This window comes from Octopus bimaculoides, chromosome 2 (assembly GCF_046866305.1).
Source record: "Octopus bimaculoides isolate indiv1 chromosome 2, ASM4686630v1, whole genome shotgun sequence".
In the NCBI taxonomy this organism is placed as follows: domain Eukaryota; kingdom Metazoa; phylum Mollusca; class Cephalopoda; order Octopoda; family Octopodidae; genus Octopus; species Octopus bimaculoides.
Window position 1 is genome coordinate 116,075,852 of NC_142929.1, and position 61,502 is coordinate 116,137,353.

The 61,502-nt window shown below is 34.9% G+C and overlaps 1 protein-coding gene across 4 annotated transcripts; it reads left to right on the plus strand.

Annotated features, from left to right (window-relative positions):
* Positions 1 to 27,299: 27,299 nt before the first annotated feature.
* LOC106875071 (uncharacterized) lies at positions 27,300 to 56,545 on the plus strand. Of its 4 annotated transcripts, none has more exons than XM_014923036.3 (3): positions 27,300 to 27,383; positions 50,427 to 50,492; positions 50,694 to 56,545. In XM_014923036.3, exon 3 carries the CDS (start codon positions 50,707 to 50,709, stop codon positions 56,503 to 56,505), a length of 5,799 nt encoding a protein of 1,932 aa, XP_014778522.2. In that variant the 5' UTR covers positions 27,300 to 27,383; positions 50,427 to 50,492; positions 50,694 to 50,706; the 3' UTR covers positions 56,506 to 56,545. The 4 variants fall into 4 exon arrangements, with proteins under 4 accessions (XP_014778522.2, XP_014778521.2, XP_052834586.2 ...); XM_052978626.2 differs by lacking the exon at positions 27,300 to 27,383 and adding an exon at positions 27,806 to 27,974; XM_014923035.3 differs by lacking the exon at positions 50,427 to 50,492.
* The last annotated feature ends 4,957 nt before the right edge of the window (positions 56,546 to 61,502 follow it).

Here is a 61,502-nt window from a genome sequence, read left to right on the forward strand (position 1 = left end):
ACTACCAAAACTGAAACAAGAGAATAGCAATTTGTTTGTGTCCCTGTCAATAATCTGCTTCCAATACACTCTGACTTCATGTTAGTATATCAATGATTGTGTCTATATATGTATAGATAAGCAGATATGTATATGTACTATTCCTCCTCTTTATCATCTAAAGCATCATCACCAACATCAATTTGCATACACTTTTCCATGCTGTCATGGGTTGGATGGGTCATCCTGGTTCAAGTTAAACTTTATTTGAAGTTACTGCATTTCTAGTCAGCAACCATGTCTCACTCATACATTCCATTTTTGGCATTGTTTCTATGGCTGGATGATCTTACCACCAACCTCATTAGAGAGTGTTCTAGATGTATTTTATTGTGATACCAACACTGAAGATAATGCCATGTTCGTGGTAAGACTAAAGAGGTTGTCTTTGTTCCTTTGCTTACCTGCACAAGAAGGCTGTCTTACATCCAGCAAGGTTAGAGTCTCCTCTTCCCTGTATTTCTTCCATATACTCATTCCTTTCTTTCAGACACAACTGGGTGGGAAGAGGCCCAGAGTAAGAGGGTGATAGAAGATTAATGGATGGGAAAAGCCTGAATTATAAAAGCAAGAGGGTAATAGGAAAGAGTTATGGGAGAGAAGATGAAGGAGTTGGTGGACTGTGAATAGAGGTAAGACAGAAATGGTGATAAAAGATAGAATTATGTAAAAGAACCAAAGATAGAGTTATGTAAAAGAACCAGAGTAAGAAAGTGATAGAAGAGAGAATAATGGAAGAGAACTAAAGAGATGGGAGCAAGGCAATAGAGGAGAGAATAAGGAAAGAGAGAAGGTGATAGACAGCTATATGGGGATAGTTGGTAACGAAGCTGAATAAAAACAATATGAATGATATGGCAGGAACAATAGAGTGATTAAAGGTGTATTGGAAATGAGAGTAGTAGAGAGTGAGTGATGGATGTCAAAATTGTGTAATAGAGGATGGAGCAGTGTTAAAAAGAATGACAGATAACAACGAAAGATGGATGGTGGCAAGAGACTAGGAATGATGAATGTCAATAATGAGTGACAAGGAGAAGGAATAATGAAAGAGAGTGGTGGTTAGCAGTAAAGAATAGTGATAGTAAGGTGAGGGTTGAATACAGATAGATCCAGTGCGAGACAATCACTTGATACACATGTACCATAATGGGAGAACGTTACAGTGGTAGTAGAGAAGCACATATGAAAAGGCATGAGTGATAGAGAAGAGAACATCAAAGAGGTGAGTGATGTATGGACACTTAATATGAGACCCAAACGTAGATTTTAAAATTCTTAATTTCCATCACTTATCACAACCATCCTTTTTACATCCATCTTTATTTCATGCTTGCCACAAGTTGCAGACAATTTTCATCCCCTTTGAGAAGTTCAATCTCCTGCAGTCAATCTTCACAACTTCATCCCATCTCTTACTTGCATTCATCTCCCAAAGGTTCCATCCACTCAGAACCTTCAATACTTCTTCATACAAATGACATCCTCCATATACCATTACATGCCGGTATCATCAATCTTCTCTCTTTACTATTACATATTTTATATACATATATATATATATATACGTTTCTTTTCTTTCCTTTCTTGAGCGTCCAATAACACTGTACTTATTCTACGTCCTCGCGTTGCTTTTTCGTGCTTTTTCATGTTTAAATTGACTATATATATATATCATCATCATCATCATCATCGTTTAACGTCCGCTTTCCATGCTAGCATGGGTTGGACGATTTGACTGAGGACTGATGAAACCGGATGGCAACACCAGGCTCCAGTCTGATTTGGCAGAGTTTCTACAGCTGGATGCCCTTCCTAACGCCAACCACTCAGAGAGTGTAGTGGGTGCTTTTACGTGTCACCCGCACGAAAACGGCCACGCTCGAAATGGTGTCTTTTATGTGCCACCCGCACAAGCCAGTCCAGGGGCACTGGCAACGATCTCGCTCGAAAATCCTACAGGAGCCAGTCAGGCGGTACTGGCAACGGCCACGCTCAAAATGGTGCATCTCATGTGCCACCCGCACAAGAACCAGTCCAGGGGCACTGGCAACGATCTTACTTGGCTTGCCGGGTCTTCTCACGCACAGCACATTTCCAAAGGTCTCGGTCCGTAGTCATCGCCTCGATGAGGCCCAATGTACGAAGGTCTTGCCTCACCACCTCAGCCCAGGTCTTCCTGGGCCTACCTCTTCCACGGGTTCCCTCAACTGTTAGGGTGTGGCACTTTTTCACGCAGTTATCCTCCTCCAATATATATATATATATATATATATATATATATATATATATATATATATATATATATATATATGTGTGTGTGTATAAATAATACAGAATGAGACAAGGACACAAAACATCCAGACTGTTAGGTGATACAAGAAAGGGACAAAACATAGATAGACTATACAAAGAAAACACGGACAGGTCATTCGGAGTATACATATATATAGTGGCGTACGTACAACTTGTCTCTTATAATATATATATATATATATACACGTGCAGACATAGCTGTGCGGTAAGAAGCTTGCTTCCCGTGCATGCGTCGGTCTATTCGGTGTGTTGATTTTTGACGAGACAGATGGAATCTTTTGAGCTGCTTGGCAGCAGTTTGTTGGTGAGTGTTGTACCGGTGGAAAGGAATGTATTCAGACCTTACCGAGTATGAACTGTCCTCAGCAGAGGAGGAGCTTGTTAAGCATTCTATTTGTAAAGAGTTTTGCTGAGACTGCAGAGGTGAAGAAAAGGGAGGTGGACCTAGCCGGACTGAAGGAGCTGAGTAAGATGACACAGAAGGTGGGCGGTGATGTAAAGTTATTTTCCCCCGAAAAGGGTTATGGTAAATATGGAAAAGAAGACCATTACCTACAAGGTGTACTTAGTGGAGAGTAGGAAGGTGGAGTGGATGGAGATGGAAAAAGTAGAAAAAGTTCTGAAGGGGGTTTCGAAGGAAGTGACATATATAGCGAAAGGAAATGGATATGGGACGGTGGTTGTCCAGTTTAGGATAGCAGAGGAGGCAAAGAGGCTGACAAGTACAACGGTGAGAATAGAGGAAGTAGTACTTCTACCCACGTACCTTGGAAGAAAGACTTCTAAGATGAGGGTAGAAGGAATCCCACCCAATATAGAAGTGGCTTGTGTTGCAGCAGCTGTCCTTGTTGGTAATGAGGAGGAGGTGGCTGTCCTCCAAGCCACAGAGACGGAGGAAGGAGGATATAAAGGAAAAACATTGGAAATCATCATACAAATGGAGGTGAAACAGCTGGAAAATTTGGCGGAGACGGTAACGTTGGGAGAAATAGTATTGAGAGTATGGGTAGAGGGCAGAGTTCCGCGATGCTTTAAGTGTGGCCAGAAAGGCCACATTAGAGCTCACTTCCCCCTACAGAGGAAAATGACAGAAGAAGCACCTGCACTGACAGGGTCATCAAGTACTTGCAAGACAAACTTTTAAGAGGGGAGGAGGTGATGATGAAAAGGTTATAGTGAGACAGATACAGGTGTCTTACTGTAGAGCAAGTACAAAGTTACCTGGCTGGAGACAGAAAGATCAAGAATGAAAACAGAAACAGGTGTGCTACCACAAAGAAAATACACAGTTGCTCAACATGAGATAAGTGCAGAAGGAGAGAGAAAGTGGGAGACCATAGGATGGAGATGGTGGCAAAATGCTAAGCATACTCACAAGGAATGGGGATCAGAGTATAAATGAGAATGGTTGAGTAAAGGAAGAGAGAGATATAGATAGTGGCAAGTGCCAGGGCATACCCTTGAGGTTCGAACGTCATAATATAAGTGGCAGGATATTGTGAAGAGAGTGCAATTAAAGAGTGTGAGTGACAAAAGACCTGGATGTATATAGAGTTGAAGGGGTACCAGATAGCAATGATATAGAAGAACAGGGGTGTGAGGACAGGATTAGGGAGTGAGAGCTAGGCATAGTCAATGAAGGAGGAAATGCAAGAAAGAGAAGAGATGTACATTGGTTTGTTGGGGTAGGGTGAGGGAGAAGTTTTCTTGTTACATGTGGGTGGAACACCCAGGTTGGGGGCTAGCAGAAGGCAATAATAGGGTGAGACAAGGCATGTAGATAGAACATACAGGTCAAGGGCAAGCAGAGAGCAATGATACAGTGGCACTGGCCCAAGAGGAGAATATTGGGGAGTGGAAGGTAATCATAGTACATGAAGCAAAAATGTGAGGAAGAGAAGAGATGTAAAGACATAGTTTGGTTTGTTGTGGTAGAGTGTGTGAGTTTTCTTGTTAAGTGTGGGTGGGACACACAGCACTTCTAGAACTGTTTCACTGATGTGGGTGGATCTTCTCAAGAACATCATATCACCAGACATCTCACTCCATGGTCATTTCCTCTGTGAGGTCCAACTTCCTGAGATCGGTCCTACTACTTCATCCCATATCTTTCTGAGTCTCCCTCTTCCACGGGTACCATCCACTTTCAGTGATCAGCACTTCTTTATGTAGCTGTCCTCATTCATATGCATCACATGTCCAAACCAACATAGTCGTCTCTCTTGCATACTACATTTGATTCCTCTTATGCCCAACTTTTCGCTCAGTACATTTTCACTTTGTTGTACATGGGCACTGATGTTGCACATCCAACGGAGCATACTACCTTCGTTTCTCTCCAGTCTATGCATGTCTTCAGCATTGAGAGCCCATGTCTCACTATCATGGAGTATAGCCATTCACACACAAGCATCATATAGTCTACCTTTCTCTCTGAGAGAGAGTTATTTTGTTGCCAACAGAAGTAATAGCTCTCTGAACTTCTTCCATCCAATTCTTATTCTAGAAACAATACTTTCAGAGCATCCTCCACCATTGCTAATTTGGTCACCTAGGTAACAGAAACTATCTACAACGTTAAGAGAGCCTCCTGGGCATTTGAGAGAATCTAATTTCCATGTGCTCTTAGTGCTTATTGTTCCTGCACATCTGTCACATACAAAGACTACTTTATCTATTAATCTACCTATGATACCACTGCATCTCTTATGTGTCTATAGTTTACACTGGGTGTAGCAAATGGAATTTCTTCCAACTCCTTTCCTACATATGGAGCATGACCATTTACCTGTCGGAAAGAAAGTTTTATCTTCTTTCTTACTAACAACTACTTTTGTCTTAGCTAGGTTAACTTTAAGGCCCTTTGATTCCAGGTTTTGTTTCCAGACCTGGAATTTCTTCTCCAATTCTGCTACAGATTCTGCAATAAGAGCAAGGTCATCAGCATATAGCAGTTCCCACAGGTATCCAGTTTTGAATTCCTCTGTTATGGTCTAGAGGACTATAAGGAATAAGAGTGGGTTGAGAACTGAGCCCTGGTGAACCCCTACCTGAACGCTAAATCCATCACTGTATTCATGGTCGACTCTCACCTTACTGACAGTACCACTGTACATGGCTTGGACAGCTCTAACAAGCCACTCCTAACTTCCTTAGAGACCACCATATAACAGGTCGACAAAGGCTAAGTACAATGGCTTACTTTTGGCCAAGTACTTTTCCTGCAGCTGTCTCACTAGGAAGATGGCATCTGTGGTATATGATATATACTATATATATATCTGTGTGTGTCTTTGTGTCTGTGTTTGTCCCCAACCTACTGCTTGACAACCAGTGTTGATGTATTTATGTCCCTGTAACTTAGCAGTTCAGTAAAAGAGACTGATGGAATAAGTACCAGGCTTAGCAAAAATAAATAAATACTAGGGTCAATTCATTCAACTAAAAATCCTTCAAGGTGGTACCCCAGTCTATATGAATATATATATATATATCATCATCATCATCATCATCATCGTTTAACGTCCGCTTTCCATGCTAGCATGGGTTGGACGATTTGACTGAGGACTGGTGAAACCGGATGGCAACACCAGGCTCCAATCTAATTTGGCAGAGTTTCTACAGCTGGATGCCCTTCCTAACGCCAACCACTCAGAGAGTGTAGTGGGTGCTTTTACGTGTCACCCGCATGAAAACGGCCACGCTCGAAATGGTGTCTTTTATGTGCCACCCGCACAAGCCAGTCCAGGGGCACTGGCAACGATCTCACTCGAAAATCCTACGGGAGCCAGTCAGGCGGTACTGGCAACGGCCACGCTCAAAATGGTGCATCTCATGTGCCACCCGCACAAGAGCCAGTCCAGGGGCACTGGCAACGATCTTACTTGGCTTGCCGGGTCTTCTCACGCACAGCACATTTCCAAAGGTCTCGGTCAGTAGTCATCGCCTCGGTTAGGCCCAATGTACGAAGGTCTTGCCTCACCACCTCAGCCCAGGTCTTCCTGGGCCTACCTCTTCCATGGGTTCCCTCAACTGTTAGGGTGTGGCACTTTTTCACGCAGCTATCTTCATCCATTCTCACCACATGTCCATACCAGCGCAATCGTCTCTCTTGCACACCACAACTGATGCTTCTAATGTTCAGCTTTTCTCTCAAGATACTTACACTCTGACGGGTATTCACATTGACATTACACATCCAACGGAGCATACTGGCTTCATTCCTTGCGAGCTTACGTATGTCCTCAGCATGTTTCACTGCCATGTAGCATGGCTGTTCGTACGCATGCGTCATACAGTCTGCCTTTTACTCTGAGTGAGAGTCCCTTTGTCGCCAGCAGGGGTAAGAGCTCTCTAAACTTTGCCCAGGCTATTCTTATTCTAGCAGCTACACTTTCAGCGCACCCACCCCCACTACTAACTTGGTCGCCCAGATAGCGGAAGCTATCGACTACCTCTAGTTTTTCACCCTGGAATGAGAAAAAAATATATATATATATATATACACACACACACATATGTAGAGAAAGAGAGGGACAGAGAGCCATCTGTGTATCATACTTAATGTAAATACATCACAAGAAATCAAATTTAGTGTAGCATTCATCCAGAGATAGTATCTCTTATGGACATACTGTGGTTAAAAGCACAAGCTATTACAATAGCAAATGAAAATCATCTAGCACAGTGGCAGGTAAGAATGCTAGATGCACATTTCTGCTCCTCTGGGCTTTGTCAGTAGCATAAAGCACTTTAAAAAGCTGAATCATGACTTTTGAATGAAATGTTTAGTGAAAAAGTATCTGAAGGAGACAATAATTTACTTGCATCCTATGGCATTTAGAAGATAACTACAGAACAAGCAAACCACATAATAGTGGTGGATCATTAAATTTGCCTGCAGTGACTGTTGTACATTCCACTGTTATGAAACAGAGTGCACATAAAAATTTCCAGTGTCAACAACTCATCATTATTGAGTCACATGGATAAGCACAGGTGTGGCAGTGTGCTAAGAAGTTTGCTTTCGAACCACATGGTCCTGGGTTCAGTCCCACTGCATGGTACCTTGAGCAAGTGCCTTCTTCTATAGCCCTGGGCCAACCAAAGCCATGTGAATAGATTTGGTAGAAGGAAACTGAAAGAAGCCCATCATAAATATATTTGTGTGTATGTGTGTGTGTGTGAATGTTTGTATGTTTGTGAATCCTTGTCTTGACATCATGTGATGATCGTAAAATGATTATCACTGCCATGCAAGCAGTGTTATTGATTTTCAATATTCTATGAGAACATGCCTGGCCATGAGAAAATATTGCCTTGCTTGGAAATGGGTGAGGATTGGTGACAGGAAGGGTATAGAGCCATTGAAAATTTGCCTCAATAAACTCTGTCTGACCCATGCAAGCATGGTAAAAAAGGATGTTAAAATGGTGATGATGACAATGATGAAGGATGAAATGACCGAGTATGTAGAAAAATAATTAGTTGCACAATGATTGCAAAGGAATGAGTTTGCCCTGTAGATCAATAAATCTATTTTCAAGAATAATAAAGCCCTTTTTGAAGATTATGTTAGGTTTTGGGTTGACAATCAACTCCAAGAGAAAAAACATTCTGCCTAAGGTCTGATGCAAGACAACAGTAGTCTGAAGTATAATCACAAATACAAGCAGCCAAAATGGGGTTGCTCTAAAGGGTTTGCAGAGTAATGATATTCAACAAGGTGTGTAGTTTGGAGAGTCTGTCCAGGTCAAGCTACTGCTTCTCCAGTACTACTGAGGTCATGTGTATGATTAGAATGTCACAGGAGAGAATTGTAAGACAGATTCTTCAAGCTGAGCCAATGAGGAGACCTAGCGGGTAGATGAAGAACGAGATGGTTGGATTATATCCACAGTCTCAGTTTGGTCACACTTGGGAATCCAGCTGGAAAGTGTAATAATGATTGCTTCTGACAGGATTTTATGGAAGAGGTACCTGAGGATTCTACCCTCACGAATAGTGGGTAGAGAAGGTGGATGGATGGACTACAAAACACTAAATATGCTACAGCAGTGATGAATTGCAATCCTTAATTATAATATGCTATTTTTACTTTGTAAAGCTGTGGCTATCAGTTTTTTTAAGTGGCCACAAAAGAATTAGGTACCCTGCTACAGCCTACTTATTTAAGGATAATTGAGGGAACAATTAAGATTTCTGCTGATTTTCATTTTACTCCACATCAATTCTCATCTGTCCATTGGTCTTTTTGGCATAACTAAAAACATATATTAGAGTGTAATTGTAAATATACATACGTATGTGTGTATGTATGTATAAATAAATAAATAAATAAATAAATGGAGCTTACACAAAATTTACTAAATGAAACTAAATTAATGAAGTATATTTTGTACAGAAGGATATGAGAAAACCCACAGCCATCACTTGCAAGCGGGAATGAACTAGTAGCATTTATCATGCTTTCTGTTTTGAGAGCCTATGTGGTCGCAAGCAGAAAGACACTCTCTCAGTCCTCCCATCCTTCATCCATTGAGTATGTGATACCTGGTGGAAGGATGAACTGCATCAGAACTCAACTGGTACACATTTTCAGCTGGCAATATGAAATGAAATATCTCACTCAAAGATATAATGCACCACCAGGTCCAGGAATTGAACCCACGAACGTATGATCGTCATCCCAACACCCTAACCACTAGGCCAGGTGTTTTGTTTTGTTTTGTTTTGTTTTGAATTCCTGTTTCGTTTCATTTCGCATTAGATATATGAAACAAAATGACTGAAAAACAAACATATCTGAACTTGATGTGCGTAATAACATAAAGCCCGCTTCTGAATGTCGTGCCGACGATTTACTCTTTGTTATTTACCTCACGACAGTCTCGATGATATCATTTGACCTACTAGAAATCGCAGCCAAATCTCTATGGTGTAGTTCTGATCGGAAAACCTTCTCACCAGCCATAATTTTTTCGGTTTTCGGTATTTTCAGAAAAGTTATTGCTTAATCGTACGAAATAGGGTTTGTAGAACACAAATTGGAAAAAGTTTTCTGAAAATACCAAAAAGTTAAAACGTTACAACCAGTGAAATGGTGTAGTTAGATCAGAACTCTGTATGATCACTTCCTATTTTCTTAAAGATAAAAAAAAAATTTCTAAATGATCTGATACATACTCTCAAAGTTAGCAACAACAAAAAAAAAAAGGAATCAATAAAAATACGGCAAAATTCAAAATAATTCAACAACTCAAAATAATTAAAATAAACCAAAAAAAAATGTTCTGACAGGCTGACTCCAGCATGGCGTCTAAAGAAAAATAATTGTTTCTAATTTGATTTGACTATCGATTTATGATTTGTTTCAAGGCTGTCTCACAAATTACTACTACTTTGAAATTTGACAAAAAGAAAGAGGTATATACTATCAGCTAGGCAGGACAAATGTTCTCAATTGTCATTTTTTCCCCCACAAAAGTTGCAGGACCCATATCTATATTTTACAGACATCTGTCACCCTAATTTTAAATAAGATTTATTCGTTTGAACACATGACCTACTATTTTCAATAGTAAATATTTTTGTTTTTATAACAATCTTTTATCATAGGAAACACCTTATCTTGCAGAACCCTGGGGTTATTCCAAAACATAAAACTTTCAAAACAAGTACTCAATTCTAATTTATTTTGGTTATAACCTACGCACTACTAGTGTGCTATGCAAATGCACAGATGATTATAATTTTCCAACCGTGACCATTCTGTTTTTTTTTTAAAGGAATCAGTTTTGGGTTGTTTTTTTTTTAATTAGCAACAACAGGGAAATTCCAGCCATGACTATGCCATCTTTTTTTTTTAAATGAATCTTCAGTTATATTCAACATGCTTTAAAAGTAGTCCCCGTAGGAAGAATCCAACAAGAGAATGAATATTTGTCGCTGGTTGACACTGAAAATGAGAAGTGTTTTTTTCATTAACTTTAGGTCCTAACCTAGGCAGTAACCATAATCCCTAAAATCAAATACGAAACCAAACTCCTAATCCAAACCATAAACAATAATACCTATCATAAATTGTACTAAATGTTATAGCATACCACTACATCCAATTACATGCGTGCACAAATACCAAAATGAATCAGACCATCAAGCATTTGTTTTAAGAGCCGTTTCGGACTGTAAAATCCGGGATTTTCGTTATTTAAATTAATGGGCGGAAGGAGGAACACAACAGTATTGCAGTTCAAAAGAGGGCCATGGGTTCCCTAACCTTCGATGAACACATTGTTATAATCGATCGATTATACCTTAACACTTAATAGGCGAGTCAATGGTGCAGCCTTTATGTGGTCATCAGACTTGCAAGAAAAAGCAGCCAAATTTTCTTCAAAGTACACTTTGCAATCTTAAATAAAAGGATACATTGAATAACAGTTTAAAAAAAAAAACAAGTCGTGGTTAGAACGCCTTTAGACATAGATCTGCTCGATCAGGGTCAACATGGAATTTTTACTTCATAGATTCCAAATGGGTAACAAGCAAAAATAAACTCTTCAGTATTCTAACCGAAAACGTTAAAATATGGTATTAACTTGTCCTAAATAAAAGCAATGGAGTATTTTATTTTCTCCGATACTTTATTTTCAGTAAGGCGGGAAATCAATATACAAAATATACGCATGCTCCTCATTAATTTTCATTTGAGTTAATGCCCCTTGATTGTAAATGGGGAAGTCTTTATGCTATTATAAAATACCTGTCTGGTAGAGGTTAAAGTTTCTCAAAATAAATTTAAATTTTACTGTATGCCGTTCGTTTTATTTATTTGCATTACAAAGATCATGACAGCAAAGAGCAATAAATTTAGTCTAAATATATCTAGCCTATAAAATCTTATACAATTGCAATGTCTTAAGAAATAAAACGTACGTTCAAATGAACGATATATAACGTTTCAATGGAGATATTCATCTTAACTTGGCAGGTTCCTTCAGTAAGATTCTGAGTCAGAGGTAAGAGCCTACTTATAGTGAAACCGATTGCGAAATTATTGTACCTATCTATTCAAGGCATAATAAAGCAGGAATCAATTTTAGGTCGAAATGTTCAAGGGAGGTAATCTACATACCCGTTCTATATGGAAGCATCTTTTCTGTTATTCATCATTTGTTTGAATCATTCGTATGCTTCTATGTAATTGTTAATGTTTAATCCCGGGTCAGACTCGATCCAGTAAACTTATAATCAAAGTTAAGGACATCCCACCTTTTATTCAAACACAGTGCACACATGTCCCATTATCCGATGTAGAGTATCATTTCCAGATTTGGCTGATATTTCCCAAGCAAACGAGCGTCCCAATCTATCACATCAGTGCACTTACCATAGCTACGTTCAGGTCAATGGGCTCCTAGATCGTTGATATGTCTGGGACCATTTGATTATATTACTATCTCCACTGGTCGGTACCATCTCTCAGTTCTAAAACAGCATGATAATGCATCCCATCCTTTCGAATTGATTCCTTGACAACATAAGTCAGAACATTTTGTAGATGTCCAAATTCATGCAATGTTGTATTGTAGCGAGACGTGGACTTTGAATGTGAAAGTTTGGGAAGGCTGCATAGAAACGTGGCAAACATAATCCCCTAGAATGTTAATGTATATGAATGCAAATGAACTGATTGAAAACTGAATTGAAAAGGGATCAGGTGTAATATACAAGAGAGAAGATTGCGCAAGTGCAGGGATATGATTCCTATAAAAGATATTAGTTTCATAACGAAATGCTGGGGATTCAAGTTGAGCGGAACTAGTGAAGATTGATTTCAGAAGACTAAATTCCATAAACAAGACGATAAATGACCATGGTTAATACTATTGGAAAAGATCCAGTTAACACATGCAGTTCCAATAGTAGTTCATGTTTAGTCATTTCTAAATATGGAGCCGTGGATTCTGTGTTGCTCATTTCTACTTTCATTCTCTTATTTCCCTCTATATTCCCTATCTCCTCTTTTTCCACAATAATTCCTTATTTCGAACTTAAACATTTACCTCTATTTAACCATCTCACACCGTCTCTGATGAAGGGATATCCATAATAACCCAGAAACAGCTGTAAGACTATATCTATATCTCTTTCCTTATAAATATATGTGTGTGTGTGTGTGGAGGCGCAATGGCCCAGTGATTAGGGCAGCGGACTCGCGGTCATAGGATCGCGGTTTCGATTCCCAGGACACTTGCCCAAGGTGCCAGGCAGTGGAACTGAACTCGGAACCGTATAGTTGGGAAGCAAGCTTCTTTATTTCATCAAATTTGCCATAAAGATATTACATAGACAGAAGCAAGTGTGGGCTGGACAGCAACACAAATGAAATGAATGATGAGCAAAATGATGATAGTGATGAGAAAAACAGACGACGCCCACCGATCGATGCTTTTCGAGAACATTGATCTTTTTTTTTTCTCTTTTACAAAACCAATTAGGCTATAAACCTCAAATGAGGCACTAAGCCTCTAACCTCTTTTTCCAACTCGAGGCATTAACGCCTCTAACTTCCATGCCCGACTAGGCACATTGCCTCATTCAAGCACCTGGACGGTGCCAAGCATCTTACCACACTGCCACGCCTGTACACACACACACACACACACACACACTAGCAGTAATACCCGTTGTTGCTCGGGTAATTACTTTTACTGTTTCTCGGCCTATGTGACCATTTTTATAAGAAAAATATGTAATAATTGAAGTAGAAAGCAGATCAATTTCATACATGAACCTCTGTTTGTTTATTATATGACAATAATAAACGAGTTGTATGTGTTATTTTATTTATTAATACAGTAACGGCAATTATATAACACATACATGCAGCTGCTTAGAATAATAGAGATTACTGTATAATTTCTTCTATGTTCATAATTTTTGATTTACAATACTGAAAAAAGTATGTCACCAAAGAAAAGATGTAATCTCTCAAGAAACTGGTATAACTGGTATGCGAGGAACGAAGATAGCGTCACCTTTACCACAACCAGTGATAATATTTGTTTCATTGCAATTTCTCGTGGGTTTGTGCAGAATTAGTGTTGTACCATTGCATAATTTTTGTTGAGACAAATTAGGCAATAGCATAATAGGAGATATAGAAAAAGCGTAATAGCTTCCATTGAACCATTTACTTTCATTTTGGCGGACAAGCAAGCGAACAAACACACAAACGGACAGAATCTCTCTTTTATATATATACCAGCATGACCGCAGCCACTTGGCTGAAACACATAAATAAATAAATAAATAAATATATATATATATATATATATATATATATATATATATATATATATATATATATATATATATATATATATATATATATATATAAGATATAAGATAAGATAACAAGAAAAAGCATAATAGTTTCCCGTCAACCATTTACTTTCATTCTGGAGGACAAACAAACGAACAGAATCTCTCTTTGATATATATATATATATATATATATATAGATATACATGTTAAATAAAGTGGTTTAAACAAGTAAAAGAATATATATATATATATGTGTGTGTGGTGAGGTTTCTCCCACCGTTCACTATTTTCCTCTCGTCCTGGTCTAATGACCCTCCATATTTGTTATCGTTCGGTTTCCTTGTATGTCTCTACTGTCATTTTTTTGTTCTCAACTTTGACCCTCCATAAATCCTAAATTTTATTTTAGAATTTATGGGAGCAACTGTCTTTGAAGACTCATATTGTCGTTGAAAGCTCGAAATGAGTAGATAAACAGCCAACAACTAATGAAAGGTACTTTATATATATATATATATATATATATATATATATATATATATATATATATATATATATATATATATATACGGAGCGAAAATCCAGGAGTTGTTACATTTAACTAACCAACCGCCGAACTAGATGATACTTCTTGGTGCTAAAGGATCTACCCTCTCTATCTAAAGTAAGGACCCAATATTTTAAAACCTTGGGTGATCAAGAACCAACAACTTTTCAATACCTTGCCCCTAAATTCTGTGAATTTTTTTTTATCTCCAAGTTCACATCGCTATATAAAACACAAATGAGGACCGTGTTGTCAACTGATTTTCACCAGAACAAAAGACACACACACGTATACAGACATACATATCCGTGTTGCAGTTGGTTTCTGTTCATGTAATTTCAATGACGCTATAATACAACTATTTTAACTCTCAACGGTTCAGTTCACCTATGCATAAATTAGTAACGTGGAGTTTAAATCCAATAAATAGCAGAAACACTCTGTAGGCAGAGTGCACTGAATTAACTGAATTAAGAAAAGCTACCTCATTAGTTTTGGCAAAAATAAGTCTACTCGATCAGAGACGACCTGGAGCTAAACAAGTACATTTGAAAACATAATTATTAGTAATGGTATTCGAAGAAGAGTTTGAAGCCTCATTATCATATATGTAATTACCAAATAACTGTTGTCGAAAAGCATGCATCTGAAATCGCTCAAAGGGAATCGGCAGATTAACAAAGTATTTGAAAACAAATGGGATCTATTCAAACTGTTTAGTTTTTAAAAAATTAATTAAAAAAACTGTAATTGAGATGGAATAGATCCAACGTGAAAAATTCTACCAATTTCAAAGTTTCAAACTGTTTAGTTAAAAAAACTTAATTAAAAAGTCTGTGATTGAGATGGAACAGATCCAACAATGTAAACCACCAAATATAAATATCAACGACCACTCTACTTGCTAGAAATAGTAACCAATTTTTTTTTTTCAAATTGTACCCTACTGTCTTATCAGAACGTATTTAATATTATTGTCTAAAAAGTACAGTATGAGAGAGAGAGAGAAAGAGAGAGAAGGCGGAATGATCATGACTTAAATGTTTTTAATTCTGGGTGTGTTCGATCAAAGCCTATTTGAAGCTTAACAGCTGATTGGTACTCTCCCACACCGACTTTGTTCCTTGAAAACTTCTGAAAAAAGTTTTTTTTTTTTTTAATGAAACTTTGTAGAGATACGTTTTAAAGAGCGAAGATTACAATTATATTGATAAAATTTAGAAATAAAAATTGGCCACCCCTTGCTCCAATTTTGTTACCGCCATTTTTCAATTTCTCTTTTTCAGATTTATGTGTTTCAAGCGTCAACATTGCATAATCTATTCTATTTAAAACGTATTTCTGCAAAAGGTTATTTCAAAATATAGAGAGAGATATTTTTTTTGAAAATCGAAGTGTAGAGAAAGAATGGAAGAAAGATCCCAGACAGTGTCAAGGATTTTTTTTTTATGTTATCCACATAATCATAATCTACGTTTTCGAGAATATATGTGTATATATATATAATTAATCAGTGACAGATAAAACTATTTAATGATTCTATCAAGTGGGTCGCATGTTAACTCCACCTAGGAAAGTATATATATATATTGATATATAATTATATAGATACATTTATAGCACAAGGGTATGTTTATACACACCAACATGCTTGAAAAATAGACGCTAAAAGCTCTATAAGCCACTTATTATTTAACTCCGTTGGCTCAGGTTGAAAGCGGGCTAGTGAATCAATCAGATATCAAAAGAGACGTTCGTTTGATATCTAACTGATTCACTAGCCCGCTTTCAACCTGAGCCAACGGAGTTAAATAATAAGTGGCTTATAGAGCTTTTAGCGTCTATTTTTCAAGCATGTTGGTGTGTTTAAACACACCTTTGTACTATAATTATATATCAGTATCTCTCTCTCTCTCTCTCTCTCTCTCTCTCTCTCTCTATATATATATATATATATATATATATATATTTATATATATAATTTTTATCAGCTGATCTTAGCGTTTATCACTTAATTATGTTATCGAATTCTTTTTTTTTTTTAGTTAGGGTTAGGGTTAGGGTTAGGGTTTGAGTTAGGGTTAGGTAAAAACCGTGGGGGGGGGGAATCGAAATTTTGAAATTGAGATTTTTGAAAATCTTTTTTCAGAATCGGAATCTCCATAGCCTAAAACATGGGATTCCGTAAAAAAAAAAAAAAATTAAAAGGGGGGGGGGTATACCCAGATTACATATACTCCATCTCCACCGAATATTAAATTTTTTTACATTTAACTTTTGTTAGGACTAATCTATAATTGAAAAAAAATGCAAATAATAAAAGCTAATATAAAAAAGATATAAAAATGAATCGAATTCTTTGGGATATTTACATACATATATATATATATTACACGTGTATAAGGGATTTTTTCAGATTTTTTTATATGCTAGGCCACTTGGTTTTAAATTGAATTAATATTCAATTTATCACCCTATCTATATACATGTACATATATATATATATATATATATATATATATATGAAAAGACTTCCGCCCGTTAAAGGCGATGCTCCAGCATGGCCGCAGTCAAATGACTGAAACCAGTAAAAGAATTATATATATATATATATATATATATATATATATATATATACAAAAGATCATTTGTAGAAATATGTAAATCTGGAGGAGAAGCACACTCTAAGATGTAGAGCACTTAATATTATAGTGGGGCAGGCCGGTTTTATGCGGTTACCCTGGCTAAACCCCTTATGAGCGAGAAACCCAAGGTAAGCCCATAAATCGGCCTACTCCACTATTATATATATATAATTGTTAAAGAGGACAACGGACATTAAGGCAAGGCAAGCATTTCAAGTCATATACATTATTATTATTGGAGGATTTTAACCTACATGGATCTATGCAGGATTACACCTAAGGACTTATACACTTGATTTCACAACATCGGACTATGAACTTTTATACTTCTTCTTCTTCTTCCTTTACTCCATTCCTCTTGGTCATTTTTTCATTAATATATACCATTCTCATTTTCCCTATCTTTCCCTGATGACAGAACATTCCATACTCTGGGATATCCCAGAAACAACTGTAAGACTTTGAATTTTTTTCCAATAATAATAATGTACATGACTTGAGATGTTTACCTTGCCTTAACGTTTGTTGTCCTCTTTAACAATTATATATCCGCTACATCGGAAATCTGCAATGGCTCTATGACTACTGTCTCGGCTATAACCTTGGAGCCCTAGTAATCCGTTACAGCACTTGCCTAGCGTACCTAATCGTTTAGATCACCTGTGAACTAAATCCCCATACTTTGTGTGTGTATATATCTGTGCGTTTGTGTGTGTGTGACACTAGTTTTGCTAAAGGGACAATTTAGCCAGTAGATTTTAACTGTTTAGAGCAATGGTTCTCAACCGGGGTCCATATAAGATTTTGTTGTTAAAATTTATCTGCAATATATTGGTTATACTTCTACAATGCACAAAATATTTTTAAAATTATTTTATTCAATTGCTAATAATATTTAATTATGAAAATATAAGATTTATTTTTAAACATCGAATTGCTAGGAGGGTTCATCCGTGTCAAATATGAATCAAAGGGGTCATAGGTAAATGATGGGTGTCAAACACTGGTTTACAGTCTAAACGAAACAGCGTTTAGTACTTTTAAAAAAACTGCTTAACAATTAACATGGGTGATTTAAAACTGAGGGAAAATATATCACACAAAAGGTTTCAATGATTAATAAATGGCCGTATCTGCTGTTTCAGTAGAGTAGCAAGCCTTGATATTCTAAACAAATAGCGTAATTAATTAATTAATTTGTCAAATTTATTTACAGCTAAAAAATTGTAGTAAGGAAGAGGAAATGGTAGCTTGTTGACGGCAGTTATTAATTGTAAATAAGAGTGCGACTTTAATATTCAAGGGTAGTAACTCTGTTGATATCATATTAATTTTACGTGTCCCATCCTATGTTGTTGACTGGGTTCGATCCAGAAATAATTTTTCCTGAGCCGATCGTATATACAATCGAAATATTAGAAACATAGCAACAAATATAGGAAAAAAAAAAAGCTGCTAGTTGCTAACCTTTTAATTATATCTATAAATACATATTTACTTTCCGTCGGAATTTATTTTTTATAAACATCTTCATAATTTTTTTACTTTACTACATATGAACGTTCTTTCATATTCTAACTAATTAGTATAATATTTAGAAGTAACTAGAAAGATATGTAGCGGGTAAAGGGAACCACCAAGACTATAACTGGTCGGGAAGAGATCGATCAAATCGGTTACGAAAAGTGCACGTAATGATTATAATCACTTGCCAGTACACCAAATATTCATTTTACTGCAGTTTGCGAGATGTTACAGGTGCAATCAAGAAAATACGGCGTAATTCAAGATTAGATTTTTCTTCCATGGTAGTTACTTATAACTTTCAATATAAACCGCTTCGATGATGAATATAATGATGTGTGTGCGCATAAATACACCCGGTTTTGTCTCCGTACGTACATACATACATGCACACATATTGTGTGTGTGTGAATGTTTCAATAATACTTTCATATTAGTTAATATGATTACTTTATAACTGTAATTATTTCCTATCTATTTATTATCGTTGCCACCCATCTTTCTGTTACAAAAGCAATCAAATTTTCGCTCATTGTATATAATGACAAATTACATTGAATTTTCTTTTTCTAATAAAGTGAAATCAGTCAATACTCTTCCAACTAAAAGAGTATTTATTTGAAATATTGAAAACTTAGGAAAATTTTCTAGTTAAAAGCATCAGCACATCAAGAATTTCTTGACTATAAGTTTATCATATGAAGTGTTAAAAAGTTACAAATGTGTGAAAGTATTTCTGTTTTAGAAAGATATCTCTCTTTTTAAAGTGGCTAATGTTCAGGACACCCCCCACCACCTCCAATAAAATAGAAAAACACCCTAAAGTTTAAGGATACTAGTGATTGTCAGAATTGGCACAAATTCACGCATAAGCTTCTCAAACTGGAATAATATACTATAAGAATTGGATGAACACGCGCCACTGCAATACCAAGATAAGAGGGGAATTCTAATGTGTTAGGCTGGAGCCCACATCAAAGAGAAAAGACTCTACCAAACACAGAATTCAGCACTTCATGCAACACATAAACTTATTCTATTTTGCAAATTTTATGGAACACTTTTTTTTTACTGGTCTTGTGGAAGAGACTATACCTAGAGCTTTTGTAGACCCTAAATGAGACCAGCATGGTTGAATTTTCTCTTGAACAGTTGCAAGAAATGTACAGTGAAGTCATTTTAGAGGACCAACTTTTAGGGGTGAAAGGAGTAGGCTTAGTGTCCACTCTGGAGAGAGGGAGTAAACAGAATATAGATGATGAGAGGAGGAGATAGTCATATTATAACAGCATACATTCTTATAAGGTACATAGATAGTAAAATTGAATTCATGTGGTTTTGTGATTTGAGTGTCACAATATTATAAGATCCATTATAATAAGGGGCATTATAATAAGTTACATTCTTATAAGGTGGATGTTAAACAATGATGATGATGATACAAAGCCTGAAATTTAGTTGGGAGGGATTAGTTGATTAAATTAACCTGAGTATCTACCTGGTATTTTATAGTATTGACTCCCAGCAGATGAAAGGCAAATTTGACCTCAGTTACATTTGAACACTGAACATAAAGAGCCAGAAGAAATACCTCAGGGAATTTTGTTTAGTATGCTAATGATTCTTCTAATCTACTGCATAAGGTTCATCATAGAAACAAAAGGAGTTGAGACAAAATATTTAAAGGGGCCAGTAGCGTGGATTTGGATTACAAAATCTGCCAAAGCAGGAAAGTTGGATGTATTGAATGCCATTCACGATAAATCTTTTAACTTATTATAATTTCACTCAGATATAAAAGGAAAAATTAAACTTTAGCAATGATTGTTAGGAACACTAAATGAGGAAGGGAGATAATTTCAAAAAATTAAAAATAATTTCACAGTTGAATTGATATGCTCATGGAGAAAAAAACAAGTTTTCCCTCTTTTGCCTTTGAAACAAAAAAACAATTTTTGTTTTGTTTCTCCTAAGCATGTTAAACCTTTTGGTATCATATTTCTCTTGAAATACACTGTCATTATTTAAATTAAATTTTAAAATTAATAAGAAATTAATAAAAATAACTTTGTTATTATTAAACTGATATTTGGGACATAACATGAAATTATTGTGGAAAGTACAAATATAGATTACATTAAAACATGAAGTTTGTATCATAGAACTATGCCTCGGGCATGTTGGTATCAAAAGGGTTAATTCAACCATAAAATTATTCTTAATGTTCTGAAATTTTAAGTGCAGTTAGTCAGCACTGGGAAAAATGCTTAATGGCATTTTGTTCATATTTACGTTCTGAGATCAAATACTGCCATGGTCGACTTTGCCATTCATCCTTTCAGATTCAATAAAATGGGTACCAGTTGAGCGCTGGGTCGATGTAATCAACATACTCCCTCCCCCGAAATTGCTGGCCTTGTGCCAAAATTTTAAACCAATGTTCTGAAATTATCTCCCTTTCTTTGTTTAGAGTTGCTAAGAATTATTACTAAGTTTTTATTTATCTTCTCTCTCTGCAGGGTCATCTCCCTGAAGGGATTAGTGATTTGTCTGTTTTCCTACATACTAGGACTTTAGTCTTTGTTACATTAACTCTCAGGCCCTTTGATTCCAAACCTCAGACTTATAAAGGTAATCTAATAATTGATTTTATATATAACAAGTTAAGCCATAAATATTTTATAATGTTTATTGTCAAGATAGATTAAACAGTTATACATGTAGTGATATGAAACACCATTCTAAACATTTCTCCACTTTGAATCACAATTGTATTATGGTAATATAGATTTGTACAGTAAAACAGAGAATTTATGTTATTATTGTATGTAAGATATCCTTATTATACTTATTTGTCTTATGGGTATTAGAGAATTCTATAATATCTATTAGATTAGGTGTTGTAGAGTAAGAGAGTTTCACAGTATATTTATTTAAAATGCAGTGATATTTGTGATTTGGGGGAAGTTTCTATTTAATATAATAAAAAAATTTTGGCTATTTTGTTTTAACATTATTTGTGTAAGGCATGTTACACCACTTTACATGAGTTTTTCTTGTTTTAATATTTTTAATTTTTTCATGAGTAGTTACAGTCTTTCGGTGAAGTACCTCAACACTACCCATATTGGCTTTTCCTGAAGATGCAAAGCTGGAGAATTTAGTTTTAAAAATATTAGAATGGTTTGTTAATTCATATCTTACCTTGTAGGTTATATTTAAAATTTGTATTAGGTGTGCAGCAGCTCATTTCATCTTTATTTCTAGATTTGACTATATGTTTGCTTTTATTATAGTTTTTCCTCTGTGTTTGGCTAGGTACTCACACTCAAGATTTATAGATTGGCCATTTTCGTTTTTATTAGTTTAGTTAAATTATTCAGAATATTCATAGATTTATCAGTTTTGTCTCTAAGCATATCACTCATTTTATTATTTTTATTCTCAGAGCCACCACTTTTTATATTGTTACTATGGTTGTTAGTTTTATCTATGATTAAATTACCATTAGCTATTACACTTATTTACTATGTTTAGACATTTTAGTAAAAGGATTTTATGGCTTAAAATTAGAGTTGTTTGTATTACAGGAAGAGATAAATTAAGTCTTACCCATAAAGCTAACTTTCAATAGAGCACCTTTATAATATTCCTATATACTTCTATGTTAGAAGAAAGTTTAGATGTTCTAAGGAAAATGTTCTTTGTAATATTATATATTGATTTGGGATAATTAGAATTTTTGTTTATGTAGTTAAGATTTTTGCTGGGTTTGTGGAATGGAAAGTATAAGCCACTGTACAAATTAAAGTCTGAAAATTTACCTTTTTGTAGTCTGAGCTGAACCAGATCGACAGATTATAGTCTATGCTGCAACAGTTAATATTTTTAACTATTAATAGTGTGTCAACTCAGTTTAAAAATTTGCTGAGTTCTGAGAAATAGGATCTCCTCTTATTCAATAAAAGGAGTGTGACCAGATCCAGATCAATAACCTGTGCAGTGTCAGAAGAGCCCATCAAAATACCAAATCATCCTTAGTGTCGCAGGCTTGTATGTCTCTGTTTAAATTGATTAAACCTTTTCTCACTGAAATTGTAATATTAATTTCCTCTATTAATCTATCTATGCAAATATATACTATTTAGGAAGAATATGTGATATCCAAGCAAAAAACTGTTGATATTAAATTGTATGAAGGATGTACATTTTTTGTTTCCTAGTGTACTTAACCAATTGAAGAGGATGAATGGCTTTGTACTGAAGTATGAAAGTGTATATACACATATATATAAAGCACTGTTCAAATGTTGGGCTTCATGGAGGCAGTGACAAGTAATTAACACCATTGGTGACATACTGTGCTTGAGAAGACCTGTCAAGCCAAGTGAGATCATAGTTGTGGCTGTTGCTAGTGTTTTGTAACTGGCTCCCATGACAGTGGCATGTAAAAAGCCCCCACCACAACAATACAAGAGACAAAAGGTTCACTGTCAGGAAGTACATCAACTGTATATATACATCATCAGTTACCTAACAGATATCATCATGGTTTCAACACCTAGGCTATGCTATTCAATCTGACAGAGTCAATGGCATTAATGTGCAAACACTTACTATTTATTCTTTAGTGAGTTACTGACCAAATCACCATAATGGATTCCTGCCTCCCAGAGGTGAAGAGTTACATTTGTCTTCGGCTTTAGAGTCTGAGAAGACATTCATGGGGTTAAGCCCTCTGTAGATGTGTAACCATTGGTCACTCTACTACTTATAAATACACACACATGCACACAAAAATATATATATATACATACATATATCTTTAGAGCTAGTAGATAGTTTCTGTTACTTAGACGACTTAATTAGTTGAGGAGGAAGAGAATGCTCTGAAAACATAACTACTAGAATAAGAACTGGATGAAAAAAGTTCTTAGAGCTATTACCTTTGTAGGCAACAAAAGGTTTCTCTCTATACATGAAAGGCAGACTGCATGATATTTGTGGAACAGCTATGTTACATTGCAATGAAACATGGGCAGTCACTGCAGGGGACTTGCAAAAGTTTGGAAGAAATGAAGCCAACATGCTTTCCTGAATGTGCAATGTCAGTGTGAAAGTACAACAAAGTGTAAATATGATGAGAGAAAAAATGTGTATAAGAGGCATCAGATATAGTGTGCAAGGAGAAGACTGCACTGATATGGTTGTGTGGTGTATATGGATAAATTGTCATTGCTAGTGCCGCTGGACTGGCTCCTGTGCGGGTGGCACATAAAATACACCATTTTGAGCGTGGCCGTTGCCAGTACCGCCTGACTGGCCTTCATACCAGTGGCATGTAAAAGTACCCACTACACTCTCGAAGTGGTTGGTGTTAGAAACTCTGCCAAATCAGATTGGAGCCTGGTGTAGCCATCTGGTTCGCCAGTCCTCAGTCAAATCATCCAACCCATGCTAGCATGGAAGGCAGACGTTAAACGATGAATGTTGATTGCTAAATATGGATGAAATCTGTGGAAGAGGAAACCCCAGGAGAACATGTGATGAAATGGTGAAAAATGACTTCTAAATGTTAAACTTCACAAAGGAGATGACAAAGGACTGAGATGACTTGCGATTTACTGTTCTTGAGAAGACCCATCCATCTAAGTAAAAATTGATGCCCTAAATGGGTGTTGGTTAACCACTGCTCCTGTACACAATCTATCACTGACAAATCTCTCCTCCATAACTCATCTTCCTAACACCTCGTTCATACACATTAGGAAGAGCATCTAGCTGTAGAAACTTCAAATCTCTCCTCCATAATTCATCTTCCTAACACTTCCTTCATACACATTAGGAAGGGCATCTAGCCATAGAAACTATTTAAAAGCAGACAGCAAGGTTTGTCACAGTACTCTGGCTTGTCAGCTCTTGTCAAAGTGTACAACCCATGCCAGCATGGAAAATGGATGTTAAATTACACACACGCGCACACACACACACACACATGTTCATATGTAAGTGCTGAATGGGCTGAGTTGCTTAAGTGCTAGATTGAGTTGCTGTTTTCTGGTTCTTTGCACTCTGGATTGAAGCCCCAGTGAGGTCAACTTTCTCTTCATCCCTTTGAGTTAGTAAATAAAGTACCATTCCATTACTGGAGCTGATTCTCTCTCCTTTCTCCTTCTCACTGAAAGAAATAAAGTATGGACAATCCTGGAGAGGGATGAGCTTTGCTTGGTTTTAAATGTCAAACATACAGATTTCGTTCAGCTACAAGTGGTACATTTACAAAACCCATCCTCAACAGTAGAAGTGTTATGACCACATCCCCTGGTGAAGAGGATTGGCTTGCAAGAGTCCTGTGCCAGTGCCACATGAAAAACACTTGTGTCAGTGCCATGTAAGAGTACTTGTGCTGGTGCTATGTTAAAAGGATGCAGCACACACTGTAAAGTGGTTGGCGTTAGGAAGGGCATCCAGCTGTAGGAGCCAAACCAAATCAGACTGGAACCTAATGCATCTCTCCCACTTGCAAACTCTCCTGCTTGCCAACTGTCCCATTTGCCATCTCTCCAGATGTTAAAATGATGATGATATGTATACATACATACATACACACACACACACACACACACATATATATATATATATATATGTATAAATTTATAATCAAAGATACAAGAGAGTACCAGTGTTGCTAGAAATAAGAGTTGAAACATTCTCAAATAAGCCACAGTATCACTGAAAAGTTAACAAGCTGACAAAATCAAGGAGCGAGTAAAAAGCCAACCTTCAATTGTGGGGAAAATATGCAAATGAATTTGCAGATATACTCATATCACGTGATTTTGAACTCTGAGATATTACTCTTAGTTCACGTCAGTGGGTCTCGCTACCTGGGGTTAAACTAATACTTGTTTCATCATGTGAATGAAAAAAACCCTTGTACTATCTTGTACCCTTGATTATATATTTATAAATTTTACCTTTTTGGTTTTTATGCTTGCTAGCCACTTATACTATTATTATTTGTATAATTATACACTCCTATCATTTGAATTTGGTGCTAGTCTTTCAACGATTTTAACAAGCACGACGAAGTTGGTGCTAATTTAACCTCAGACAGTGAGACCCACAAAAAGAGAATTAAGAGTAATATCTCAGGGTTCAAAATCATGTGATATGGGTATATCTGAAAATTCATTTGCATATTTCCCCCACAATGGTAGGTTGGCTTTTTACTTGCTCCTTGATTTTGTCAGCTTGTTAAATTTTCAGTGATATTGTGACTTATTTGAGTAGTTTTCAACTCTATATCTAGCAACGCTGGTACTATCTTGTACCCTTGATTATAAATTTATAAATTTATCATTTTGGATTTTATGGTTGCTAGCCACTTATATTATTATTATTATTATTATTATTCATTAATAATAATATCTTTATATATATATATAAATAATAGTTATATAATGAGCAATGCTCAATGTAGCTAATCGTCAGGCTGAGATTACCTTAATGATATGAAGGTTATGTTGTCGCTCCAAATTTCCAAGTCAGTTCTACCACAGTGGTGCATTGAACTGAATGGAGAGGCCAGAAATACAAAAAAATTAATAAAAACAAAACGGTTAAGAAGGGAAAGGATGAAATCAAATTATACAAGAGTGGGAGTGGTTTACAGTTGAGGGGTAGCAAGAAATGGAAAAAGAAAGGAAGAAAACGAAGAAGAGGAAATAATTGCTATCATTAAGGGGAAAATTTGTGGTCATAAACTTTTATCTAAGAGGTAACAACAAAAATTGCTGACTACTAGAATCTTATTATCCAAATTAGTAAGGGTAAAGGGGTGGTTTTCACTCTAAAGAAATACAAGGTGCCAGTACAACCAGCATGTCCACTTACATCACAATGTATGCACACATCCACACACCCATGCAAATGCATGTTCACACATGTCATTTGTGTGAATGGACACAATATGTAAACACCCATTCACATGTGAAAACATACAGAAACGTATATGTCTGCTTAAGGTGTACACACACCATTAGGTACACACACACACACACACATATGCACTTATACATATAATAGGTATATGTACAGTAGATATATATACACCCACATGCATCTAAGTAGAGAAAAAAAGTGGGGATTTATATAAATCAAGCTTGGGAAAGGTGAAAAGAATAAAAGAAATATAAGATGACAACTAAATGTTTGTATGTGTGTTGCACAGCCTATCATGAGCATAATTGCCTTAGTTGGAATAAGGGTTGGTGACAGAAAGGGCATCTGGCTGTAAAATAATTCATCAAGATTCACACCAAAGTGGAAAAGGGAATTTAAAAAACGACAATGATTATATATATATATGTATATATATACATACACACACACAAGCATGTATAAATTATGAATACATGTAAGTTTGAAAATTTATCAATGTTCAAGAAAATATTTCCTCATCCACTTAATTATTTTACTCTTTATTTATGCTTATTTTCAATGAAATGAATCTATTATATTTTCCAATAAAAACCAAAGACATATTAACTTAAGCTGTAGCTAATATATTACTGATGTAATATATTTTTATGTCATTTTGTAAAAAAAAATATTTTTCTCAAATAAAAGAAATTTATTTTTTATTCAGTTCGTTCTTTGCCATACTCTTCAAGTATCTTAATTCTTCAGCTTTTTTTCTTCTTTGTTTTTATGTTTTTAAATTTCGAGAACATCAACTCTCCATTTAATATATTATATCATTATGCATGTAGAAAATTAAGCTGACAGTGTTATGTCCCTGTAAGAGTAGAGCTTTACAGTAAATCTTTGACGAAGTCAATCTGTGGCAGCAGCACTTGTACTCAAGAGTAGGTAACTCCTGCCTGTCCTCAAGCGACATTTTGGTGCAAGGAGCCATAACCTGTGAACGTACGGCTGTTTACGCCCGTATAAAGAATCACCAATTGTGGCGATCCAAGGTATTTCTTTGACTTCACATATTTTTAATTTGATTTTTAAGCACCCCCTTTTCAGTTTTGTTGCTGCTATTTTTGATAAAAATGTCTAAATTTCGTATGATGTTCGTAAAAATTTGTCGTCGATCCGTCCAAGTTCTACTACTCCTACCTGCCCAGCGCACCTGTCCCACAATGCTTTGCGTTTATGCGTTAAAAATATATTTTTTTGCCATCCTCTTCTTTCTCATATATGTCATTATTATTGTTTACAAATTCAATAGCTGCATTGCATAATTCCACCTTGGTTGGCTCCAAACTATCTATGCTTGCTGAGCCGACTCTTTATAACGTAATTATACAATACGTTGAAATTGACTCTACCCATGATGCAATGCGCAATGAGTGTTTGATTCTGTCTTTTTTCCCCTTCTCCTCGCTAACACACACACACACAAGCAAGTATTGCACTCACTCACGTAGACAACTACTGTTTCGTCGTGGCTCTTTGCGTGGCGATCACTCTCATTACGAACATAGGACAGGGTCTTTAAAGGTAGCTAACCAGCTGCCAGATTTAAATGTCTGCAATTATGTATTAAAAATTTTGAAGTGGTGAGTAATTTTATCACCCACATTACGAAATATTGATGACATTATATACTTTAGCAACTGAAAACAAAAAAAAAAAAATCAAAATCTCAACTATTCGTATGTATGCATATGTGTGTTTATATATATTATATATGTATATATATACAAACACACAAACATATATATATATATAGTGTATGTATGTATATTATGGGCATTAAATGTAAGTAATGATCAAAAGGTGTATTGCAATAAACTAGCTTCTAATGAAATGTATGATTTAATGTCGTGAAAGTTGTTAGGCCGAGTTGTTTTCTGTTGAAAAACCGTTATACCCCCGATGAATACAAACACGTTCTGTTTGCCTTGCAGATTTTTTTTTTTTAGTTGATTTGCTTTTTTACTTTATTTCGCTTATATATATTATTATCAATCATCGTTAATTTAATAAACTTAGATAAAACGTTTATATATTTATCGACCAGTCTCAATATGTTTTATCCGTTTAACAGTCAGGGAAAGTTGGCGGGTTTTCTGCTATCCTGCTTCCGGCTTTGATCTTTATTATTCTTTTGTATAATTTTGTTTTATTTTTCATAACTTTTTATCCTTAATTCATTGTAAGAAAAGTGAATTTTATGAGGATTTGCGTATCTTTTATGTTTATTAACAATTGTGGGACAGGCAGAATCCTTAAGTTTTTTTTTGTGTGCTTATGATTTGAAAAGTAGTCTTAAAGAGTTGTGGTCTTGGTGTGTGTCATTAGATATATTATGAATAATATTTAAAATTAATTTACTTTTATAATTCAGTTGCTTTTAAAATGTATCCTTTTTGAGTTTCATGCCATTTCAGTTGAATTCAATTTGGCATTGCATATACTAATATAATAAAAGCTATTCAAAATTCGTTAGATTCCCTAAACAATTAAAGCCAGTTTTAATTTCAATCTAAGAATGTTTATCATTCTAAGGGAGGCAGTGACGAATTTATTTTATTTTCGCAAGTGACAAAAACCAATATATTAAGGATGTATATTATCCAAACATGAATTTTGTATTTGTTTATCCACGATCGGGCGCATCTATGATAAAAGCGGTCTAGGCGTGCCTATCTCGTCTATTTGTATACCATACGTGTGTTTTGAAGAAAATTTTGGTTGCAATTTCTAGCACGTTGAGCGATCACTATAGGCGTTACTAATGAGTTCGTCTTTTAGATTTTTCTTCATTTAATATTTTTAAGTATCTATAAATTGAATGAATTTTAAAAATTAGTATGATTGAATGGTGTGAATTAGTGATCCATTTGAATAAACATCTTTCGGCCGATCTGTGTGTGTGTGCGTGTATATATGTATATATATATATATATATATTATATGGTCTTGTTCTCGAGTATCGAGCTCGGTCTCCTTCACTTATCCATATCTAAAAATCAAGCGTATTACACGCACCACGCTACTTCTCTGTCACGTCAGATTAGAAAATTCAAAATTAAACGGAAACGTTACATTACAATTTTATGTAAGAATTTTGATATTTAGTTTTTAATGTTTGTGATATTCCATTTTATAAATTGATTTTAGGTTCAGGGGAGGTAATGAGACATTGTTTGGAATCACCCAGTATTCGATCTTATAGTTAGTTTATTGATATTTGATTTGATTAATTTATATACTATCGTTGTTTTTCAGCTGATTTTTTAATGTCTTAATAAGACTATTATGAAAAGGCGAAAACAAACTGTTCATTAATATGTACATATAGCTAGCTACAGCGTGATGTTAGATTAACTGCTAAGCCATGACCTAAATACGTTTTTTTGATTAGCTCGGGCCAACCTAAAGCGGAATAGAATGTTTACTGGCAATCCGCTCATTTAATATCCTCAAAATAGTTACATGATGGCCTCTACATGATCACTTGACTTTGCTAGAAACAGCAGACCAGTCTCTTCTCATCTTGGGAAAGGAAGCGACTCGTTATAATTTACTCCAATATAAATGTGTTTATACACTTCAAATGCAAACGGAATATATTTTATATTAAAAAAAAAAAAAAGTTCGTAATTCTCTAACCTTAATCAGTTTCTGGTTTTAAAAGAGTTACTTTTTTTAAAATTTTTATTTCGTAAGTTAAAAAATATTTTTGTAGATTCTGAATCTTTAATGTCAGAACATAAAATTACCGCAGCCCATTAAAAAAGATGGTTCGGTTTAGACGAGAAAGCCGTTGATCATAGCTCAACCAGTCCCGAAGTATCCCAAGGAATGTTTAATCTGAGATCCTAGATTTCAAACAAAACAGTAATTAAACTATAATCATCAGCATTTAAATTTTTTGAAGCCGGATTTTTAACAATCCCATCTTTTAACTTTTATATTCTTCATTTTATCAAGCTGATAATGATTTAGGAGATTTGCAGCTGCCGCTATATATATATATATATATATATATAATGGAATCTCCTGTCGAAACGACTTGAGTGTTCCGTTTTTGGTGAACGACCTGCACAAACGATTTGTTTATAGTAATCAAATGTATGTGCTATCACTTCCCACCCAACAAATCGGCGTTGCCTGTACAGGTGCACAAGTGTTCCGAATGTCAGGTGTCTAAATGATCGCTGAGGAACGTGAACTGCAGTGTTTTCCTCAAGAACACAATGCGTCACTCGGTCTAGGAATCGAATCCACGATCTTCGCGCTCATGACTGCAACACTGTAGCCACTAAGCGACGCGCCTTCAACACCCACACACCCACCGTTTGTATTTGAAATGTATAAATATATCTTGTTTACATGTAGAAGCGGTAGATGTTTTACTTCCTGAAAAATTTGAAATGCTATTTCATTTTTGAAATTTCTTTAAGGATGAAAACACAAGGCTTGAATTTCGAAGGGAAGGGCGGGGTGGTATTTAGTCAATACTATCGACCGATACTTTATTTTATCGACCTCGAAATGATGAAGGTAAACTTGAACTCAGAACGTAAAGAGCCAGAACAAATACCACAAGGTATTTTTTCTCGACGCTCTAACGATTCAACCAATAATCACCAAGCATTTCCTTAAGTAAAGTAATATTTCCCTATGACCAGACGGGTTTTCTCAGACGATTTAAAAGAAAGGACACTGCTTGCATGATAGTGATGCAGTTTCTGTCTACCAATACACTCACATGGCTTTAGTCAGCCTGGGACTATAGTAGAAGATACTTGCCCAAGGTACCACACAGTGGGTCTGCACCTAGATCCCGTGTGTTGGGAAGCAAATTTGCCACATAGCCATGCCTCTTCCTAATAGTAATAATAATAATAATTATCATTATCATTCTTTTTACCATAGGCACAAGGCCTGAAATTTTTTAAAGGAGGGAGCTAGTTAGGTTCATCAACTCCAGTGCCCAACTAGTACTCATTTCATTGGCCCCATAAGGATGAAAGGTAAAGTTGACCATGGCAGAATTTGAACTCTGATCACAAAGAGATGAAATGCTGCTATGGATTTGGTCCAGTATGGTAATGATTATACCAGCTCACCACCTTAATTAATGATAATAATCATAATAATAATAATAGTAGTATTATAAGGTATGACATTGTGATTACATTGATCTGCAGTTGGCTTCTGCAACTCAAACATCAATTATTATGACTACTTCTGAGATAGTTCTAATAACAGTGGCATGAATTGATTATGGATACTGCTTAAGTTAATATCAATTACCTGTGAAAGTTGTTTAGACACTGACTTAAATCAATCAAGTTGTTTCTGAAACTGGCTGGTGTAAATTACATATATCTCAATGTAAGTATTGTTTAGATCATGGGCCAAACATCATGTAACCTCAGGTCAGCCTTGATCTAACAGATTTAAAATATTTTAACCATAACCATCTTCGTCTTAGGGGTATATAGGACTATAATGTCTAATGTGCTCTTTTCTTATTTAAGACAGTAGAGTGTCTCTTGAGTGTTTTTAGCATTGGTTATCCTTAGTCAGATCTCCTGCCTAAGGATAACCAATGTTGGAGACCCTGAAAAGAGTCATGGCATTGCTCTTTCTCTTCTGACTAAGCATTAAAGAAGTAGTTGAGCAACCATGTAGAGACTCCTTTCATAATATTATTTAAGTTACAGTATCTGTCAGCAGTAGTAAGTATGTGTCTCAATATAAACTTTATGCTAATAAAATTATTATCGTCAATGTCTATGCCATGCTGGCATGGGTTGCACATGGATACTTGGTAGCATATTGTCATTGTCTTTAAACTTGTTATGCTTGTTTTCAGTGTCAGTATAGTGGAAGTAGTAGAAGATTATTTACGTAGTTAAGTATCAGTTATCTTTCTTTGATATCATATTTCAGTTTTGTGTAATCTCTGCTGCCCCTCTGGTGTGTGGAGAAATATTAGTTTCTGAAAATAATGCAATCTATACCTTTTGTAAAGGAGATTTAATGGTTGTTGTTATCTGTAGATCATCTCTGATTGAGCAGACTTGTGCTTCAAAGGCTTTCTAACTGTGACCATTTTAAAACAGTAGGGGAATAGTACTCAATTTTTTTTTAATTGTTGCATATTTTACAACATACAAAAATATTTTAAGCATTGTACATAGAGTAAAAAGAACTTTAACTGATAAATGTAAAAAGTTTAAACTACAGAATATAAACAAACTTCTTGATTCAATAAATGTAGCATAACTATTTAGAATTTCAGTTTGTATTTTTCACATTTTTTAAAAATATGATTCTGTTTATTTGTGGTTTACTATTTTGAAGAAGCCATTGCACTAGTGTGTGTTTGAGGAATTTGGTTGTTATTTGTAACAGGCCAACATAGAAGCTCCTTTTCTTGCTCAATAAATTAAATAGTTGAATGATCATGTGGCAACATTTCAAATGTTTAAGTCAGCGTTTCTCACCTGGGGTTCCCTGGAACCCTGTGGTTCTGCAAAAGGTCCCATGAGAAAAAGTGAGGTAAGCTAATGATAATTTCATGATCGTAATATTACTATACATGCACAACATATTGGTTATTGTAATATAGACATCATCCTATCTAACCTTTTAAGTTATCAAAAAAATATAACAAATATATGATATTTACCACATGAACTGTAATGAAAAAATATGAGAAAGATATGGTATATAATTTTTTTGTGCAGGAGTTCCTTGCGATATGTAATTTGATTTAAGGGTTACGCAAGGGTAAAAAGGTGGAAAAACACTGGTTTAAATGTTTAGATTTGTAAAGTGTGCAGTCAACGAAAGCTGTTTGATTTTGTTAGACAATTTCATTAATAGAAAATCTTTTGGTACAAGCTCAATGAACATTGTGCCTCAAGTCATATTAATTTCTCAATGACAGAATAAAATTTGCTGAATATATGAGTAAATTGTATGAAGACAGCTGCAAGTAAGTTCCCATAAAAATGGTAGATCACCAAGAAGTAAGGGAATGATTAAGATGTTATTTCATTGTTTTGTTAGATTTTTAAATGAAAAACTAACAATTCATGTGAAGTTTATAGAAGTTAGATTGTGAAATCTTCTAGACAAATCAAGTTATGAATGTGGAGATTATAAGACTTTTAAGATAAAAATCTGATATTTTAGTAACTTATTTTATAACCCTACTAACATAAAAGTTAAGTGCAGGTCTAACATGATATAATGTTTTTAAACCAGAATACAAACTTATTTGAACTAAGATACTTCTTTTATAAATGAAAACACCTATAAATACAGTTAACAGCTATCAATCCTACAAGGTCAATTCATGTAGAAATGATAGCCAAAATCTCTTTCAAATTATGCTCCATTATCTTATAGAAGAATACATTAGACAGTGTAGTTCCTGACACACAAAAAGACAAGATGATTAAGACTGGAACATTTTTGATAATAGGTTTGCTGGGCCAGGACTAAACAATCTAGTTAGGAATTATGCCATTCTATGTAGTGTTTTCCTCAAAAATATTGTAGACCTGATATATTTAATAAAAGTAAACAGAAAGTTCTATTATTTCTACATTGAATTTGTTTTAATCTGAGCTAATTTGTGTAACATTGAAGATTGAATGTTATTTTAGAATACTTCACCAATGTCATCATGCATTACTTAAACTGTTTAAGTTTTAATATGGAATTGTATTTGACACATCACATTAGTTAATTGGCATTTGTCAGCATGAAAATGTTAAATGTGCTTTATAAGAATGTTGACAATTATCCTGTAATATTAGAAATATGCTTCCTAATGTAACAAATAAACCAACAAAGGAACCTTTACATGGTTGTGACCTGCTAGATTGTATCCAAATCTCTAAGAAAAAAAAATTGATAAAAAGGAAGGACATATTGGATAGTTAAGGCCTACATCTATTATGTGTGCAAAGACAAAAAGATAATTTGGTGATCATATACTTTCGACCATCGATATAGTTGATAAGGGTTGATCTGAGGCTCAACAAAAGCATAAATCTTCTGAAAATCTATATAGACATGTTCTGGCATGTTTGTGTATGTGTATACACACACATAGCCTAGTAGTTAGGGTGTTTGGCTCACAGTTATATAGTCATGGGTTCAATTTCTGCACAAGGTAGTGCATTGTGTCCTTGACCAAGGCACTTCATTTCGTGTTGCTTCATTCTACTCAGTTGAAAATGAGTACCAGCTGACTACTGGTGCAGTCCTGTCTCCCTGCAAGTGTCACATTCTCAATGTTACACTGGGTCATAGATGAAGGTCTGAGAGGGTGCCTGTGTCTGCTTGTGACTACATAGGCATCTAAAACTATTAGTGGAAGCATGATACAAGCTAACAGGTTATATTCGCTTGTGAGTGATGGCTAAAGTTTTCATTTGTATGAATGCATGCATGTCTATGGGCTTCCTATGGTTTCTATCAACCACTTGACCTATGGGTGTCTTTAGCATAATCCATGAACCTTCCTTAGAATTTATAAGAGTGAAAACAATTCCTTTTTATAGATTCTACTGAAATTTTTTTATTCACTTACTGATGAAATCAATTATATCTAGTTTTCTTGTTTGATATATCAAGAATATATCTACTTCCTGTAATTGTAGCTCCTTTTCATATTATTCAGGTGTTTACTGTGCCAATTAATGACTTTGAAATACTTTTGGATATATATTTTTATTATTTTATCATTTGTCACTAAGACTGTAAGAGGTACTTTCATAATACTGCTTCCTTTAGGTTGTATACATTCATTTGTCTAATATCTGGAGTATTCTGTAAGCTTTTTGGGTTTTTTTAAGTTTGTAAAGAAGGAAAACCATTGAGTATTTTTTGCTTTAGGCTGATTATGAAATCAATAATATTATCAAAGTACATGGCTATGCCATTAAGAAATTTGCTCCATAACTTTGTGGTTCTGGGTTTGATCGCACAGCATACCACATGGGCAAGAGTCTTCTACCATAGTCACAGGTTGACCACAATACCTTGTGTGTGAAATTTGGTTAAAAGAAACTGTGCAGAAGCCCATTATTTCTGTATGTTTATATCTTTCAGCAGATGCTGTAATAAACACCAATGAAAACTGATGTTCTTTGAATAAGGAGGGTCCTTAGTAGTGAATTAGAGATATATCATTGTTACCCTACCTGCTGGAAATGCAACAATCCAGTAATTGGTACATTAGAAACTTTTAAACCAACAGTTCTAATACTCACAAATGACGATATAAAATATATATGAAAAAATAAAAACCAGTTTTCTTAGAAATAAAATTCTCAGTAAAACTTTTGTGTAAACACCAATTCCTCATTGTAATGTTATGTCAATTGTAGGAATTGAGCAAAGAATTAGTCAATACTTATTGTAAATACTAAAATTTTAAATTTATATAGTTGATTATATTTAAAATCTTTTATTAAAACGATGTATAGTAAATTTAGAGCAAATTCATCCACATTTGTCTAGATATGGGAAATTATTTGTGAGTTAAAGTGTTATTTAGATAAATGATTGCCTTCATTAACACTGGTAAGAAATAGACATGGAAGTGTTGCTAGAATATGCAAACTATCTAGGAAGTAGAAATTGTTAGTGGAATATCAGAGGGAATTGGTAGAGAGATTAGGTCAAGTCAACAAGAGTATATTTCTAGGGTCACACAATCTCCTAGAAGTAACAGCCAATTCTGTATACCACATCTTACTATCTTCAAGAAGGATACATTGAACCAACAAAAACTTCTACTGGCTAAGTTGATCTACTAGAAACAACACCTTATCTTATTAAGAAAATTAAAGGCATAGATACATTGAACAATGTAGTTTTTGACATACAAAGTAAAAGCAGGAAGAAGGGCATGACTGGAACCTCACTGATCATGAGTCTGCTTATTCTGGACAAGCCTAGGGCTAAATGGCAACAATATAAAGACTAGATTATAGGGCAATTAAAAGTGTACAAACAAAAGATACTGGATGTTGAGAGATAATTTCTGAGATGCTGTATGTATCAGGTCTGATTGTTATTACAGCAGCTGTTCACTTAGCTAATCAGACTGCTGAATTCTATCAGTAGAAATTGATGAGGTAGCAGACATTAAAAACATAATGAAGGAGCACTTATGCAGTCACTCGACTTGCTAGAATAGGCAGCAAAATTATATTATAGTTACTTTTTAGAGTCTTAAATGATTAGAGCACATTAGACAGTATTATTGTGGATATTTCTAAATAAATGGCTTGTCGTCGCTAGAATACCTTTCACCATACTGTTCAGTATGGTTGATATGTGGTTAAGCAACAACGGGAAAGATGAAGATTCATTAAATAATGGATTGACTTGTATGCATTTGTTAGAATTTTCAATTGTTAGGGGAACATAGTTGGTTTGGACAAATAACTGTCTGAGTAGTGAACCATAGATGCTATATTTGTGTGTGTATCTCTTTCTTCATCTACACTATTAAGTTTCATTTGTCAACCCAGAGAAAGTTTTTAACAGTTCCATGCTCTGTAATCTGATAATCAATGAGAAATCTAAATGCTGATGAATTGTTTATAGTAACTATTCAGGGATGTGTATGAAGCTTTTTTTTTTTTTTTTATTTCGAGCGAGATCGTTGCCAGTGCCCCTGGACTGGCTCTGTTGCGGGTGGCACATGAAATGCACCATTTTGAGCGTGGCCGTTGCCAGTACCGCCTGACTGGCCTTCGTGCGGGTGACACGTAAAAGCACCCACTACACTCTCTGAGTGGTTGGCGTTAGGAAGGGCATCCAGCTGTAGAAACTCTGCCAAATCAGATTGGAGCCTGATGTAGCCATCTGGTTTCACCAGTCCTCAGTCAAATCGTCCAACCCATGCTAGCATGGAAAGCGGACGTTAAACGACGATGACAATGGATAACAAATTTAATATATAAGTCATGTTTCTTGGCCACCTTCTTTCAATTTCAACTTAGATTTGGCATTCAGAAGAGTGGATTTGAGCTAAGAGACCTAAAAATATGTAAAAACCAGTTAGTAACTGGGTCAGCTTGAATCAATACCATTTAGAAAAGTGGCTAGGATAGAAAAAAACTGAAGTGTGAATACAGATAGTACAACAGGATCTCTTAGCAGACTAAACAGGGACCAGAATTTTCCATACAACCAGATGTACTAGAGTAGCTAGCAACAAATTATTAACTTTGTGAGTTCTAAGGACTGTTCAAATGCTTCCTTCCAAATAGTTTTGAAGTGATAGCTAAAATTTGATAACTTGAAAGAAGTTTGGGAAAGTGCCATCCATGTTGGTAACAGGACTTTCTCTCCATCCCCAAAAATAAAACTAAATCATCTGTGAGAATGTGACAATGTGATAAAGCAACTCTGAAATAACTGAAGATGCATGAATTTGTTATTATTGCTTAAGAAGTGAAGAAAGTAGATGCTGTAATAGGCAGAGATGGGAATATTAGCATGCTGGGTGAAATGCTTAGTGGTATTTCATCTGTTTTTACGTTCTGAGTTCAAATTCCGCCAAGGTTGACTTTGCTTTCATCCTTTTGGGGTCGATAAATTAAGTACCAGTTGCATATCGGGGTTGATCTAATCGATTAGCCCCCTCCCCCAAAATTTCGGTCATTGTGCCTAGAGTAGAAAAGAATATTTTTGTGACTTCATACCAATCAGTCAGGTGGCGTTTCATTCAATACAAGCTATGTCTATGTGTTGCAGTAACCCTGTCTCAACAGAAGTGGAAACGATACTCTGTTGTGATGTTCACCTGAACTCCGAAAAGGATTAGTAGTTGTTGGGAGATGAAGTGTTTTCTAGCTCAGGAAAGTAAGGCTAGCCTTTGTGATACAGTCTTTGCTATGTTGCAATGTTATCATGAAATATGATGACAGGGTTCAATAAACGTTAGCAATAAGAATATGGCTTTAAAAAATCACTAGAGATATGTGCTCAAGATTGTCCTTATTGTATTTAATATTTCATATGTAGAGGACAGATGTTAGAATAGGTAGAACATTGGACAAAATGTTGTATTTAATTACACTCTTTAGTGCTGGTGCTTTGATTAAACACACAGTACTAGAGAGTTATAACTCTGAATTAGTGCTGACACAGACCATGATAGGCTGTCCTCATTGTGGATATATGACGATGATGTTGGTAACAATGGTGGTAATTTAACCTCTGTATAACTCCTGCTGTTGTTAACTTTGCCTTTTATTCTTTTGAAATAAGTAACTGCCAAGTATGAGGGTCACTTTAATTGATTATACTTTCTCCCAATATTTTCAAAAAAGTTTTGTTTGTGAACCCCTTCCATCCCTTTATTATTTTTATTGTCATTACTGCATTCTTAATGATTTCTTACTGTGGTGGGGTGGGTTAGGGGGTTTGTAAAAAAGTGTGCTATGTTTGGTTTAATTAACTTCAATACACCACTAGTGCTTATTGTATCAACCTGGGAATGATAAAAAAATTTAACTTCTGGATTAAAAAAAAAAAGAATATAGAGAAGAAAGACAACTAATTTATCCTGAAAAATTTAGTTGAGTACTCTACCATTTATACCACACCAAGAGAATAAGAATAAAAGAATAAATGATTACTTTTGAGTGAGTTAATGAACTTAAGCATTTAAAATGTAGTCTTCAATAGATAGACTGTGACTCCAAGCAACAACATAAGGCAGCACTGAATTGTCGTGTGCTCAAACGTCAATTCATTCCTCTGATGTTGAAATAATTTGATTCATTATAATCTCTGCTATCACTCGACGTATTAGAAGGGAGATAATTCTATCTTTCACATGAAAAGCTTAAATATTTAATATAGTATCAATGGTTTAAATTATCACGATGTTCAAGCTTATATATTTTCGTTTCTTAGGTATTTTATATTTCATTTGTGCCAGTGTTTCTCTTGGAATGGTATGATTGGAACTAAGAAGTTCCCATGTTTAATGATTTGATAGATTTTGTGCTGTTTAAGAGATTCAGGTTTTGTACAATACCTTATTCAAATATCATAATGCATATTTATTATATTCTATTAACATGTAAATGTATTTAATCAACATCTGCACGCTATACCTCTCTATCTAATCTGTGATATTGTTATTACTAAAGTTGTCGTATTACCTACATTTTGCTTGCATGTATGTAGTCAGGACTATTAAAGGTGACCCACACAAGGGATCTTTCTGATTTGGCGGACACCATTTTTTATTTAGTATTTATTTAGTGTGTTTTCTACCGAAACACTTTAAAACTTCGTATACTTGTATATTTTGTCTTATAGAACAGAGAAAAAAAATTTATATTCGAAGTTATTTCATGTTAAAAGTTGTCGTATTTCGGTAATTTCAACCAATCACTGACGTCTATTGAGGTGAAAACAATTACTGCTGTGGAATGTAAACAACACGTTCTAACGATGTAATGGGATCTTTTCCCTTGAATAAAATTAGTGCCGTTGTTTGTCAACAATAACTATCGGCGGTACTGTTATTTATGACATCGTTCGTGCGTTTGTACTGGTTTTAGCTTTAGGATGTTAGGGTTGCCAAATTTGGTGAAAATCTGTTCAATACACCGCCACAAATTTTTCACCAAATTTGGCAAAAATACTCATAACCCTAACTCTAAAACCCGAACCCTAACCCCCTAAAGATAAAATCAGTACAAACGCACGAACGATGTCATAAATAGCAGTACCGCCGATAGTTGTTGTTGACAAACAACGGCACTAATTTTATTCAAGGGAAAAGATCCCATTACACCGCTAGAACGTGTTGTTTACATTCCACAGCAGTAATTGTTTTCACCTCAATAGACGTCAGTGATTGGTTGAAATTACCGAAATACGACAATTTTAACACGAAATAACTTTAAAAAGATAAAATTTTCTCAATAACACTAAGAGTAAAAGATGTTTTATATGACACATTCTACCAGTGTCCTAAGTTTGAAAGTGTTTCGTTAAGAAAACAAGTGGCGCCCGCCAAATCAGAAAGATCCAGTGATTGGAATTAGGAAGATAATCCAGCCATAAAACCATGACAAAATAAAATTTACAAATGAGAAATAGCCCTTCTGACATGTCCAGGAAGGCAGTAGTTCCAAATAAGAACTGGCTTAGATAATTATGGCCCATCTAACCCTAAACGCATGTCATCTTGAAAAGTGGACTTAAAATGGTGATTTTCTCTCCAGTGTTGAACTGAATGAAGGCTTACATCACACTAATGAGCTACTGGAATAAGAATATTTTAAGTCGTGTGGAACCAGTCGTGACTATGTAGTTTTCAACCATGTGGTTTTGGTCTTGGGTTTTAGTCCTGCCACATGGCACCTTAGGCAGATGTCTTCCTATATAGCCCTTGGTTGACCAATAGCTTGTGAATGAATTTGGTAGGCAGAAGCCTGTCTTGTAGGTATGTATGTGTAAATATCTATCAATGTTTACATTTTATCCTTCACATTGAAAAGCACTGAGCTACAAACTGGTGTTTGTTGACGTTCGTTTTCAACAAAATCGTCTACCAGATGTGTATATTTAAAGAAGAATGAAAAGAAAAATCTCTTACTTGAAAAGTAAGCGAAGGTTAGTGACCAGAAAAAGTGAAGGGTTAATGACCAGACTGCTGTAAAACGATCCCTCAGTAATGTGTATTTATGTAATCCATGCTTGTCTGCTAAAACTAATGTGAAACGAGTGTGTGTGCATGCATGCATGCGTGTGTGTGTGTAGGTAAGGGAGATAACTAATATGAGCTAGTCAAAATTTTTGGAAACTAAAGATGCAAAAAGGTATGGATCCTGTATTTAAAGCTATATGTAGGTATGGTGGATCTCCATTGTTCAGTGATGAGGATCCAGGTGTTTGATTAAATGAATAACATGTGACTGAGTATTCTAACTCTCAAGCATAATCAATGTGACAGTGACAAGGCTGTAACTTCTGAATTACAGGGACAATCTCTACTACAGGCTTCTATACAGTTTCCATATAGTTTCACTAACTAGATGTGGGCCAACCAAGGCTAGAGAAATAACATTTTTCCAATATACCACAAATCGAATTGAACCTTGCAGTTATGACGTGAACTTCTTAACCAATTTGTCCATACTGCACTTATATTGTTCTCAATGCAAGATTCATATCCACTTGCCTCTTTATTTTCCAAAATTTTGGTTAGTCAGCATGAGCAATTATCTCTGTTTCTGTTGTGCTGTTTTAGAATCTGCCACATACAAAAACTATCTTCCTAGTTAGCCTTCCTTTGGTATTGCTGCACCTCTTATGTGTCCATAGCTTACACTGGGTACATTTTATAGAGTTTCTACCTATACCTTTTTTACCGATCGAGCAGGGCCATCTACCTGAAGGGGGTTTGTGGTTTGTCTACCTTTATACTTATTAGGACTTTGGTTTCAGCTAGGTTGACTCTAAGGCTCTTCGATTCTAATCCTTGCTTCCACACCCGAAACTTCTCCTCTAGTTCTGATAGTGACTTAGCAATTAGTGCAAGATCATCAGCATAGAGGAGCTCCCAGGGGCATCCTGTCTTGAATTCCTCTGTTATTGCCTGGAGGACTATGATAAATAGGAGGAGGCTGAGGACTGAACCTTGGTGGACCCCTACCTCTACCAGAATTCTTCACTGTACTCGCTGCCAACCCTCACCTTACTGACAGCGTCCCTGTACATGGCTCGCACAGCTCTCAGTAACCATTCATCTATCCCTAGTTTCCTCATTGACCACCAGATAAGGGATCGGAGGTCCCTGTCAAAGGCTTTCTCCATGTCAACGAAAGCCAGGTACAGAGGTTTATCTTTGGCTAGGTATTTCTCCTACAGCTGCCTTACCAGACATATAGCATCAGTAGTGCTTTTCCCTGGCACGAATTCAAACTGCATCTCATCTAAGCTGACTCTCTCCCTAATTAGTTTGGAGCCTGGTGTTGCCATCCGGTTTCACCAGTCCTCAGTCAAATCGTCCAACCCATGCTAGCATGGAAAGCGGACGTTAAACGATGTTGATGATGATGATGATGACCATCTCAGTGACCTTCATTACCTGGTCCAACAACTTGATAGCTCTGTAATTATTTGTGTCTAAAGCGTCACCTTTACCTCTATAGCAGTTGACTATGGTGCTGCTACACCAGTCATTGCGTATGACTCCTTCGTGTATCACCTGGTTAGCTATACGGGTGACTAGACTGTAGCTGACACTGCCAGAGATTTTGAGTATCTCTGCAGTGATTCCTGATGGGCCGGGAGCTTTCCCTGTCTTCATACTCTTGATTGCTTTATCTACCAAGGAACTGTCAATTAGGATAGCTGGTCCCTCTGTTGGGTCGACATTTAGCAGACTCTCTTTCTCCCATTCATTCTCTTTATTAAGCAACCTTTCATAGTGGCGTCTCCAAACCTCTCTCTTTGCGCCTCATTTAATGCAAGTGAACCATCATCCATGCGGACACATTTCTCTCCTATGACATCACTATTCTCTCTCACACACTGTCTTGCAACACAAAATACCTCAAGTCTTTGGTCCTCACGGCACAGAACATTGGCAAATTTTTTGTTATCTGCTTCCCCTCTGGCTAAATAAACCTCTCTCCTAGCTTCCCTTCTGGCAGTTTGATACAATTCCCTGCTACCACTGTTCTTCCAATCCTTCCAAGCCTGTTTCTTTTTTCTAATAGCCCTGTCAACCACGTTCCACCACCATGTTACTTTGGGTTGAGAGGGGACTTTGCACCATCCACAGATCTGGTCAGTGGCTCTCAGCAGGTTGTCCCGTAGAAACCTCTAGTTTTCTTCCACATCCCCTTCTATTTCATCAAAGGCTTTGAGTAGCTTCCAGACCCTTCTCCTCCAGGCTGGTATACTTCTGGGCATCTATTTAGTCCTGATCCCGAAGTTGCTAACTACTAATCTGTGTTGAGGGGTACATTCTTCGCCTGGGAAGGTTTTGGCATTTATAAGCCGTCCTCTTTCCCTTTTTCTTGCGAGGATGTAGTCAATTTGGCTAGTGTGTCTGCCAGAACGGTAGGTGACACGCAGGTTTCCTGATGTTGGTATTGCAAACTGTAAGATCATTTACATCACAGAACTCCAACAGTCTGATTCCCTCCTCATTTCGGGAACTAATGCCATATCCTACATGTACGCCATGAAAGCCCCCTGCATGTTGTCCAACATGTCCATTGAAATCGCCAGCCACAAAGAGAAGGTCCCTGTCATTTGTCAACGAGGTTGTCTGCAATAGGGTGTCATAAAATTAGTCTTTCTGCCCATCCAGTAGCCCCGGTTGAGGGGCATAGGCCGAGATAACGGTAGCCAACCTAGTGTGAAGCACTAATCTAATCTTAAGTACTCTGTCACATACTCTGACTACCTCGATTACCTTATCAACTCATTTCTCAGCAAGAAGTATACCCATGCCCCTGACCCCGTCAGTGTTCTTTGCCCAGAAAATCTTGTACCTGTGTTCTTTGCCTGTGAGGAACCTAGCGGAACCTCCTCTCCACGTTACTTCTTCGATGCAGCACAAATCTACATGTCTCCATTCAAGCATCCCAACAGTCTCACCAGACCTACCTTTCAGTGTGCTGGCATTGAGTGTGCCAACTCTGAGGGTGTGGGCGTGTGAGACCCTGGGATGAGGGACATCAGTGTCATGTACCTGAAAAGAAAGCTTGCATTTGGCAGAATTCATAAACAAGCAATAGCCTACAACCTACATACACTACACTATTTTTATGTGCTATATGATCGATAAACCCTGGGTAGGGGTGGAGATGGCATTAGGCCCTTAGAAGTGTTCGCAGGAGACAACCAAGGATGACAGAGAATAGGAACTTCCGGTACTGGTGGAGGGGAATGGAAGGGCAGGCGTACCGCAAGCCAGCAAGTTTGGGCGAGAGCATCTTCTGCACTTGTATACTATGGTAGACAAATTCTGAGAGAATGAATTAACAAAATGATAAAACTTGAATAAAATAAGATAAAATAAATTAAATGTGTCGATTAACAGATATACATGAACTTAAGACAAACAAGGAAGACAAATCTATTGGGCTATGTTTACATGATAAAAAAATAGATAGATAATAAAGAACGAATGGGGTGGGGGATAGGGTTATGATCTACAATATACATATATACGACGGGCTTCTTTCAGTTTCCGACTACCAAGTCCACTCACAGGTTTTTGCTCGGCCTGAGGCTATAGTAGAAGACACTTGCCCAAGATGACACGCAGTTGGACTGGACCCAGAACCATGTGGTTGGTAAGCAAGCTACTTACCACACAGCCACTCCTGTGCCAATAAATGCGCCCTTTTAAAGCCTAGCCAGGCTCATGGGCCCGGTTTCCCAGTTTCAATGGTGTATGCATTCCCCAGCTGGACGGGACGCCAGTCCATCGCAGTGTTACTCATTTTTGCCAGCTGAATGGACTTGAGCAACGTGAAATGAAGTGTTTTGCTCAAGAACACAACGCGTCGCCCAGTCCAGGAATCGAAACCACAATCTTACGATCATGGTGCTGACTAGTTTTTACTTGGATTATGTAATTTTGAAGATTGAATTAATAATCAATTAGGATAATACGTAAATACTGTCATTTTCAAAATATGCGCATAAACTGAAAGAAATAATACTTCTATTCATGTCATATTGCAATTATTACAATAAATTGTCACTAGACATGTTTCTTTTGAAAGAATGAAAGTATTTCATTACAAAGTATTGAAAGAAAGATATATTGATAGTGTTTACATTCTACATGTCTTTTATATCCTTGTATACAGAAGGTTGATGGCAGTAATTACATGTATTTGTCCATAAATTCAAAAGATCACTGCTGAGTTGGCTTCATGTTTTGTTAGGGTACATGAATTTTATTCGGTGCATTTTAGAGAGCAGTTATAATAAATCTGAAGAAACACCTTTTTCAATACATCATGCTGTTGAAGAAATGTTGGTACATATTATACACAGAAGGTACTTTTTTTCCAAGGTTTCAATGCCAAAAATAGAGATGAACACAGTATTCAAGTGTATATTATACACACACACACACATATATATAAATATATATATATATATATATATATATATATATATATATATATATATATCTTGTTTATCATTTGCTGTATTTTCTTCTGCATAATTTTTCCTAAGATTACATTTAGTGATTTATTAATCTGATGAAAAGCCAGTGTAGTATGCATTTTTTTTTTGTAGCCTTATAATAATAATAATGTTCTGTATTTATGTACATGCATGGGGATATTTTTGACTTTAGCAATAGTAAGTAACTCTTTTAACAAGTATTAGTAAATTTCCTGTGTAGCTTTAGTAAGAAGATAAACTATTTTTGTCTGTCTGTGAGCATATTGTGTATATAGATGTTATGTTTAATTTTGTACATAGTTGAAAACAATCTGTTTAACAAGTAGAGAATCTCTTAAATGATCTATACCTGTATTATTTAGAGGATGAAAGTTAGTTATTTTGGAATAAATTTTACACTTTCCAACTTGTCAGAAAAAAAAGGGCAAAATTGTAAAATTTTGACACAACCATGGGCAGAAGGACAAGTTTTTAAATAATATATTTTGGCATGTTTTGGTAGTTCACATTAAGTGATCTGGAAGACACTTGATACTTTATAACATAAACCTTGCACTTGTTTGTAGTTTGATTGTTACCTGTTTGGAGGGCAGTGGAATGGCAGATAAAATGCTTTGTGCTCTTAGGTTATCTTGTGAGTCCAGATCCTCCTACAGTTAGGTCCTTTTGGAGGCTATTAGTGCCAACCACATACTGGGATTTAATCAACTGTTCCTTCCCAAAAATCTATTGGTTTTATGCCTCTTAGAAATTCTTATTTATTATTAAATTGTATTCTATTGCCAGTCCTTCTCACTTTAGTCAGAAGAGGAAGGCTGACATATACCCAATTTAAACTGTCGTAAGTGATTGCGGACAGCTGTGTACAAGGAGGGGTTCCAGAGGATGATTGAGTAAACTGTTTAACCTGCTGAAGAATAACAGAAAGCTGTGAGAGATTCCATTGCTGGGGTTATGTGAAAGTGCAGAAGGACAGAGGCTGTTTATTCTCTCTCTCTCTCTCTCTCACATACACACACACACATGCTGACACCTGAATATTAGTGAATGTAAGTTTGTCTATGAAGCAGAAAGGCTTTTGTTGGATGCTGTCCAGGATGTGTTTCTTAAGTTCATAAGTTCGTTTTAGCCATCACAACGGAAGTCCTGATGTTTGATAGAGTAATCTGAAAGTTAAAGGGGTAAATTGAAATTTTCCATTGTAATGAAGTTAATTTTACCTAATCCATACAAATTCTTGATTATTTTAAAAATTAACTGAACATTGACAATGTTTTTCATTAGAAATATCATGAAAGTGTTAAGCTTTCTTCATTGTTATAAGTAAATGTGCATTTATCGACCCCTTGTATAGTCCCATCGAACACTTTGGAGGCCCCTGGTATATGCAATAAAACTAAATACAACTGGGCTCTATAAGTAAGGGACATAACTCTGGTGTATTGTATAAATTGAAATCTATTGGAACTGCTTTGTTACGTTTTGAAAATTTGGAAACAACTGTTTTGAAACTACATTGGAATAGAATTGGCATTCTTGGTCTGCAGATAAGGTATTGTCAAATATATAGAGTTACTATAAGGCAAATTAGCTAAGAGGGTCCTATACTAACTAGCTGGCCATGAGTTCAAATCTGCTGTAGAATTTTGATATGTCTCGCCTGAATGATATATCAAAGTGTACATGGGAGACTTATATTAACTGACCATGTATATTAGTCAGTATAAACTGTTGTGTATGGTCCGATATATGTAAAGATAGTGTAGTCTTATATATATATATACATACATACATACATACATACATACGAGCGAACACATCTTACAATGAAGTAGAGAAATTTGAAAAGACAACACGAAACCGGTTATTTCTCCAAATACAATGTTTATATACCCAAAAAATTTTATAACATTTTTCTGACATAATTTAAATATATACTTTAACCATGTAACACAAGCCTTCTGTAGTTGTTTCACTCTTATTATCTTATATATATATATATATATATATATATATATATATATATATATATATATATATATATATATATATATATATATATATATATATATATATATATATATATATATATATATATATATATATATATATGTATGTGTGTGTGTATATATGTATAAATATATATATGTATTATATATATATATATATATATATATATATATATTATTTTGTCTCTAATTTATATGTTAATGTTTGGCGTAACCACTGATGAGAACTTTGCCTTGCTAATTTTATTTGCTAACTAAGGTTTGAAACCTAAGGTCCAGCTGTAAAACATGGTAAATGTTTTTATTCTTCATTCCCTTCTTAACTGTGGTTTGGACTTTTTGACTGTTCCTTCTAGTATGTAAGGTGACCTGTTACGGCTCACCTCTTTTGTGTTTAATTGTACACTAATTTTTATATCAAATATATATAATAGATATGTATAATATATATATAATGTGTATATAAAATATGTATATAATATATATATAAAATGTATATAATATATATATATATATATATATATATATATAGCAATAAGAAAATGGAGGAGAATATGCGACACTGTCTGCAAGTCAATGGATACCATATATTCTCCATTTTCTTAATGCTATATAAATTTAGGGTAAAATAACCCCCTTTTACCTGCACCCACTTATTGCACTTGGTATAACACTAGTGTAACAATAATAGGGTACCCTCCCAGCAGTATATTAGATAGATACTATCCCTTAGTGGGTTGAAGCCTCAACCCCTAACTCTCTTGCTTTATATATATATATATATATATATATATATATATATATATATATATATATATATATATATATATGTATATATATTTATATATTTGGCTTCCGGCATGTAGTTTTAACCATATAGTGCCCATATAAGTTAGTAAATATATTAATGATTCACATAGTTAGACTTATACATGTAATATTGTATAAGGGTTTTTGTTTAATAAATTTGTAATAACTTATCTCTCATATATGTTATATTAAATAAATCCCCATAATGTTATAGAAGATTTTTTTTGATAAATTTGTAACAACTTATCTCTCATATGTATTATATTAAAATAATATCCCTTTTGTATATCACTTTAACCATAAATTCATATATATACATACATACATACATACATATATATATATATATATATATATATATATATATATATATATATATATATATATATATATATATATATGTATGTATGTGTATATGAATTCACCTACATTTTGTTTTATATATATATATATATATCCTGCAGGATTTCAGCTACCCCATGAAGAAAAATAATGGAGAAATATACATATCACATATCTAATTCATGATTCTTGAAATATTCAGTTGGTGTGTGTGCATGCACTTGGACCCTCTGCTCAGTTCCTTTCTCAAGATACACATCGTTCTTCACCTCCCCAACTGCAGTACCTCCATACCACTTTAGTTGTTATCCATCACTCATCCATTAACTCTGATCTCCACCCATTCCTTGATCAGCCTTACTTCCTAGTGTGCCACCAGATTACCTCTCCTTCCTCACTTAACAGACATCCCATCTTCCCCATACACCACACCTGTTTTTCTGTGCTTGCAGAGGTTGGATGAGGACGTATGTGAGGCAGAATTTTATAGCCACATGTCCCTCCTGTCAATAATTAGTAATAATTTTATTAATTTTTATAATGCTCCAACATTAACACTCAAACTTTTTGCTGTCCTCTTCATATTTTAAGATCAAATTTCTAATGTTACTATGTATCTTTTTCTCTTTGTCTCTTTGTGAATCCAAGAGTATAAGATATTTTGTAGATTCTCTTCTTGCATGAAATTCTCTTGATTTGTGTCAATGTTTAGGATGTTTTTCAATGTTAAAATGATTTTTAAAAAGATTACAGAAACCATGCCTGTAATTTACAGACAACTTGCCATTACCCTAACTTTAATAATATATTAATTGTAAGGGCGGCAAGCTGCCAGAAGCATTAGCATGCTGGGTGAAATACTTAGTGGTATTTCATTCTTAGTTCAAATTCTGCTGAGGTTGACTTTGCCTTTCATCCATTTCGAGTTGATTAAATAAATACCAGTTACACACTGGGGTCGGTGTAATCGACTTAATCCTTTTGTTTGTCCTCTATGTTTAGCCCCCTGTGGATAATAAAGAAATAAATATATTAATTGTAACAAAAATTATTTTAGAGAGAGAATATCATCAAATAAAAGAAAAAAAACCTATGACTTATTTTGATCATAGTGAGGAGTATTTGTTTTATAAAATAAATTTATATTGAGTCTTATTGAAGGAGATCTTATCTCATGGAACTGCAGAATTTTTTCACAGAAAACTGGTTCCTCAGAGTCTCTGAGAAATACTGTACATTACTTCAGATTCAGATTGGGCAGAAATCTTTATCTTAAATTCCAAAATTCCAAGGTTATCTGATGTTTCACTTGTGTGAAACACCAGATATCTTTGGAATTTTGCTTGCAATGAATTGGTACCCTATCCAAAGTGAGATTTATCTCTCATCTACATCAGCACCATGAAACTGAAGCTAATATTTGACCCCCTAAGGCTTGAAAAGTCTTTACATTTCTTTTTCTGTTCAGTGTTTGATTGAATTGATGAAATTGCAGATTACCAGTAATATACTGAGATCTTCAATGAACTGAGTTCTCTCCCTGTTAAATTTGCAGCTTTGTTTCTGTGTCAGAAATTCATCCCTATCACTTTTTTCTCTCTTACTTTTTCCCTTCATCTTAGTTTATTTCATAATTGTCTATAAATATTTCATATGATTTCACAGATCTCTTCATGGGGAAATTTGTAACTGTCTAGATTTGCAGTTGGTGACTCAATTTAGTTTGATAATGTAAGTATCTAAGTATGATTTACATGCAGAAAGTGTAATTACTCTTTAAAATATTTAAGTTGCAGTGTTTTTTTGCTAACATGGAAAACAAATGTTAAACAATGATGATGTTACCTTCTTATCCTTATTGTACAGACTTATACCATATTTATTCATTTATTTATGTTTTATATCATTTTAATTATTCTCATTATTTTTCAGATATTTATTCATCATGAGTGAAGCATGTGAGTTACCTCCTTCAAAGGGGTCTACCGTCCAAACAAAACCAGACAGTGTAATTGAGCAGATGTTAACCACTGTCCAGGATGGAGAACCTGAAGAAAAGCACTGCCTCAGTTATGAGTGTGATATCATATTGGAATGTAAAGTCTGTAGAAATTTGTTTCGTGTTATGCAAAGCTTCCTCAATCACAAAAAAGTCAACTGCCTTCAGTATCTCATTAGCTTTGATGTTCCTGTACCGACAAAAGAAAAAGAAATTGACAAAACTACCAGTGAAAATTCTAGACCAATCACTAAGGAAAAGTCTGATGAAATTCCTTCAACTAAAGAACCATCACCAGACAAGACAATATCCAAGACTGTTCCAAAATCAAAAGGTAAAGCAGAATCTTCTGAAACCAGTCAAGTAAAATCTTCTGAAACCAGTCAAGTAAAATCTTCTGAAACCAGTCAAGTAAAATCTTCTGAAACCAGTCAAGTAAAATCTTCTGAAACCAGTCAAGTAAAATCTTCTGAAACCAGTCAAGTAAAATCTTCTGCAGTGTCACCTAAAGAAGTAATACCTGTTGAAAATAACGATCCTATGAAACTGAGGAATTCCCGTAAAAGAGATGTACAGCAAAAGGAAAGTATTGTTTCAAAGAAAGACAACAAAGACATCGTTTCTCAAAAACAAGACAGTAGCCATAAAAAGGAGAGCAGTTCTCAAAAGAAAAATGTCAGTGTCCACAAGAAAGATAGTACCAGTGATAAAAGAGATAGTTCTACAACAAAACGCCAAAGTCTATCAGAACAGAAAGACACAACATCACAGAAAAGAAATAGCAGCAGTCATAGACGGGACAGCACTCCACAGAAAAGAGATAGTAGCAGCCATAGAAGAGAAAGTTCTTCTCACAGGAGAGATAGCTCTGCTCATAAAAGAGATAGCTCTGTTCATAAGAGAGATAGCTCATCTGAAAAGAGAGAGATAACTCATAGGAAAGATCTGTCTTCAGAAAAGCGAGAAACATCCCAACATCGAAGGGAAAGAAGGGAAAGTATTTCTGCAAAAGAAAAACAAAGTAGCTCTTCTGAGAAAAGTACTCCTCACAAAAGAGAACCTGAAAAACGGGGAAGTTTAACCACAAAGAAAGATAGTTCAGATAAAAAAAGGCATGCTCCTCCTAGAAAAGTAAATACTAATTTGAAAGATGGCCATGAAAAAATGGATGTTAGTAATAATGAAACTTCTGGTGGCATTGAAAAAATGGATGTCACTGTTGAAACAAGATCAGTTGTAGCAAAGAATCTAACTAACCAGAAAGGGAGTTCTCTTGGAAAAATGGAAATAGATGACAAGAATGAAGCTAGCACAGTGAAGCAAAAAGATACTCTTGTACAAAACAATGCAACTGTTCAGAAAAAAGATACAGTGGCTGAGAAAAATGTTTCCACCAAGAAAAATGATGTTGCTACTCAACAGAACAAAGATGGTGGTCAGGTAAAGGAAACAATATCTGAAAAAAGTGTTGCTGCTACCATTGAGAACAGGAACACTGTTTCTGATAAAACAGATACAACTTCTCAGAAAGATGCTGTTAATTTAAATAAAGAAAATAATGTTGCTAAGAATGAAGAGTCTCAAGAGAAAAGTGCCATTATTACTAGGAAAAAAGATTCTATACCTGAAAAAAAAGATTCTATACCTGAAAAAAAAGTTATGGCTACTGAGACAAAATCTCCCAGTTTTCATGAAAAACCTTTTGCGATTGGAAAAAAAGTTGTCATTGTTGAAAAGAAGACTGTTGCTACTGAGACAAAACAGACTTCAAATCAAGAAAAAGTGGTTGTTGCTGAGAAAAATGATAGCAGTGTTCAGAAGAAAGATATGGCAACAGAGACAAGATCTGTTCAAAAAAAAGAAAGTAATGTTGAGAAGAAAGACATGGCAACAGAGACAAAATCTGTTGAGAAGAAAGATAGCTGTGTTCAAAAGAAAGACATGGCAACAGAGACAAAATCAGTTGAGAAAAAAGATAGTGGTGTTGAGAAGAAAGACATGGCAACAGAGACAAAATCTGTTCAGAAAAAAGATAGTGGTGTTGAGAAAAAAGACATGGCAATAGGGACAAGATCTGTTGAGAAAAAAGACAGTAGTATTCAAAAGAAAGACATGGCAACAGAAACTAAATCTGTTGATAAAAAAGATAGCAGTGTTCTGAAGAAAGACATGGCAACAGAGACAAAGTCTGTTGAGAAGAAAGATAGCAGTGTTCAGAAGAAAGACATGGCAACAGAGACAAAGTCTGTTGAGAAGAAAGATAGCAGTGTTCAGAAGAAAGACATGGCCACTGAGACAAGATCTGTTGAGAAAAAGGATAGTGGCATTCAAAAGAAAGACATGGCAACAGAAACTAAATCTGTTGAGAGAAAACAAAGCAGTGTTCAAAAAAAAGACATGGCAACTGAAACAAAAGACAGTCACTTAATAATAGATGGTAAAAAAGTACTTCTTTTGACAAAAGAGACTGGTGCGCAAGGAAATAATGTTGTTGGGGAAAAGGAAGTATCTGCTGGAAAATCAAAAGAAAACAATGAGGTTCTTCCTAAAATATCTACCAACTCTGAAATGACAACTGAGCAAGTTGCAGCTGTAAACATTGCTTCTACTGCCAATCAGACAGAGCCAAGTGATAAAAAACTGGCTACAACTCAAAAAGAACTTGTTGAAAATAAAGATGCAGATAAGAAAATTGGATTGAATCAAGATTCAAATTCCAAAGTGCTTAATGAACCCCAAAATATTAGCATTCCAAACACATCGGAATTAAAGGATGTTAATGAAGACAATAAGAATGATGCTTCAGATAAGCTGAATCCTTTAATTGCTGGTGTTTTGGATGCTTATCAGCGCTTCAAGGATAAGACACAATCCCAACCAAAAGTAGAGGATCCAGCAAGCAAGGCAAATGAATTAGACATTATCCCAGATGCTAATGACAAAAATAACCGATCTGAAAAAAAAGCTGAAGAACCTAGTGCAACTGAGAAGGATGCTGCTGCCGATAAGTCAAAACCTTCTGGAGAGCTGGATCTGGACAATAAAGATCTGAATGATCCAGAGAGATATGAGTTAAGAAACAGATTGCGTTGTCCAGATTGTGGTCTCGAGCTGACCAATATGACTAAGCTTGCTAATCATATGTCCAAGCATTTGGCAGAATCAAAAGGACATTTTGTCTGCCCTATTTGCCAAAAGGAAACTCGCCTTGAATCATTTTCTGATCTTATTTTGCATTTAAGAGACCCACATTTCCTCAAAGATAAGCAGCTACTTCCTATGTGGAGGAATTTAATGAAGAATTGCTGGGTTGATGAACAAGATATGTCTGCTTCATTCCCTGTCATTGAAGCTGTCAAACGATCTGAGCGAAGCAATGAGGAAGCAGTGCCTGAAAAGAACTATAAATGTCCTTATTGCAGAAGGAAACCTAAGATTCTTCGATATTTTTCAGGCCTCATTGGCCATTTACGCTCAGCTCATGGCCTGAAACGTCATCAAATACAAAAGATACAAACAAAACTTCGCAAAACATCTGTGGTTGAAGTGGTGCACAAAAAAGAAATCGAGAGTACACGGCGCATGCTTTTTAAGTGCTCTTTCTGTTCTAAAACATTCAGAAAAAAGGCCACTATCAAACTTCATGTGAAGACATGTAAGAAACGAACTGTAGTTTCTGTAAAAGAAACTAAAAACAAAAAACCTCGAGGTAGACCAAAAACCTTCACCAAAATTGTGTCATATAAAAGTAAAAAAGATCACAATCTTGGAGAGCGTTCTAACATTGGTCCTATGGCAGCAAGTAATAGTGAGCTGTTGAGTGATAACAGACCAGTTCCTCTGACCACTCCTTCTTTGCATTCTAACTATATTGAATCACAGAGTGCTGCAAGCAGAGACATGGAACATTGCGTTGATGTTAATTTAATACAGCCTGTAAAGCTAGAAACTTTCTGGGTTTCAAAAACACCTGGAAAACCCTCTGAATGTGTTAAGTCAACTGTCACTAATTTAGAAAAACTGTGCCAGACACCAAGCAAAATTTTCAAATCAGAGCTTACAAAAATTGGTAATTTTCAGTGTTATTCTTGTAAAAGGTACTACTCAGTCCGGCAACATTTTGAACGGCATGTTCAGTTATGTACACAAAATCGTAAGATTGAAGAAATATCTGACTTTCAGGCTCTCCGTTGTCTGGAATGTAATCAATCATTTTCTTACTTACAACATCTTAAAAGACATGCAGCTAAGCATTTAGGCTTAGACCGATTTAGATGTAAGTTATGTAATTATTCAAGTTACTATTGGTCTGACACAAAATGTCATTTGACTTCTCACAAAGATATTGATTTTCGCTCTCCAGAATATTACATTGTTAGTGTGTCTTCATCTGAATATACCTCTCCTCAAGAAATGTCCAATTACTATGGATACCAGGGGAAAAAAATTGATCGTTCCCAGACAGTACTGAAGCGCCGTCATGAACCTAGCCAAACCAGCAGTGGTAGTGGTGTTGTTAAGACACTTGTTCTTACTGAACAAGATGGTATGCTTAAAGTTGTCAGTGATCCTAACCAAATTGCCAAGATGGTTGGCCAACAAGGCTCACCACCCTTGAAAAGGTTACGAATAGCCACCGACGTTACTCAATCTCCTGCAATTATGAAAGCTTTACCTGAAATACAAAAAGCAATTATGACACCTAGTTCTGAAAAAAGAGAATCTACATTACTGACAAAAAATCTTCCCTCCCCAACATTATCAGATCCAACTCCTTCTGCAGAGCAGTTTGAACCTGCAACTGATCCTGACAAACAGCACCAGTCCTGGGTTCGTAAACCTCTGAAGGACCCTGATGCTCAACCTTTCACTTGGGATGATGATGAAGAGGAAGAGACTATAATAGAGAGCACTCCAGTAAAAGCCAGTAATAATAGTAACACTACTAGTAGTACCTCTGATAGCAAAGATGATACCAATAAGTTGTTATCTACTGATAATTTGAAAAAATCCCCAAATTCTAACAACACTCCATCTGTTGACGAGACATTAAAAGCAGTTAGTACTATTGCTGTTACAGAGGAAAAACCCATACCTGACCAGTTTTCTGAACCACCGAAACTGAAGAAAGAAATTCCTGTGGAAACTGTTCGATGTACTGTTAGAGACATCAAGATGGAAGACAATCTTCAGATGCCAAGCATTTCAGGACCTGAAGTTGCTGTCAACTCATCTTCAGTTGCATCTGATACAGTGATGACTGTGATGTTTAATGAAAATAATGATATGATCCTTGTATCACCAAATCCTAGCAATTCTAATTCATCAAGCCAAGGATCCACTCCTCATAAAGAATTTTTCAGAGTTTCTCACCCAGTTTTGTCACAAGTGATTTCATCATCACAATCATCGTCATCACATTCATCTTATATTTCAACATCACATTCGAAGCCCACTGTGTCTTCAGTTATGTCGAAAACATCAACAAAGCCATTGAACAAGCCAAAAACCATGTGGGACATGCAGCATAAAAATGCACTCCGGCGCCTTCCCACACGGGGCTTGGTCTCCAATTCAACCTTATCATTTCCTTCAGCATCAAGGCGGGTAACTAAAGTGCCAGATCCTTTACCTACCCCAGTTACTGCTACCACATTTGTAAGTGTTACAACAGAATCCAATTCTACATCAGTGAACACATCAACAACTTCATCACAATCACAGTCAATACCAACTACAAAGTGAAATAAACAAAAGACATTTCTTAAGAAGTAAAAGAAGAAAATCTCAAAACATAGAGGAAAAATAAATCAAGCTGTTTATTAAAGTAACTCGAGTATGAAGGAGAAAAGACAATATTTTCTTTCTTTAAAATCTGATCACCAGCCATTAAAATGCTTTGTTTCCTTTAAACTGTTGTTGGTAAAATTCAGAACTAGATTGAAGTGTTGAATAATTATGTGTGTGAGTGTGTATAATATGATAGAAACATACATACGCACGGATTTATGTATATGTGTATGCATATATGTGTATATATATATATATATATATATATATACATATACACACACACACAGATATGCATATATGTGTATATATATATACACATATATATATATGTATACATATGCATATGTATGTATATATATATATATATATATATATATATATATATATATATATATACACATACATAGATGCACACATATTCAGATAATCACCCAGACATACATATAACAAATTTTTATATGAATAGTTATCACTCCATTAAGATTATAAATTAAAACATTCAGCAACAAGAGAAAGAAAAACAAAATACAATTCCTCAATAAAACTGTACTATAATATTCAATATCGGAAGAGGTTGAACAAAGTAAAAAAGACTTTATTTATCTGTCAAATTATGAGTAGTAGTAATCATCTGTTTGAAACATTTAAGCAGTGTCATTGGTTATTCATTTCTCATTTGGGGAAGAAAAAAAATCACTCACGCACATGCACACACAGACACACACATGCAATACATACAAGGGAAACAACAACAACATCCAAACAAACAAAAATGAAAGAGTTACTCTTAGTATTCATAAATGACAAATCTGAGAAGAAAGGGTTTTTGAAAGAAAATCAGAAAAGCGTAGCCTTAGTGATTCCTACATTACAGTAGCATTTTTTTTTTAATTGAAAATTATTCCACTCCTAAATATCATAGCATTTGTATACATATACATATATGTGTATGTATGTGTGTGTCTGTGTATACATGATACATTCACACGCACAAATAATGTGTATTAGTGTGTAAATATACAAATGCATTATATATATATATATATATATATATATATATATATATATATATATATATATATATATATATACATACATATAAAATGTATAGTGTTGGCTGTGTATGTGTGATGAAATGAGTGCATATTTACAAATAATATCTGTACATGACAAATAGATCACAATAATGCTAATAATAACAATTCATCTAATAACATACTTCATGTTTATTTAGGAGGGTCATAAGTGTATGCATGTAAAATATATATATATAAACATAATGTATGTGTATATTTTATTTATATGCACTTTAAGTCTGCAAATCGTTTTAACACAAAGGTTATATATAAATGATGATTTTCTTAAACCCAGTCTGTGTCCTCTTCATTCTTTTTTCTCAGTTACTATCTCTACCAACCAGTCTTTAGATAAAAGACTATGGGGATGTATATGTACTATAAATTTTCCTTGTGCTAAGCACCAGGAATTATTGTGTGTGTGTGCGTGTATATATATATATATATATATATATATATATAACACACGTGTGTATGTGTGTGAGGGTGTGCACTCTCCATTTGAAATACTGATTTTCTTAATAGCACATTTAGTAAACCATATAAAGTGGTTCATCTCTTTGAATGCTTGTTTGCTGGACCATTGTGGAAAAATTTCTATCATTTTGCAATTACAGTAATAAGAGAGTTGTGGTTGCTTTTCAGAGCTAAAATATATGTTTTATTTCTCTACTTCTGGTTTGTTTTCTTTTCTAATATATCTGTCTTAAAAATATTTATTGGATAATCTTGTCAGGGCAATCAAAATTATTTAACAAATTGCATCAAATGCATCTGAGGTTTTGTTTCTCCTTTTATACTATAGCAAGCCACAGCAAAATTTGATTTGATATACTACCAACATGTCATATTTAAGGATTATGACGTAAAAATTGGAAATTAGATTAGAAAAAATACTTACAAAAAAGGATTTGCTGAAATTATGCATTACTTCTGCCACACACTTACACATTAAGTTTCCAAACAATCTTCTAAAATATTTCTTTTTTATTTCTATTGAATAATTTAGTAGCTGTTTCTCTTTCTTGAGTAGAAGCTATTCAATGATCCTTTATTCATTATGATCTGATTTTATTAAGATAAATAGTTGTAGCGTATTACTCTAACTAGATTTGCAAAGATTTCATTTATTTAATTTCTTACTTCAAATTAGTATATAATATAATTCAGTCTTGGATTACGACTATGGATATAGATTTAAAAAATAAAGAATTCTATAGCTTAGCTTTGGTGGGTAGGGGTAGATGAAATCAATTGTTTTAACTTACTTCAGTTCATGATAGTGAGTATTCTGAAGGAGGACTTTTATGAATACATCTCAGATGTGAGAGCAATAGTCCAAGGTTATATTAAAAGTTACTCAAATATTTGTCATGTTTTTGTCTCAACAAAGAACAGATCATCCAAGGACTCTATTGCTATTAAAAAAAATATTGAAATATTTGATAAATGTTCAGATAATCTCCTGACATGGAAAATTGGTTTGGTAATTTGGCCTGCCACTCTGATTGGTTGTGTATTCAAATCCATTGCAGGTATTCTATTAGCTATTGGAGAAGACTACTTCATTCCATGTGCCTCAGTTCACCTAGTTGTTGGGAGAAATTATAAGAACATCTAAGAAAGTTTCCTGTGACATTTTGTCCAGGGGAAGATTTGTTTTTCTTTTCACTTAATGCTACAAAAACTGATGTTAAGTAGCAGCATATAAATTCCTGGAGTTTATGAATGGATTAACTATTTTAACATTACTTATTATAACAAATATGTATTTCTTTAAATGTAAACATATTTAATGAATTTGAAATACTACAACATTATAAGAATTGTTTAACTTTGACAAAAGGGCATTAAGGGAAACATTAGTACAGCTATCTTTGTTACCTTTAAAATATATACTTATAGTGCTGGCAAAGATAAATTAAATGAATATTTTTTCATTGTGAAAAGGAATATCAGAGGTTATTTCCTTTCTTAGTTTTTGTTAGTGTAAATTACAAGCAACTACAAAGAGTCTCTTGAATGTATTTATTAGATAGTTAACCATTCTCCTGATTTGTTTCTTTCAACAGCAAATGAAGAGTTAGGATTATAAATGACTGTGTGAAAGTTGAGTTGAGCCACGAATACATCAATACATTTAACAGAGTGCCTTATGTTTACTTTTGTGCTTGCATATTTGTTTATATGATTACGTGCATGTGTGTGTTGTATCTGAATTTTCAGAACTAAACATAGTATTTGGGAAATAAATATGTCATGTTTGTTTTAAAATCATTTCCTTAGATAAACTAATTTGCTTACAAGAAAATATCTCTTTTGTGTAAATCTTGATACTTCAAAATTTCCTGTGACAGAGATTTGCAAATGAATTTGCCACCTTTTCACATGTGGCAAAAAATACCCTACAAACTGAATTATGCCTTATATGTCATTAGCTTATATCTTGTGTGTTCACTGAGAATAAGATCTCATAAATTATTGAATCACTGAGTTTTCCTACTACAGAATTGATGAATGTTTTTTTTTTTTCCTCCTTATTGCTTGTTTAAATATGTTAAATATTTTCGTATCTTAATTACATACTTATTAAATCTGAAGCTTGATAGTGTCACTGGTGGTGAAACTTGCAGTCCAGATGCCAAGCTCTGCAACCAACCAAACGTTTGCAATTGTTATCAAGCTACTCTTTTATAGAGTGTTTGGCAATCAATTACTAGTTAACAGTTAATATTTGTTTCAAACATATAAAAATATATATATATATACATAATAATCTATATTTTTATTGATTAATCGAAAGTACTTTGCTAGAGATGGAATTATGTGATGAAAAAAAAAAATGGGTGGGTTTGTTTTCTTTTATTTTTCAATTTTTTTTTTGTCATAATGTTATTTTAGTCTCCTTTTACAGCTTCCCTCTTCTATGTAAGGCCACTTCCGTTCTTTATGTTAAATGTTAAAATATCCAGTTATTCATTTTGCTTTTGTGATGTATAGTTTTGCATTTGAGATGAACATTACATCAACATTAGATGAATGTTACCTGTTGTTGTGTGCCTCAGAAATGTAACAGAAAAGTAACGTTTTGTGGACTTAAATGTTAACATTCTGTAAAATATTTTTAACCAAAACTATCATCATCATTGTTATTTTTTATTTTTATTTATTTTAATTTTTTTTGATATTGCATTTACACTAGATTTTAGAAAGTAACTTAGATTGGATCATTGATACTGAGCTTCTGCTTTGTGGTTATTTCTTATGAAACAGATAATGCAAATCCAGAAGTATTGATCTTCTGTAATAAAACAAGTAACTTAGCATTGGATTGACCAAAACCTTGTGTAGTTGATGGAAACTGTGTGGAAGCTCATTGGAGAGACTGTTCCTGTTCTTAAATGGCACACTTAATCAGCCATCTAAGATTAAGTGTGCCAATTTTATACCCTCACCTGGCTATTGGGTGACTCAGTTGAATCCATTCCATTTCATGCATTCAGGCCAGGTTTTCTATCTGAGGATAACATCCTGCTACCAGTCTCAGAGACCCCTGCAAAAGTACATGAGCACTATCCTCCCTCCTCTCAATAAGCCATGTACAAATACTTTAATGAAACCCTTATATAGTTTTTCATAACATCAACATTGTTCTGTACTGAACACATTAAATAAAATCATTCAAACAATTGATTTTTTTCTTCCCTCATCTCCATCATTTGGAAAGGGTAAACTGTACAGACTATCATTTGTTGTAATCATGTGATGGTATTAAAAAAATTCCATCAAATTATTTATAAAATCATATATATATATATTATTATATTATATATGTGTTTATTATGTGTATATAAATATATGTATGCCTATAAA

Bases quoted from the DNA above. Each gene is read 5' to 3' on its own strand.
- LOC106875071 (XM_014923036.3), top strand. From the start codon at position 50,707: ATGAGTGAAGCATGTGAGTTACCTCCTTCAAAGGGGTCTACCGTCCAA.